This window comes from Zosterops lateralis (assembly GCF_965231275.1).
Source record: "Zosterops lateralis genome assembly, chromosome: Z".
Lineage (NCBI taxonomy): Eukaryota > Metazoa > Chordata > Aves > Passeriformes > Zosteropidae > Zosterops > Zosterops lateralis.
Window position 1 is genome coordinate 4932248 of NC_139800.1, and position 71580 is coordinate 5003827.

Below are 71580 nucleotides of genomic sequence, written 5' to 3' on the forward strand. Positions count from 1 at the left end.
TGGATTCTCCCACACCTCACTGTGGGCTAGCAGGTGGTCAAATTTCAGCCACATTGTCTTGGTCTTGCCACTGCTACAGCACTTACAAATGGCCCAGTTTGCTCTTTTTCCCTGGCTCCTTCTCTGCTCACTTGCTCTTCCTTCCCTGGCTGTTTCTCTGCTCACTCACAGCAGCTCCTTGCACATTTCAGCCGTCTCTATCTCAGCCACCAAAGCCAGATTCTTCTCCTTCCAGTGCCTGTACCTGCAAGAAAACATCTTTTATTTCAGCTAGAGTGGCTCTCCACTGAAGGAGACCTGTCACATTTAGGCTTAACCTATCTTTAGGTTGCCTAACAAGAGTGTGCAGTAAGGCAAGTGTTGTTAAGTGACAACAACACGTGGGGCTGCTGAAACAGAGCCTGGTTCTAGTAATGCCAAGGCTGTGGGTTAAATTCATGTACGGGAGAGGTGCATCATGTTGGGAAAGATGGGACAGGAAGGACTTAGGAATATGACTGCATGGCAAGAAACACTGTAGATGTAAAACCTGAGTGAAATAGGAATGAAAGCCAGTTTCGAGATGTGTGCATGGCAGGCAGGAAGACAGTGATTAGCTGAAGACAGGAAAACAAAAGACAAGAAATGCTGCCTTTCCACCTTGGCAAAGCCATCCGGGAACAAGTGCATAAGAAAGAAGTCTATAGAGTTTAGAATGTAAAATGACATGGTAATGTAGTAGTTCTCATAGGCTGCATGCAAAGTCTGTAGGTTTTGTATCTCACGCCGGTTGGTCACTGTAAATTAGAATATTCAACACAAAAAGAGATGGAATGTATTGTAACAAGGTGATCGCTCTCTTCTCTGCTCTTCTCTGCACTTCTCCTCTCTTCTCCTGGCTCTCCTACCTTTTTCCCTTACCTCTCTCCTCTCCTGGGTCTCCTACTCTCTTCTCTGGCCTTCTCACCCTTCTTCCCTTACCTCTTTTGGCCCATCTCCTCTGCTCTCCCTCACCTCACTTGCTCCTGTTTTCTCCCCACGTTTTTCCCCTGCTCCTACCCCGTTTTTACCCCTTAGCTCTCTTCTATATCTCTCTCTCCCCATTCTCTCTTTAGGGCTTTGCTCCAGCCCAGGCTGGTGGCTGAAGGCAAAGCCCTTTTTACCCACGACCCTTGTAATAATAAAGCCACGTGTTTCTAGAGCATCTCAGGTCTGCAAAGTTCTTTGTCCCTGCCATCCACGGAAAAAAATTGCCACAGCATCGGATGATTCTTTTACGCGTTCTTTTCAATTCAGAATATTCTGTGATTCTGTGAGGCGCGGCCCCGGCACCCTGAGGGGGGGGGGGGGGGCACCTCCACACCGCGGGTGTTTCAGGGCCGCGCTTGACTCGGGCCTCGTTCACCCGGACTCCAGAGCCCCCCAGGAGCTCCCGCCGGCTGGGAGACCTCCCAGCCAGGCAGCGATGTCCCTTGACAGCGATCTCCGAGCCGGACAGCGCTATCCGGCCCCGGCATCCCCGGTCAGGCCGAGCCGAGCCCGAGCCGTGCCGGGCGGGGCTCCCGGGGCGGCGCCGCCTCTCCCGCGCTTCCCCCGGGGCGGCTCTGCTGGGCCTGCCCGGCCCCGGCCCCGGCCCTCACCGCCGCTGCTTAAATAGCGGCGCTTTCCGAGCTGCTCCGTCCTTCTCTCCGCCGCCAGGTAAGGGCGGGGGGCCGGGGCTCTTTCGCCGACCGCGGGGCCCTGCGGGTGTGAGGCCACGGCGGGAGGGAGAGAGAGAGAAAAGAGCGGGCGGGGGTCGGGGGCGGCCCGGGGTGAGGCGTGGGTGCTTCATCCTCTCCCAGGGCTCGTGTTTCGCCCCCGGGGCTCGTCCCCCCGGCTTTTTACCCCCTGGACTCGTCCCCTGGCTTTTCCCCCCCGGGCTCGTCCCCCCCAGCTACACCCGTGAGGGGCCGGCGGGGCCGCCGCGTCTCCCCTCAGCCACCGCCGCCATTCCCGTGTTTTCCCTCTGATCGCTCTGTGTGTGTGTGTGTGTGTGTGTGTGTGTGTGTGTGTGTGTGTGTGTGTGTGTGTGTTTGTGAGCATTACCCGGGGTGTAAATGTCCTGTCTTCTCCCTGGAGAACCCACTGCTTCCCCACTGCGGTCCCTACGCTGCTCTTGAAGGGGTTCCTGCAGTAATTTTGGCGTGCAGTGCTCTCCTGGTGCCGGGCACAGCCCTGGGGAAGGAGGTTCAGGTGCTGCTCCCTCATGGAGAGGGTTTCCCGCTCCTTCCTCCGGCATGGAAACTTTTAGGGCATGGTCCATCCTCCTGAAGGTCTTATTGTGACTTGGAAGATTTAAGTGGTTTAGAATAGACTGTGCTTTGATGTGCTGGTGCATCAGGAGGAGTGTGGAGTGCTGCTTTTCCTAGATGGAGCACAGCTTAATTGCTTGTCCATTAAATTGTCTGGCTTAGTGCCCCGGGACAGCATCAGGAAAGTGGGACAGGGTGGCTTTAGGTGACTTTTGGAGCCTCACATCTCCCTGATGGTCACCGTGGCCTGTCCTGTGGTCAGAGATCTCTAAGTCTTTTTGTCTTGTGCCTTTTGCTGTTTTGAGATACATCAGCCCTGGGGGACAGACTGTCCTGTAAATTTCCATAAACTGGTCTGTCATGTGTTACCTGCTTGAAAAACGTCAGCTCTGGTGTTAACTGTGTCTGTCTGCTTTCTCCCTCGTCTCCCTGCAGGTTCTCCAGAATATAAGGAGCTGCTTTGCCACAGCTCTTGTGTGCCACTAGTGTGTCATGTAAAAACCATCCCACCAACAACCATGGGACCCTTCAGGGCTCATTTGTGAATCCAGGTGCTGTCCTAGGTGGGTTACCAAGCTTTGCTTTGCAAGCTCCTTGCCGTTCAGACAGACTTTTGGGGTCCTCCTGTCCAGCTGTGGTGTCAGTAGCCTTCCTGGTGAAGGGTGTGAGGAACATTTGTGGATCTTTTGCTGTAGCTGCTTTTCTCTCACAGCCTGCAGGGACAGGAATTGGCAGCTTTGCAGAATGCAGCTCTGTCTGGCACAGCCAGAATCCCTGACAGTGCTGGTTTGTGGTGAGGAAAAATCCCTGGTGTGCATATCTCTGGAGAGTGGCAGGATTCATCCCACTTTCTGGAATTTCCTACTGCAGCTGCTTTCCAGTACTTCTGGCCCACCTGCAATGATCATAAATAACAGCACAGCGTTATTCTTCCTGTACTGCAAGCTGAAAAAATAATTTTGTCAACCCATATGGGCAGAGTTCTTGTGGCATCCACTCCCAGCTTAGGAATCGTTGTACACACTGTCTAAATCCTGTAATCTTTTACAATATCTGAGTCTTATGCTCTGTGAGATAAGAGTAGATACTAAACAGTGACTACACACATAAGAGACCACATTGCATGTGTTTGGCATCTCAGAACTTGTTACTGCATGTAGCTTTGCTTCTTAAAAGTGGAAAACTGAAGGTAGATCCTGCTGGGCATTTCCCACCAGCTCTTTAAATAAGTGGTTAAAAACACCTTGGGGAGGGAAGAGTGTTGGAATGAAGGTTGCACATCACAATTTAGTTTCACCAGCTGTACTCATGAGTGTCTCTGAATGCCAGGTTAAGAATCCAGTCCAGGGGGAAACTGGGATTTAATAAAGAACAGAAAATGGGTACAGGAGCAGGTATGAACAAAGAAGGGAATTCAGACATAGGGAGCCATTCGTGTTTTGATATGGAAGTTAAACTGAATGAAGTTGAGAGCATTTTTCCTTAAAAGTAGCTTGATCAGTAAGGGGTCATGGTTTAATTTGAAACCTGGGGAAAAAAAAATAAAATATCACAAAAAATAATTGTGCAATGGCAACTTCCCAGTAGTAGTTCAAAACTTGGAAACATAGGTGAAAAAAATAAAAAAAAAATAAAGTCCTTGAAAAGGATGGCTTATAAATTCTAGTGGGATTTCCATTGTGGACTATAACTGACAGAATATTATAGTTTTTGATATAACACAGACTAGACCTAAACCTTCTGCATGAAATTATTTGTGTGCTTTTGCAAGCAAAAAGAGGGGGAAAGGGACCTACTCTGGGAAGGATAAAACAGAAGGACAGGAGTGTTTTAATTCTTCCAATGCTTTTCTTGTAACTCTGTTCCTGAATTCATAATGTCTGCATGAAGCTGTCAAATTTCTCATGAGTAAGGGCAAGTAAATTTATAGTCCTACTGTTTGCAGTGGAAATCTTTGGAAATATGAGCTCTGAAGGCTCAAGAAGAATTGTAGTAGAAGTATTTTAAAATTCTTGGAGTTGTCCATAATATGAAAGTTGTAATACAAGTGTTACACAGAAAAATGACAGGAAATAGCAAAATTATTTCCTGTTCTATATACCCTGGCAAAAGGGTAAAGCACTATGTCATTTACATTGAGCTTATAACCAGACTTCCTTTATATTCCCTCTTCCCATCATACTTAACGACCTCTACACTACTGGATTATGTTGTAATGGTTTCTGACCTGTTATTTCCATGTCTGCTTTCAGACTTGAGTTTAATATGAAGAGAAAATTTCTCTATATCAATATACCTGTGGAGAGATGAGCTCTAATGGAAGTATTTCAAGCACACAGACAATAAAAGACTTGCCTCTTTGTTAAAATACCTTTTCCTGAAACACAGGAAATAAATTTAATCTTGCTTTGGGTTTTCTGTTTAAAATTTGTGGTAGTGTGAATGGAAATTAGTTCTCGCTTGGATTTTCCAGCATAAAATCTATGGCTTTCATCTTCAAAGCCACAACAGACTGTTCTGAATGTTCCTTCTTTTGTGGCCTGAAAGAATGAAGAAAATATATACATGCTTAATTTCTAATGTGTGTTTTAGCTCAATCTCATAAGAACAAGATTGGTGGAAGAGAAGCAGAAACTGCATTGGAGTAAGGAGGAGAAATCTCTAGACTTTTTTTTGTAATGGATATATTTTGAATTTACAGGGGGTTTTTTGTCTTCACATTATTTCATTTTCAAGTCTTGTATTTAAGTCCACGTTTTCTTTGCTAGATGGAACTGTAAAGAAAGGATTCAGAGTTCTCTCTAGAGTGTTGGTGTTGTAATGGTTAATGTGGCTCAGCAGAAAAGTATATCAGGACAGTTGTGAAACTGAGCTTTGCTGGGATTTATTTATGTGTGTGTGTGTTTCGGGGCATTTTACTCAGCTTTGTGTATTTGGTCAGTCAGGAAACCTGAGCCAGCTCAGATAATTTATGAGAATGGAGCATATGCAGTTATCAGAAAGAATTTTGTTAACTTAGCAAAGACCACTGAAATCAAAGAAGTGACCATCCTAGTCTGTTTTTTTGTGCCCAGACTGACTTCAGCTCACACAGTATTGAAAGTGTGCTGAGCTGAAGGTCTTCAGTTTGAAATCAATCAAGAAATGTTCCTTTTTTAAATTTTTTTTCATGACAGGCTGTCCTATTTTTACTGCTCTTTATAACTTTTTATTTTTCCCCAGGGTGATTCTGACTCTTCTGCCAAGGGACCCTCAGTTAGCAGTTTTTCAAACTGATTTTAGCAGAGGGTTCTCAGCAGTCTGAATTCAAAACACTGAAGAAACACTGAGCAGTCACAGCTTACAAGTCAACTACTGACAGTGATCACTACAGTGATGGAATGCATTAAGGGACAGTCCCTCAGTTTTGCTGTTAGGAGACTTGGTTGCTTCCTGCAGTGACCTTCTTGCTGTGTTTCCTTTCCTCTCAGGTCTTGTGCTTATTGTGCCTTTTACTTGCCTGATGTGCTCTGCTTTCTTCTTTGGGGGCCCTGGTTTGATGTTCAGCAGTAAAACGTGTAATAACTTCACCATTCATGTCTCTGCCTGGCCTCTTCTTTATTGGGTTCTACTCTTAAAAGTGGCTGAGTGGTGACTCAATAGATTGCAGATAAATATTTATATATTTGAGTCACCAGTGGGTTCTATGGTTGTGTTTTGTTTTCATCCCAGTTACTGGGCACCGCAGTTACTGGGGAATGACACAAGTTCAACAGTTTGCTTCCAGAAGTCACACAACACCTTGTTGTTCTTGTGGGAAAAGTGTACCACAGGCATATGTGAAGAGGATTCAATCTAATTTGATGTTTTATCTTCCAGTCATCTGAATTAGTAGCAGGACAGTAGAAGCTGGTAGAGAAAAGGCTGAAGGTTAACTAACAAACAGCAGTAACTTAGCTGATTCCCTGCTTCCATCCATAACCAACTCCACCAGTCCCTATTTATCAGTCCTTATATATCCAAGACACAGGTGCAATTGTCTGTCATGGGACACGGCTGATGAGGGGAAGAGGGCAGTGTCAAAACACTGCAGCACAAGCATGCTGAAGTACTTCCTACACCTGGCAGGGAACAGCTTTCATGTGGTCTGTCCATGAGACTTGTTATTTTCCATAGTTTGAACTTCCCCTGCATTTCAGGTTGGCTTTTGATGGCTGTGAGCCAAGATCTGTGGTTGCTAATCACCATCTGGTGGCTGGTGTCCATCTGGCCCTGCAGGCCAGAGTGTCAGAGTAGCAGAAACTTCCTTGTAGGTAACAGCAGAGTTTATTTTTCTTTTTGTACTAGAGCTCACTGACTGGAACTCTGTCCTAACTTTCAGTCAGGCTTCCCTTTCCCCAGTAAATCCACATCCGGTTGATTTGTTATCCATACTGCCATGTGGGCTGTTATTGGCCTCAAAACTGTTTTCTGTTTTCTTCTATTTTACTTCTGAACCTAGAGTGTTGTGGGCTCAGAATCCTGGGAGCCACCTTCCTTGGTTTCTTTTTAAAGAACTTTCAAACAAAGACAAATATTCACAAGTAGGGGAAGTTGAAAGAAAATGTAGGAGCACTATGCTTACCAACTCTTAACTGTGAGATCAGTGAGACTTGAACTGGTCTTTAGAATGTTGTTTTTAATTTTCTTTTTTTTCTTTTGTCATTTCAGAGCGGAACCAAAAATCAAATCATCTCAGTGCTTGGTTTTGTAGCAGCACAGGACAGGAAGCTCATTTAAAGAAAGGAACAGAAAGGTCTTTACTGCCTGTGGAAAGAGAAGCAAGATTTATATGCTTTGAGAAGGTATGTAATAAAAGATTTACTTGGTTAAAAGGTCTAATAGTCATTGCTCATTTACATTAAGGTGCTATCACAAGCTGTCACTTCCTGCAGTTCAGCACAGAAATATCCTGTAGCTTTCTCTTTTCCAGGGGAATGCTAACCTGTCCTCCAAATATTCCAAAATTCAACGTTTCAAAATTATGTCACCTTAATCATAAGACTATTTCTCTGAAGAGACAATTAATTTAGCTGTGCAACAGCAATTACGGTTGGTTTAAGTTGAACTGTAAAGCAAGTTCTGTCTTTTCATAAGCGTTTAACATCAGCAAATTTGAGTATGTCCTGTAATCCATAGTGGAAGTACTGCAAAACAGAAAATACAGGAGCATATACAATAAAAGCTGAGTAACAAATTTGAAAATAAGAAATAAAATGTAGCTGTTCTTGCTGGTTTTTTTTTTTTTTTTCTCCTTTTAGTTTGTTTATTTTCATGTTCACAGATCTGCTGTGGTTTGCTGCCATTTAATTCCAGCAGCTCATCTGCTGGAAGGAGATTCCAGGATGTATCCAGTGGCTGTTCCTGCCCCGGGAGGTGAAGGAAGTAACGGACAACATGGGAAACTCATTTTTTTCCTTTTTGTTTTTGGAGCTGTGCTGCTCTGTGCTGGATTCCTCCTTTCAGTCTTTATCCTGCAGTCATGTCCCTCTGGAAGTTTCAGTGACTGTAACGAGGTCCTTAAGGCTGCAGGGCCAGTGCTGGCTGTGACTGGGCTGGTTTGTGTTTTGCTGGCACGGTCGAGGGCCAGGATGTACATAAGGCAAAGACAGCTGCAAAACGAGCAGGTGTACAGCCTTGTCTTCTGTCGTGGGAACTGCCAGTTTGCCCAGTTTCTCATATTTGGATTCCTGTTTTTAACCAGTGGGATGTTAATTAGCATCCTGGGCATTTGGGTTCCTGGCTGCAGCCCTGGCTGGCAGACGATACAGCTCAACCACACTGGCACTCCTGAGGTGGACCTCCAGGGCTGTGGATTCCTGTCACTCCAGATCATGGGACCTTTGATTGTGCTCACTGGATTGTGTTTCTTCGTGATAGCTCATGTTAAGAAGAAGCAAAACTTAAATCTCAACCAAGAATCCTGTGAAAGTGAAGAACATCCTCAGAGCCCTGAATCTTTTCAGGTTACAGTAGGTGAGTAAAAAAATGCTGGAACTTTACACTGGGAATTAGTGGGGGTTTTTTTTCCCTAATTTTTCCTGTAATTTATGTCTGGATATTACTTATTTGAGCTCTAAGCATGTCAGGTCTGCCATGTCAAGACAGCCAAAATAGAATAATGTTACTTTGTCTTGTATGCTTCCTGTATGGTCAGTTCAGTTAACTTTCTCAAAAAGGCAGACTCTCTCTTAGGCATAAAAAGAAAGGTCTGACTGTGTAAAGCAACATAACCTGACAGAAATGAGTCTAATCCCAATTCTGTTCTCAAATGGTGTAACAGACATTGCAGATCACAGACTCCTGTGAGTATATTTAAGATTTATTTTAGCCTTGAGCTCTGATCTGTTAAACAGAAGATTCTGATTCATAACCAATGTACTGTATTTTTTAAATTGTGGCCACATCCTCAGTCAGTCAGAGATATAATTACAAGTGTTAAACTCTACAGTTGCAGGCTGGAAATTGGTAGATTTTTTGCTATACAATATATTGAAGCAGTGAACTGTGTATCAATAGTCATGGTTAGTGTGCCTTGAACTACAAGTAATTTAGTAGGGAAACTGTCAAGCACACAAAATCAGTTCTTAGAGCCCTTAATGACTTCCATTATAGCACTGCAGTACTTATGGAGAAACTTTGAATGACCTATTTTATGTTTGGGAGGGAAACTAAATACTTTCCCATCCTTAAAACTTTCCAACAGTAACTGTGTGCTTTGCACTTCTTGTAGACAGCCAACCTTGTGTCTCTTAGCTAGATAAATTCTCCCCCTTGTCAGCTGTATTGTCTAAATTAAATCCCTCATTTATAAATATGCTACATCATTATTTTGGGATTATTTAGGTTTTGGGTGTACTTCCATCCTACTCCAATAGCCCAGAATGTATCGATTCTCTATCATTTATCTTAAAAGCTAGGCAAGTAAAAATTATAGGATGTTAATAGTGTAACCAGAGGTGCTCAGTTCTCTAGAGGTAGTAATTGGTGTTCTTTCCCCTATAGGTGATGCTGTGATGTTGTTCCCACCCCCACCACCTCCTTATTTTGCTGACCCTATGTCACCAACTGTGACACATTGTCTTATGTCAAGTGTTTTGCCTACAAGTGAAAATCCTCCACCATACCACTCTATCTTCAGTGATGGGTAAGACTGTGTTCATCTCTGACTTTAGAAATCTGAGCTCTTTCTTTAGGTGCCCAAGATCCTATTCTTATATAATCACTGTGAATGAACTACTGGGCATGACAAAGTTTTCTAGGGCATAACTCAACTTCAGATACTTTACTTGAATTGGCATTAAAATACTGTAGTATACTAGGGAAACTACAAACTGCAGAGTGCCCTTTATGAGGGTTAAATTATTATTATGACTGGAAAGAACTTCTGAAGTTTTTAACTCAAATGGCCCTTAGTAGATTTCTTCCACAGGTTGTCCAAGAGAAGGTGCCACTGACAGCAGTGCAGTAGTGATGTGATATCCATATGGCCAGATTTTAGGAGTTACTACAGAAACAGAAGCAGCAACTATTTTATGACATCTGCCCAAACACCCTGGGAATGTTACTTTATCTGCCAGTGTGTTCAGTTCTCCTGTGTCCCTTATCTCTGCCTTGAGGAACTGACACCTCTTGTGCTGGTTTGCCTTGCTCCTGCTGTGGGGATGTGTCCAGATTAAAGGATTCCTTGATATCACAGAAGGCTCCAGCATGCTGATAAGGGAGGCTGCAAAGCCAGTTTCATTTCAAGATGTACCTTTCCCTTGCAGCCATTCCTTACATGGATGGATTATAACAGGATTTTACCTGATATTGACACCACCAAGCTCAGGAGCAGCAGCTGCCAGCTTACCAAAGACTTGCCTGTGCCACAAGAGCTTGCAGGGTTATTTATCCCCCTGTGGGTTACCCCTGTAGGCTGCTAACTTGAGAGTAAAAGAAGTCATTGCAAGAGCCACATACTAGAAGTCAGAGCTAGATCTAGCCAGAAGAGCTAGCTGTCGTATATCTAGAGTCCCTAACTTACTTTCAGCCCTTTAATGATGCAGAAATGGTCTGATCTTTAGAATGGTCCTACATCAGCCTGGGTTTGAGCTATGAGGCAGTAAGTTGGGTGGGGCTATCAGGTGATGATTTTAATTCACAAGACTGTGCATGCAACATTGTGTCACTGAAAGCTGGAAAATAAACTCTACAACAAATTTGTTAGGTTACAAAGCTAACATTAGTTCATTAGCAGTGCTGGAGGCATGAGGAGTTCTCCACAAAACACGTATGCTCAGTAACCTAACAAACTATATTCCTGAAACTAGTACATATTCATCACATTTCCTGAATATGTGTATATATGCTAATTATTTCCATGGACTTGTTCCATGGATCAGATCTTCTGATGAATCTTTTCTCCTTGAGAGTATCTCAAATTAGTCATCAGGTCATAATGTACTACTCTTACCATTCTTTGCTCTGACACACAACCCTTGTTCTCAAAACTAACATGTCAGCTACTATGTATTCTCTGATAGAAGGAAGCATTAACTGGAACAAGACTATTAGTCACAGATGTAGAGAATTAACACAAGTTAATTCTAACACAATAGTCTCTGGTATTTGTACTAAGCACTGCAAGAGACAAAACAAGCATTTACCATGATATAGGGAGAATACATTTATTACACTAAGGTTAAAATAATTTTCCAACATCTTCCCCCTACTGCTGTGTAGATCTCTTACTGTTTGGTGACAGTTGGAAAGACCATCGCTGCTGTTGGTGATGAGTGTCTGGAAAGTTGTCTGGTAGGAAAAGACCTGGGAATGGTGATCAGCAACACCTGAACATGAGCCAGCAGTGTGCCCAGGTGGCCAAGGCAGCCAGTTGCATTCAGGCTTTTATCAACAGTGTGGCCAGTGGGACCACTAAAGATTAGAAGGACAAGATGCTTGCAGGGGTCCTCTGCTTCTGAATCTGGAGTGTGCTGGCCACACTGGAACAGCCTTGCAGTCTCTTACATAGTTGAGCCAAGGGCTTCTAAGGTAACAGAAGCCAGCAGGGAAACACTGGAGAACTATCTCAAAGGTACTAAGGGATGTTCCTTTAGGAAGGCAGCATGGCCAGCATCTCAGCTAAGGTGCCCTTACACCAATGCACACAGCACAGGCAACAAACTGGAGCAATTGGAAGCCACTGTGTTGCTGGAAGGCTGTGACCTTGCTGCCATTCCTGAAACTTTGTGGGATGAATCCTGTTTCTGGAGTGTGACTTTTAGTGGCTACAGGCTGTTTCAGAAGAGACAGGGAAAGAAGAGGCAGAAGGATTGCTCTTTGCAGCAAGAGGTGGATTGAGTGTGAAGAGCTGTCCCTGAAGAATACCCATGAGCAGGTGGAAAGCCTGTGGGCAGGAGTCAGAGACTGAGGCAGCAAAGGGAACCAACCCTGTGTCTGCTACAACTGCCTGCCCAAGGGGAGCCCATGGACCAAACCTTTGTGCTCCAGCCACAGGAGGCTTTGTTTCCTGTGGGAGGAACTCAACCAGCCCAGCAGCTTTGGGAAAGTGGCTTGGAGGGCTGTGGGCAATCCATGAGACTCCTGGAATGTGTGGAAGATAAATTCCTGACCCAGGTGATAGACAGCCCTGCCAGAGGGAATGCCTTACAGAATCTGCTGGTCACCAGGGCAAGTAATTTGGAGCTGACTGAGACTCGAGGACTGGAGGGCAGCCTGGGCTGCAGGGATCATGCACTGGGGGAGTGTGCAGTCATCAGGGGTTGGGGAAGGAGTAAAAGTCTGGACTTTGAACTTGAGGAAAGCAGACTTAGAGTCCTTTGGGATCCCTGAGAGACTGCCCTCAAGGACAAGGGAGTAGAGGAGAGCTGGCAGATCTTTAAGAAGCTCCTGGCAATCCCCAGGAGCAAGAACTCAGACAAGGAGGGCAAGAGACCAGCATGGCTGAGCAGGAACTTGCTGGTCAAAATTAAGGGAAAGATGCAAATTCACAGGCAGTGGAAACCAGGACAGGTAACCTGGGAAGAGTTCAGAGATGAAGCACACTTGTGTAGGGAGGTGGTGAGGAGAGCCAGGGCAAAACTGGAACTGAAACTGGCAAGGGACACAAAGAATAACAGGAAGGGCTTCTACAGGTACAGTACATTAACCAGAAATGGAAGGTCAAAGAAAGGATTCCCCCTGGTAAACAATGTAGGAAATGTGTATCCCCTGCCATATTTGAGATCTTCAACCTTGACACTTATGAACTACAAAGCCATTGCTTCTCTTCCATGGAAGTGCTCAGGAAGCAATTTGCACTAGTCAAGATGCCCTGACAGTCACATCCAGAGGGTTTTGGTCAATGGCTCAGAGTCCCAATGAACTTCAGTGACAAGTGATGTCCCTCAGGGGCCCATAATGGGACCACTGTTAATAAAGATCTTCATTAATGACATATACAATTGGATTTGCACATGACACCAAGCTGCATGGTGTAGTTGTCAGACTTGAAGTGTGGGATGCTATCCAGAGGGATCTGGACATATGGAGAAGTGGGTCTGTGGTGATCTCATGTGTTTTAACAAGGCCAGGTGCAGGGTGATAAAGCTGGGTCAGGTGTCAACACAGGCTGGAGATGGAGAGATGGAGAGCAGCCCAGCCCAGAAGGGCTGGGGGTGCTGGGAGATGAGAGGCTGGACATGACCCAGCCATGGGCACTGACAGCCCAGAGAGCCAAACGTGTCCTGGGCTGCATCCAGAGCAGTGTGGGCAGCAGGGCCAGGGAGGGAATCCTGCCCCTCTGCTCTGCTCTGCTCAGACCCACCTGCAGGGCTGCACCAGCTCTGGGAGCCCAGCACAGGAAGAACATGGAGATGCTGGAGTGAGTCCAGAAGGGGCCACCAGGATGACAGAGGTCTGGGGTACCTCTCCTGTAAGGAAAGGCTAGGAGAACCGGGTTTGTTCAGCCTGTAAAAGAGAAGGCTTCAGGGTGAACTAATTGCAGCCTTCCAATACCTGAAGGGAGCCTACAAGAAAGATGGAGAGGGACTTTTTTACAAGAGCACCTAGTGAGAGGACAAGGGGGATTGGTTTCAAACTGAAAGATATTTTAGAGTAGATATTAGGAAGAATTTTGTTACTGTAGGAGTGTTGAGACACAGGAACAGGTTGCCCAGAGAAGTTGTGGATGTCCCATCCGTAGAAGTGTTCAATGCCAGATTGGATGGGGCTCTGAGCAACCTGGTCTAGTGAAGGATGTCCCTGTCCAAGGCATGGGAGGTTGGAAATAGATGAACTTTAACATCCCTTCCAACCCAGGCAATTCTGTGGTTCAGTTTTGGGTCCTTCGCAATGAGAAAGTGAGGTTCTGGAGTGTGACAAAAGAAGATCAGCACAGCTGGTGAAGCGCAAGTCATGTGAGGAGCTGCTGAGAGAGCTGGAGTTTTTCAGTCTTGAGAAAAGGAGTCTTGACCTTATTGTTCTCTTCAGTTGCTGGAAAGGAGATTGTGGCAAGATGGGGACTGGCCTCTTTGCTAGATAAATATGACTGGGCAAGAGGAAATGGCTGTCAGCTATGCCAGAAAAAGTTTATCTTAGTTATTAGGAAGGGGTTTTTTTGTGGGGAGGTTTGGAAAGCATTGGAACAGGCTGCTCAGGAAAGTGGTGGAGTCACCATCCCTGGAACTGTTTGAAAATCACGTGGGTATGATTTAACACCTGTGTGGATTTCTCTGTCTTGTGAACATATGTACACACAGAGGCAGTTTGTTGGGATAGTATCTAGTGGAGTGGACAGTACACCTCAGGCTTGGACACAACACAGAATGCCTGACCTCAGCCTGTGGTGTTTTCTAATGGGGATGCTCCAGCTATTGCCCTTCCATGCTTCCCCCAATGTCCTCGCAGAGACCAACTGAGCTGACACTACCTCTGGCTATTTCCCTCAGTTCTGCTCTCCCATGGCTCAGCACTTGCTGGCAGTCAGGGCACCTTGACTAGTGCAAATTGCTTCCCAAGAACTTCCATGGAAAAGAAGCACTGGGATTGTTGTTCCTAATGGTGTCATGGCTGAAGATCCCAAATATGGCAGGGGACACACATTTCCAAAGTTGGGGGCTATTGGACAAAGGTGATTTGCCTCTTTGATCCATTGCTCAGCGTTCTGTCAGCAAGCACTGTGCTGCAGCCTGTGCTGGGTGAGAGAGCTATTAATGAGCTGAGTCACAGTCTCATCCCAGAACTGCTTTGCATTTTTCCTGCAGTCTGTTACATAGAACCTCAGCATTTGTCTTGTAGTATTTCTCTCTCCTTTGAAAAGCCTCACAGACCAGTGACAACATTGAAGATGAGGTGACTGTGCTCTGTATTTGTGCTCCTCACTCAGTATTGATATGGATACAGATGTGTGTACAAAAGCAGGAGTCATCTCTGGGAGTGAATTGTGGGGAGCAAGAAGTTCTTCCCTTTCCTTGGGAAACAGCTGAACAATATGCTGAGGGGGCCAGCTCCAGGTTGAGATGAACAAAATACCGGAAGAATTTGGGTTCAACCAGTTTTGATCCAGTTATGATGGTTGGAGGAGGACAGGGAATCCTTGGCTGCTCACCTTGAATGTCACCGGGAAATTTGCAGTCTGGTCATGTCCAGTCACTTCTGTTTCTCCAGCTCTGAGCTGGAATAGAACTTCTTGTGTTTGTCATGAATTGCTGGAATGCCTAATAAAAGTTTGATTGCCTTTCATGTAAGATCTCAAAAGGCCAGGGATTGTGATTTTTTTGGTGCAGTTCTAAGTCTCGTCTAGCAACTGTCTTTCATAAAGGAAGGGGACTGTGTATGTGATACACTACAAAAGGAAGATACATTAGGAGCTAAGGATCAGAAGAAGATTTAGTAAGATTGTGAAACAGCACAGCCAGAAGCAGCAAATACCCATAAGCCAGACTGTGGCTGGTGATCTGAAAGGTTAGAAAGGAGCTTGTTTTGCTCTTCCCCTCTGAAATTACAGAATTTTTGTATGAGTCATAATTAGCCCACAGAATGAAATTCTAATGCTTATGCAAGTTCTTTGCTTCAGGGATTTTTAGGAAATGTGTGCATACATGTATGTTTATGTAAATCAAGTCAGATTTCACTCACTGTAGATAAATGAATTATGCTAATACATAGTTTTATGTTTTATAGAGCACAGCTTGCTGATGATGAAAGAACAGTTGCTGTTAGAGACTATGAATCCATATATACAATTTCTGGAAGCAGCTCACCTTCAGATATTTTACCAATGCTATACCTTTCTTCTGAATCACCACCAAAATATGAAGAAAAAGCATCAATAACAAATAATGAATATTCGCCATCTTCTTCCTCATCTTTTTCATCTATTTCCTTAGCCACATCTGACACCAGCTCATAAAGGACTGACAGTTCACTTAATTTTTAATTGAAATGTACACAGAGATTTACAATTTTTGAATTTATTTACATTTTATAATAAAAAGCAATAATGTTGGCTGTGTCTAATTCTTCATCAGGAAGAATAAACAAGGAACTTGGATTTCAAGAAATATTAGAGAAGGCTGGGCCTCTAAAGTAGTCTGAAGGGAGTTCACTGCAAGAGCATTAAACACCCACCTTGTTCTGTTACAGCTTCAGCTTCTATTCATAGCTGTTCTTTTTATAATGAAGCCACTAAGTAGAAAACAACTTTTTTGATTATTTTAATTAAATTTGTTTGGAGTTTCAAAGAAAGAAACAATTAGGAAGTGTTTTTATTTCTATTTTTGCATGACTTTTGTGGAAAATGCTTGTTTGCAAAGTTATGGCCTTCACAATTACTCGGGAAGCATTCACATGTAGGGATGTTAAGGTTGGTACCAAAGATGCCATGTGGAGCTTCAATGGTTACCTTTTTTCTGCCTGGTAACAAACACTCCGTATTTAGACTATCTCTGGTCCTTATGTAAGTATAATCCCTATGAAAATCAGTTTTAGCTGCAGTTAAGAGCCCAAAGGCAGCCCTGAGGACAGTTAATAGGCTAACAGTTTAACTGTGGTAATGACTGGTTTCAGGGGGATTATTCTGCTGTTTTATATCATCATTCATGGATTATACATGGAGTGCTCATTGTGTGGGAGTGAGGACTACAAAGCAATGGTATCTTTGAGGGGCAGACATTGCTTATCAGCAGCTGCAGGAGAGGCAGTTTTGTAGAAACCCATGTAACACAGGTTTTTAAATGGCACAGCACTTGACAGACCCCTCAGAAGTACAGCCCTCTCAGCTCTTCCATTCTGCTGCAACCCCAGGGTAGTGGCCTGTCTTCAGGATGGAGTTTCTAACTCTTATTTTGTGTTTGTTTGCACCTGTTCCCAAACTGAGGGATTTGCGTGTAGTAGGTAAAGATAATTAGGATGAACTGAGCTGCTGCTGATCTTTGACATTTTACAACTTGCTCTGAATGCTGTTAGAGAAAAAAACAGACTGAATTCTGTGCCCAGAAAAGTGGCAGGGCACTTGGTTCAGCCTGATGAATTTGCCAGCATTAAAACTTTTTGCAGGAGTGAGCTCTGAATTGTTCAGCTGAGTCTCTGAAACCTGTGTGCTTGGGGACCTCAGTTACACCTCCACTTCTCATCTGCCATGCTGAATTTCAGAGAACTTGGCTGTGGCAGAGTGACCAAGTATGAATTAAGAACTTCAGTTCCCTCCTGTGCTGGGGGAAAGGTAATTGCCTTGTGTCATCTTTTTATGAACCTGCCTCTCACCTACTGACTGCTTTAGAGAGATGTTCAGGAGCTCCAGCATTTGCCATTTGTTTCCAATTCTGTGTCATTCCCTCAGTTGTGCTGGGACAGCTCTTGGTGCAGCCACACAAAAACAAACCAGTGAGGGAGGTATATTTAGCCAGCTGTGGAGCTGAGGGGCTTATACACGCAGAGTAATGAGCAAATGCAGCACAGAGGGGGATTTAGGAGGTAGGAGCAGATTAAACTGGCATGACTCAGCCATGGGAAATGTCTGTATGAAGAAAGGGAATCCACAAAAGCCAATGGGCATTTTGTCCTCTTTTCTCTCAAACGTTTTTTAGCTAGTGAGTTTTTCAAGGATGTTTATCCTTATATGCAATCTATAGTACAAGCTGTAGTTTGCCGTCTTTGTGATTATTTTTTAAGCTTTTGCTTCTACTGTTTAAACAGTGGGGCCCAGTGCTGTGCATGACTCGTGCATACAAAGCTTTCCACATGTCTAAGGAGCCTGTTTCTCTCTCAATTTATCCATTATCTAGCAAGAACAGAAGGCTATTTTACTGGAAAGATCCCATGCAACAAAGCCCGTGTTAGCTTTATGCTGTTAAGAACACTAATTTTCTGAAAAGGCTAAATATCAAAACACATTTAAACAACTCTGGATACTTCATCATCTTAAAAAAAAAAAAGGCAGTTGCATCTCGTGGTGAACTAAAAAAGTATGAACCTTTTCTGTTGCCTTCAGTTTGCTGTGTAAGTTGTTCCCAAGATATACCCAAGGGAGACCAGACAAATCAAGCAGAATATGTTGACTCATGTGAATTCTCTGTAACAGAGATATAATCTTGTTTTCCTTCGAGGTTATTGTATTTTGATCATCTACTGCAGAGTCTTCAGTGTGGATCACTTTATTCCTAAAAAATCAGTCTTCACAGAAACCACGGTTTAGGAACCTGCTGACCTGACTTCAACCTCAGCATCTGAGTTTCCTGGGAAGGATAGGTGTTACCACAAAAACAGGGATTGAACACGGATTTATCTCTGTATAATTTTGAGAAGATGCTTAGGAAATAGATCAGTTTACAGCTGTATTAGCATCTTCTATTTTTGACTTAGAAAACCATTACTTGAAAACTCAGTGGATGTGCTGGGTGCACCTCCACAAACTGCTCAGCACTGAAGTAGTTAACAGAGCCAGTGCAGCAGTATTTGCTTACTGTGTTGTTGAAACCTGTTGCAGCAAGGTCAGAAAATGTGAGTAAGAGTCTAGCAGGTCTGCCCTCACCACTGAAGGCTACCACTGGGTGAATGGCATTAGAGGGAGGAATTTTTCATGTGGGGAGAAGGAGTGAAATGTCTGTATTAGAAAGGAAGCAACACCTTGTAAAGCTATAAAAGTAGCTTAAAATAATACAGAATAGCATTTTTATTGAGGAAGTGAGATACTTTACTGTCCCACTAATGGTGCTATAACCCACTTTCTGCCCTAAGGTTAGCTGAAGTGTTTGACATACAAATGCTAGGGAGCAAATCAAGTTGGTTACTGATTCACACTTATTTAAACAGGCAAAGTGGGAGGTAAGGGCTGCTTGCCCTCTCTAAGTGAAGTTAAGGTCTCCCTTGCTGCCTGTGCTGACATTGCTCTGCTTCTAACTGCAACACTGCAGTCCTTTGCATATGAGAGGAATTCACAAAAATATAATAATCTTTTTGTCTTTGTTAGGAATTCTTCTTGAGTGAGGAAACATACTTTTCCTGGAAAGTTTATACAATTTTCTCTAGGAAACATCTTTCTTCCTCCATCAACAACAGCTAGAAAAATGAACAGTTAACTCATCTGAAAAACTGAGATTGCACAGGTCTTTGCAATGTTGAGATGTTTTTGTGGTAACAACACTTACTGGATTGCACCCACCCCATCTTTGTCCTTTGTGGTTTGTGTTGCTGTATCCATTTATCCCTTTTCCATCCCATCTCTTCATAGTCATAACTTGCAGTGCCAATACTTCTGCATTTCTGCAGTGAACATGCAAAACTTCATCTGGAGGATCAGTGCTCCTCCCTCTATCATACATGAATCCATCTCAACAATTAGGCATAGAAAAATCTTCATTTTGGCATGCTTGCTCACAAAAAAAAAAAACATTCTCCAGAGCACATAATGCCACCTTGCTGGTAACTGCAGTTGTGGGCAGCTGGCTGAACCTGCCCCTCACAATTTATTTATGTTTTGAGGCTGCCAGTGCAATAGTTCAGGGTTGAAAGGCCCACTGGCAGTGGTTCTTCGTGTACTGCTCTTACACTTGTAATTTATGTTTTCCACTAAAGATGCCATGTGCAGTTACCTTTCTCTAGGGAAAGGTCCCACTAACTCTAATCACTGGCTCCTTAATCTCCCTACATTATGGAGTGATAATTTGTATATTTTAAAGTTAATCAATATGCAATACCAGGTGTTGTGCAGCTTCTTTTGCCACTTCTTTGACTAAGTCCCTGTTTATATAACTGGCAGGTGAGAAAACAAAACCTTCCTACAACAGGCTGATAACGTGAACAACTGTGTAAAAATAGGTAACATAAGGAGAGGAAAAAAGGGTTAAGTGGTGGCCTTCCAGTGTTCACTAGGATGACTTTTCAAACAGGTTAGAGAGGGTACAGAGCACCTGCTTCCAGCAGCAAGCACTGCAGGGGAAGCCTGCACTGGTAATAGAAAATTAGGTGGAGGAACAGAAAGCAAAATGGTGCTTGTGCTCAAGGGTATGGTCTGAAGCAGATGAGAACAAAACTGTGTTGAGGTATGAAAACAGCACTCATTCTGAAAAACTTCACTCCGACCAATTTTCTCCATGGTTTCACAAAACTCTTTTCCTTAGGAGTCATACCAGGTAAAAGGGATGTGTTTAGTAAATCAACATTTTTAAGTGAGTCCCCAGAACACACACTTACTGGCAAAGAAAAGCACTGGTCTTAAAAAAAATCAGTGTCATCCAGTAATCTCTTAAGACCTTGACAGCTGCCTGACTGCAGCATTACTACTCTCTGGGTCAATAATTGGAGAAATATGAGGAGGCGTAGAGGAAACTGTCTTACAGAGTGGGGACAATTTACAGGGAAAGGACTGATTTTATTGTAGAGCCTAGAACACCAAAGAGTGTATTCTAAGTGTGTGTTCAAAGAGTGTTTTCCATCCTGTTTTAAAAGTTCAAGTGGCATGTACTTTGGAAAGAAAAAAGCCTGTGTTCTCCAGCTCTACTCTGCACTTGGTCAGCAATCATGAAGTCATGTCCTAGACCAGAGGCAAAGAGAAACTGTGGGATGACACAACACCCAATTTGGAAAATTCTGATTCCAGACAGGATCTGAGGACCATTCTATGGGATTGAGGAAGTACTCCAGCATGATCCCATTGCAAATAGCAGTTGCAGAGTTCTTGAATGAATGAAAGGAGCAGGGTGACATTGCATCTGTATAAACCATTAACTAGACAGCTATTATAATATAGTGCTGCTTTTAAAAGGATGTTGGAAAGCCTGAAAGATTCAGCAGTGGCAAGGATGATTCATGGTATGGAAAAACCTGACTTGTAAAGAGCAGTAACAGTTCATTCCATTAAGTTTAATGAATGTAAGGTTAAAGGTGACTTAGACTTTGGCTATAATTACCAATGCAAGGACAGTTTATCTAGTATTTCAGCACTTTCTAGTTTAGTTGTCATCATACAAAACCACTGCATTGCAAGACTGATCTCTTTGCTCAAGAGGTGCAGAGAATCCTGACCAGACTTTGTGTTGTGGGATAGGCTTGAGTGTACTTGTCAGAAAATTTGTTGACACCCTGAGCAACAGGGGTGACTTAATAGTGCTGAGTTTGGAAGATTCACAGCTGGTTTTTTAAGGAATCCAGCACTAATATCCCTCAAGGTCTGAGTGCTAAAAAATGAGAAAGACATCTGCAATTGCATTCAGCGTCAGTTCTGAAGGTGCCAAATTTGGTGAATAAGCCCTTTCCAGGAGAGAGCTGTTGTCACACAGTGTGATGTGAATGCACAGTAGACTAAAGACACTTTTACTGACTTTGAAGAAGCAGTCTGAAAGGTAAATTTTCTAGTTCTAGAGCTATTTTTAATCTTATAAATCTCAGGATAAGCTTGCTTCCCCAGAGCTGCTGGTAGCAGGAAATAGCATTAAGTGTTCTACTGCCTGAGCAGTAATCAATGTCCTGTGTGTAGCACCCTGCCATGCTTGTCAAAACTGAGTAGTTGGAGATCTTTCCTCCTTAAGGAGTTATGCAAAGACATTCTACCAGAATCCTCCAACAGCAATTACGTTAGTCTGTAACTGTCAGGAAACAGGAAATTTCAAAAGTCAGTGATCTGTCTCTAATACATGAGACACGAGTTCAGCAGAACAACTCACTGGGATATGAAGAAGTATCCCAGGTACCTGTAAGCACAGGATAAGATTCCTCACTCTGTCAGGTTTAACATTACAGGAGATGCTTTCTCATTCCTGCAGTGATGTGCTGTTCAGGATATTTGGGCCTTATTATGGGTAAACCTTAAAACCCAGAATAAAAAATGTCCAGAATTAAGGGGAAAATATAGGGTAATTATGCTGCCTTCAACCAGCTGGAGAGCTTTGGCTGTCTGGAAATAACATTTCTCCTACATCAGCCATCAGCTCTTCCAGGCTTTTCAGCACTAACCATCCTGTTGACACTTACTGTCCTGCTCACCTTGTGGTTGCCCAGAGAAATACCAGAAAGCCTACTTGATTTTTTTTATTTTTTTTTAAACCATGAACTGCAAAACGAGCTGCAGCAGAGGTCCAGGAATGACTATAAATGTCACGCTTCAGAGCATGGAAAAGCTTTCCTTGCAATGGCTATGTGGAATTTTCCTGCGGAAAATGGAGCAGGAAGTGGAGAGCAAGGATCTCCTCACTGCTGTTGACTAAACATATGCTGTCCATATGTTGGATGCATCAGCTAGCTGGGGCCAAGGAAAAGCTGCAATAGCTCCAGCTTGCTTTTTCTGCTGTCCAGAATGAGCACAGTGTCATGGGTGCCAGGCTAAAGAGGAAGAAACACAAAGAGGCAGGCAGTCATGCAAAGGTGAATCCATTTCAGAAGTGATGGTGGCAAAACCAGAAGTCTTTAGTGGTGGATTCAGGCTTCACTTCCCAGACCTTTGTTCTTCCAAGCAAAGTTTATTCTTTCAAATCATGGACTCTGTTAACCATACACACACAAAGTTCTTCAATAACTAACCTGAACCTTCGACTTTAAATGCTCTGGCAAGTCCTTTACAAGCCCCCTTTCTCTTGAAGGAGAGGACGCATTACACTCAGTAATGGAGCAAAACAACCACAATGTAGAAGATTTCTCCGTGAATGTCTTTTCTGTCACTTCTTGCCAGCCAAACAGATCTGATGCCCTGGTGTCAGATGGGGATAAAGCTGGCACAACTCTGCTCTTTTCAGGTGTGTTTTTGGGGCTGGTGGGGATCACTTTCACTGTGATGGGATGGATAAAATACGATGGCATCACTCACCTGGAGTGGACTCAGCTGCTGGGTCCTATCCTGCTGTCCGTTGGGGTGACTTTTATCCTGATCGCCGTTTGTAAATTTAACATGCTCACCTGCAAGCCTTGTAAAGAAAGAGAGGAGAACACATCAGAGCCCGACCAGGCTGCGAGTGGACAGTCCTTTGTCTTCACGGGCATCAACCAGCCTATAACCTTCCACGGTGCCACGGTGGTGCAGTACATCCCTCCTCCGTACCCATCCCAGGAAGGCGCTGCCCTGGGAGCCACCTGCCTTCACCCGGGGCTCGGCTGCTGCAGCGCTGCTGCCCCCAGCGCCTCCCCTGTCCTCACCGCGGCTTCTGCTCACTTCTGCCCTGCCTATGCCCTGGAGAACCTGGCCTTCACTGGAGATGAGAACTACACCGCTTATCCTGCAGAGAATTCCAGGAGTCAGAGGTAGGCGCCTTCTGGAAGTGTGTTTGGACACAGCCTTCTGAGTGTTTTTTAAGTGCTGTGTGTGGTTTTATAAGAAGATACAGCTAGCCCAGGGTATTATCCTTCTCAGAGTCTTTTTGTCTTTGTTAGAAATTCCTTTACACACTTTTCCTGGAAAGTGTACACAATCTAAATTCACTTATAAATGCCTTTCGGTTTTCAGTCAACTGAATCTCTTGTTACTTTTTAAGATATAGGTGCTCCTGTTTGGGGAGGTTTTCTTATGTTAATTTTACCACCTTTAGATTATTATGTGTATGATGCCAAGATGATTTTTTGCCTTTTGTTTTACATACTTTTTATGTATGCTTAGTACTCCTAGCATGCATACTTGTAATTCTTTAAGTCTGATAACTTATTATAGTCCTAGTATGCTTTTAGGCCAAGAGACCAAACATCCTAAAGGCTTTATAGCAGGAGGCCAGAAAACCCTACAATGTCTTGGGAAACCAAGGTGCTCTCTAGAACATGTCCTGTAAACCAAAGATTTGGCCCATCCAGGGGGGAATTCCTCAAATGGGAAATTATCACACCATTCATCCAGGCCTTGCAGTGAGGCATCCTTGTGAGATATGCTGATTTGTAAGGTCCATAAATTGTATATGTGACCCATTGTGTGTGTGCATTGCTGCACATCACACCTTGGCCAAATAGTCCACTGTAAGGATCCTTATTAAACACCAAGGTAAATCTCCCGATCCCTTAGCCCTGTCTGGCTCTCAATTTTTTAAGACCAGGAAAAGGCATCATGTAGAGCCAGAGGCTTCCACTCAAACACAATCACAACACAGGAGTCAGCACACAAACAGCATTTCTGCAACAATGCAGGAATCAGTCTGGCACCAGATGCTCTCCCTCCTGAATATGCCTGGTCACAACGTGCTGCTCTCCCACTGTAACAACCTTCCAGGTCTTCCTCTTTTCCTGGTTCTGAGGCATAAACAATATTGCTCACTTTGCACAGCAGTATGGAGCTGCTTGAATTGCACACAAAATAATTTTATACAGTCCTTTCCTCTAAGGAAAAATATACTAATTATAGGAATTGCTGATAATTATATCCTTTCTATGACACAAGTCACTGTTACTTCATTTATCAAGGTCTTTCTAAAAAAACTGTTGACTGACCCATTGTCCTCAGACATATGGGTGACAGGCATAGGCAGGGTGAAGGAGCAGGTCACCTCCTGGCACTTCTAAACTTTATGAAAAAACACAGCAAACAGCTGAATCTCAGTAAAACTTCACCTCATTGCGTTTTCTCGAGAAGCCAGAGAGTACTTTCCCCAGATAAGGCTAGGAGGATGAAACACTGAAATTGCTTGCATGCTCTGTGTTTGGCAAATTCTTTTTGCATCTGCTCCCCTCCCTCTTTTCAGGTCAGAAGACAGTTCTGATGAACCAGAAGGACTTCTGGAAGACTATGTCCATAATAACTTGTCACCTCCACGTTATGAGGAAATATACCCTTGGTCTTCATAAAATCATCATGGACAAGAGACAGCAATCCAAAGAGATGCCAGCAAGAATCCCAAAATATCTTTTCTTTAAACACTTGTGTGATAAGACAGTGTGAGCAAGATCTTGGTATTTATACACAGTTCAGTATCACTGAAGATATTGAACTGATCCCTTTCTTTTTCTCTGTCAAAATTCATTAGCCCTTTGCAATGCAGCTTAATAGCAGAGCTATTAATTATTTAATAACAAAACTATTAATAGCAAAGCTATTAAACTCAAAGATCTAAATCCATATTAGGATTCTCCAACAAGAAGCTTCATTTTCAGACTTGCTGAAACCAGTGTGAACTGTGAATGCACCAGATGTTTGTGGAAGGTCATGATTGCTCCTGGACATTCAGCATCTTTAGAAAATACTTGATTTTTTTCTTAATGTGTTTTCATTCTTGATTGCTTGGGAAACTTCAAAAGTGCCCAAGTGTCTGATCCATGCAAGTGCATTTTATGTCTTAATTTTGTCTAATTCTTTAGAAGAGCTTACTCATTGATAAGTCCAGCCTACAGATTAGACTTTCTTAGCTTGCTTTACCTGGACAACCCAGTCCTGTTGCATAACCAGTCCTGTAGACACTTTTTTGGAGCATCCTGCTTGAACCACAGCATCTCAGAACAGAGAAAACAAATAGTGGCTTCTGCCCACTTTTACATCTGTCTCTAAGACATCCTGCATGCATCAAATTCAGTTCCTTTCCCTGCCTGATGGGAGGCAAAGCACAGTCTCCCACCAGGAATCCTAATAACTGTGAGGTTAATGTCCCTAAAGAAAATGGCATCTTTGTGAAGCCTCAGCAGAGATGTGTGATCCTACCACTGTCAAGGACTTGGACAATCACAGTTTCTGCAGCCCCACTCTGTGGGAGGGCTGTGGTGAAACACCTCTGAGGTCCCTTCTTATTTGATTGTGGGTCTCAGGCACACAATCCAGGGTGCAGGTTGCCCCCAGAGTATGTAGACAGCTGTGGGCTGTGGTAAACTTTCTTGCTCAAGTTCAGCTTGGTTCCATGTATTGAATCCACAACAATTTGAGATTAGCTCATTTGATTAGAGAATGGTGTTGCTGAACACCAAGACTGTGGGTTTGATCCCTGTTATGGGCCGTTCACTTAAGATTTGGACTTGATGATCCTTGTGGGTCCCTTCCAATTAACAGTGTTCTGTGATTCTGTGAAATATATTTACAGCTATATTTTACAAAAGATGAAGTGTATTAGCTCTGAAATTTTGCAATCCAGACTGAAAATCCAAAAAAGCTTTGCTCAGGAGCTTTTTAAACCCCAGAGCAATGACAATGCTATGTTTTGATGACAGTGCTTCATTTTTGTTTTGTTTTCCTACATCTGTTTCAGGTCCTTCTTTTGAATGTGCCTAGAGGTATGACAGAGCTGGACAAGCCAGTATTTCCTTATGATGATCCCATTAGGTTTGCTTATCTCCCTCAGGGGCCTCAAACCAAAAGCTGATCTCAGCTCTCACCTGCTGGAGTGGGCACCACACAAAATGCCCTGGGGGCCAATAGTCAGTGTCTGAAGTCACCAAGAGGTGCTGGTGACTTCAGACACTGACTGGTGTCCCTGTGGGTCAGTCCCCTGGCCTGGCACAGCGCAGCTAAAAGCAGGTGTCCATTGTGGGATGCCTCAGCTTTCTCTGACTTAGTGCAGCTGTCTGGGCTCTTGTCAGATTCCATCCATTGATCTCATTCTTTGTGGCTGGAGAAGGTTGGCATTCGAGCACAGGCAGTTGCACACCAACCTGATGTCCCTGACAGCTGGAAGTCTTGGAGTTTCTCCTCTCAGGAGACATGGCTCTGGGTGGAGATGTGCATTCAGGACATTGTCCAGCTGCATAGACCTGCATTCTTCCTTCTCTTCATTCTCTTCCTTCTCTTCGCAACTCCCTGTCCTGTACACTTAGAGATTGCCAAGAAATAAAGCATTTGTAGGGGGGCACAAAACAACCACTGTGCTCTGCAGTGATGGATAAGACACTGACACAAGTCATATTTGGGACACAACACTTAGACAGACCCAAAGCTGGATTAGCAACTGCAGCAGCAGCTACTGAACAGTGACTGCAAACTTTGTGTGAGGTTTTTCTCATTAGAGAAATATGGGACACACAGTTTTTCAGCAGTGATGGCCTGGTGTGAGCAGGTAGCTGGAGAAGGGGAGGCACTCTGTGTTCAGCATGATCTCTGTGGGATTGAGTGAGAGAACAGAGGATCTAAAAATAAATGCTAGTTTCTCCTGTGGAAGTGTCTTGCTCCTTTTCTGGAATTTACACAGAGGTGAACTCATCCTCCCTCCACAGCAGGAAACTGGATGGTCCCAAATCCCCAGTTAGTTCCACATGGACAGAGCCCTGCACTTAGCACATAGTTCTGCTGACTCCAGCAAGCACTGCAGTAGCACAGAGGTCAGGCTTGATGGATCCAATTGCAGGACTAGGGTCAAAATTTCTGCCCAGTCACCCTCCCCCACAACAAGAAAATTCCTTCAGTCAAACACCACAGATTTTTCCTGCTGCTCTTCCCTCCTCCCTCCCCCCACCTCTCTGGTATAAGTTTTGTATGGCAATAATATCTTTATTTTTATTACACTAAATAATTTTGACAGAGTAAATGAAGAAAACTCAAAAGGTTGCACTGTGGACTCCATATTGATTTTAAAGTTTGCTTCTAACAACACTACATGCATTGAAAAGTATTGGAAGGGTCCTGGGTTTCTCTTTAAAGAGAAGATTGAATATTAAGTTTAAATAGCTACATATTGAATTTATCTTGACCCATCAGATGAATTCTGGCTGAATTCTTGTGGGACCCATCTCACACTCTCCAGATATTTGAGAAACTCCAGTGTGGTGTCATTTCCTTGCTGTACTGAGTGCTGATCATCAATTTTAAGAACAGAGTTCCATAAAGGCTTTTTCTTCCTTCTCTTCCTTCCACCTTCTACTTTCATCCTTCTTTTCCTGTTTTAGCAGTCTTTCTGATGTCAGGGTTTGGGGAGGTTGCTGGGGATATGTATGTTTTCTTTGTTTGTTTGGATTTGGGGATTTTTGTTTGTTTGTTTTTACTGTGATACAACCATCACATTAAATCACTTCTTAGGATTAAGAATTCTTTCTGCCCTGTGATTAGTTAGAGAACAAACCTTTTTGACCAAGTCTTCAACCAAGGTGAACTGTCACAGCCCTTCAAGATTATACTGATGTAACTTCACAAAGCACCTGGAAGACTGCATTTGAGATTTTGCTCAATCCATTTTTAATTTGAGATGGTGCTCTGTAAGCGAAATTGCATTCTCCCACATTGCCTTCAATGCTAATGCAGACATGCAGAATATTGGGGATTTAATAGTTTATAAAGTGTCTTGCCTTCTAGTTGTAGTGATAGAACGTTGTATGTATTTTCAGCTATGTAACCCTGCACGGGTTCCTGGGATTTATCCTAATGTAACTCTATTTATAAGACTTTGATCATAAACTGGTTAACATACGAGATCAATAAAGACATGTTTATTGATATGAAACCGAGCATGGTCTATTCATTTCAGTAAAAACTCTGCACAGATCTTCTCTAAGATCAAGGAGCTGTTTCCAGACATTGAACTCCACATGGTGCAGTGTGCAAATTTCTCCTCAGATTAAACTCAAAACCTGCTTTTTAACGCGGTCACTGCCGTGCCTGCGATCAGTACGGGAGCACACCAGGCTCGGTTCGGTTCGCCCTGCTCCAGCAGCACTTTCTTTCCCCCCAGCAGCCGAATTTCACCAGCTGCTGCCGCTCCCGCGCCAGGGATGCTCCCAGCGCGGACCACGCACGGGCGGGGGCGCTGGAATCCTTCCAAGAGCTATTTTGAAATTGAACCGGGATTTAGGAAATCTGGGTCTCGGGGAAAAAAAAATAAAATAATAAAAAATAAACCTCTAAGTAGGGCTCGTTCCTCTCCGGAGAGCCCGAGTGACGCACACGGCGGGCTCTGGGCACGGCTGTCCCTTCCCGAGGGGAGGATGCTGCGGCTCCATCCCGCCCGCAGCCCCAGCCCCGCTCCCTCGGGGCTGTGTCCCAGCTGGACCGAGGCCGAGGGGCTCCCCCCGGGTGTTTGTCCGGTTGTCCCGCTGTGTCCGCAGCGCCAGAGGGCGCCGGGGCCGCCCGGAGATGGTGCTGTGCCGGAGGGGAGGAGGTGATGCTGTCCCTGTGCAGCCCGGGGATGGGGATGCTGTGCCGGCACAGCCCGGGGATGCTGTGCCCGAGCGGCGGCGGGGATGCTGTGCCGGAGGGAAGGAGGAGATGCTGTGCCAGCGCAGCCCAGGAATGGGGATGCTGTGCCGGGGCGGCGGTGGGGATGCTGTACCAGAGGGGAGGAGGAGATGCTGTGCCAGCGCAGCCCGGAGATGGGGATGCTGTGCCGGCACAGCCCGGGGATGCTGTGCTGGAGCAGAGGAGGAGATGCTGTGACGGCCCGGCATCTCTACAGTCCCCCCGATCCCCTTATCTGCTCCCCCGCCCGAATTAAACCTGTGCGAGTTTAAAATCTCTCCCCCCACTGACCCAACGAGTGTCAGAAGTGCAGAGCCACCAGTTCGTCAGCGGCCCCTCATTCCCCAAAATCCCGGGGAGCCGAAGCTTTTGTCCTTTGCTACGAGTACTAAAGATGCCTTTGGAAAGTGTCCTGTGCTCTCTCACAACAGAGAACTCGCTTATTCAAGAAAAAAACACTCGTGGTGAAAGACCCAGCTCGATGGCCGAGGACCAGGGAGCCTGTCCCCGCTGTCACAGCAGGAGTGGGGACATGTGGGGGGACTGAGGCTCAGGGGAAGATGCTGCTGCTGCCCAGTGCACTCACATGCACCCCCGTCTCCTCCTCCTCCTCCTCCTCACCGCTGTGACCTAATGGGACAGGCTTCTGTCTGCATGAAGGAGCAGGGGGGAGAGTCCAAGGGTCATTAGCGAAGAACTAGGGCATGCTGTTTGTACACAGCACCTACGATAATCTGCGCCTGCTGCAAGTATCATTATTGGCTCCACTTTAGCTGTCAGGGTGAATAGACATCAACAGGACGTGCTGAACGCTGTTGCTGCCCCATCCCCAGCCTGGATCAGTGTTGTCTGTCAGTGTTGAAGCACAGAGCAGAGCCAGGTGTGTCCCGTGGGCTGTGCCTGCATTAGCTGAGCAGCGCTGCCCAGCGGGAGAGGGGCTGAAAAGGGAAGCAGCAGGTGCAGAGAACCCAATGACCATCTACACTGCGTTTTCATCAGGCTTTCTCCCGTGGACTTGATGCTGAGTAGCAGTTGAAACGCACATTGTGCTCCTGTGGTGTGTTTTCTGGTCCAGCTTCATCCAACAGAAATAATTCATCTCACACTTGTGGTGTGGTGTGATGTGGCCCCACAAAGCAGGTGAGGCGTGTAGGGATTCTCTTCAATAGCACCAAATTTAGAGACACTTGTTGCCCTGCAGACATGGAATGGCTTGCAGCAGCTGCAGGAGTTGCATGTTGTAGAGAAGAGAGGCTTCTCTCAGTTCCTGAGGGCAGTGAGCTCCTGGGAGAGCCTTTCCCAACACTGACAGAGGTTCCTATGACAGATCTCACAGTGCAGTCTCAACACCTCCAAAGGTACATGTAGACTAATTTTGAGATGTAGCAGGCTTGTGCCTTCCTGAACAATAATTTCAAAGTGATGAAGAAGTTTTCCCGTGGGGAAGAGGAGAAATTGCTCCCTAGCTTTTGTGGCCTTGTACCTCATTCCTTATGTGATAACAGCAGAGGGTCAAGGGTAAATCAGTAATGGCATGATTGTTTGTATCTGTGTCGTATGTGGCATCTCTAATGAGCAATTGATTATATCTACACACGCTATTTAGCAAACACCAAGGGACATGTTCTGGCAGAGAACATGTTCTGCTGTACTTACAAAACCCTAGGATGAGATGATTGCTTTCCTGTTTGGGTTATATCATGCCAGATTTTATTTTGTTTGTTTATTTATTTTTTTTTTTTTTTTTTTTGGCAGATGAATCATCGCTCTGTCTGTAAGATGTTGTGCTTGCTTCTTAGGGAGCAGGGCATGCTATTTACCAGCCCTGGGTAGATGACCTGATAATTTCATGTTTTGCATAGCTGCAGCGTCCTCTTTACTTACAGTTCAGCGAGCCTGCTCAAGAGCTCAGCTCTGAGGTAAAGCCTCATGCTCTGCCAGCCAAAGACATACCTAAAGAAATAAAGTACAATAATGCACTCCAAGGTCACGACTTCCAAAACAAACTGACAAACAACCAACTAAACCCAAAACAAAGAGGGTTTAAAATACACATTTTAAACCTCTAACCATGAAATTGGAAGTAGATTCTGTGTTAATGGGCACTGCTTGGGGTACCCTTCTTGTTTTTCTGCTGCTCTGCCACTCAAACCAAGCCAGAAACAGTCAACACTGGCATTCAAGGCAACAGTGACTTGTCACATTGCCTTTTGTCCCCAGGCACCTGCCACACATCCCTGTGGTCAGCTGACAGAGCTTTGCCTCACACAGGGGCCTGCAGAAGCTGGCAGCTTGGGAAGGCTCTGATTTGCAGCTCTTTGCTGGTTTTGGTTTGTCACCATTTGTTTTTCATCATTCAACATACCACCTTCTGGGTTTGTGTAGAGCAGGACCACAGTTGCCAAAGCATTTGCATCATAAAAACTGTTTCATTATCTTTTTTTAAAAAACACGTGCGTTAGATAACCATTTGGCCTCACTCTGCTTAAACCCTCTTAAGGGAAAATGAACTAAGACTTCAGCAAAAAATTAATCTCTTCTGAACTCTAGAGGTGCTGTAGGGTTCTTTTTTTTTGCCACAAAACAGCAGTTCCCTGCAAAATCTTTCATAAAAATATACAGAAGGATGTAAATTATTGTAAATATACATAAATAATCCATCAATCTTGTGACTAGTGAACTGACAATTTCATAAAATATTAAGAGAAAGAAAATATTATTTTTCCTGTATTAGTTCACATAAGGAATTATTCTTATTCTTATTCTTATTCTTATTCTTATTCTATTCTATTCCACTTCCCCAGACTTTGCACTCAAATTGGAGGCACTTGAGTGTTTTGCAAGGTGCCAATACCACTATTGTAGAGCTTTCTGTGTTGTTTTTGCAGACTGACAGGTGTTTTGTCCTCCTGCCCTCCACACTGACTGGACAGGGGCTGACCCGGACACCTGCAGACAGCTCTGTGCCACCAAAGGAGCAAACACAGGCACACATGAACCCAGCACACACATGCAAAGGGTAGAATGACTTGTTTAAAATCAACTTCTGCAGGGCTGTGTCAGTGGGAACTGGACTAATGTGCCAGTTGATGAGAGAGTGCAGCACTGGGAGCATCAAAGTGGAAAAGATTTGCACGACTCCTGCTGTGGTAGGCAACTGCACAAGCCCTTTCATAAATTGTTCAAGCTCCATGTTAGAATTAGTTAGGATTTGGCCTTGCTTTTAATGGAAGGTAGGAAAAAGTCAAGAAGAGAAAGAAAGGCTCAACAACACGGCAGAAAAGAGAAATCCAAGTAATGGTTGGGGGGGGGGGGGGATAAAAAAAATAATATGTATAATTTTGTATATTATAATACCTGTTTTAATGCCTTTGCCTTCTCAGTCCATGCTCTGTGTGTTGCTCTTGACAGTTAATCAAAATCAAGCAACAAATGTGTTAATCTTTTATGTTTACTTAGCCATACAGACCAAGGTGGTGACCCAGAGGGTAGCACTACTGAAATGGTTTTTTAACATTACATGTTCAAGTATTTTATATTACCTTCCTGTTTTTTTCACAAAAAACAGCCTCTCCTCCATCTGTTTAGGAAAAAAATCCAAATGAGCTGCAAAACTATGTCTCTATTTCTAAACAAGTAGTGAAACCTTAATGTGAGTAAACCTGCCATCATAATCAAAGCCATGCTTGTGATCTAACTGGATAATAAATCTTGTAACTTGTAACATCATCAGCTCAGAATGAACATCAGCATAAGTATTGTTGGTGCAGGTGTAACTTAATGTATTCAGGCTCAGTTTATCTGGCACTTAGTTGCTTATGTTGGTGTTGGGAGCATTAGGTCCCCCAATTTTTCATAACGAGCAACACCATTAAACTGTCACAGAGCAGCATAAATCAGAGGTTTTCCTTAGACCCCATAAAACAACTAACAAAAATGTTATGGTTGCCAGGTTCACCACGTGCTTTTATACATCCAGCAAACTAAACTGACTATAACCCTTTCTCTCTGGCTGCAATTTTTGCTATTGCTTCAACAGTGTGTGAAAAATCTGCATGAAAATGTAAGATAAGTAGGCTGGCCTGAAGAGCTCACTGTCAAAGGCAGAGAGGTGATAGCAGGTTCCTGAACATATCACAAGATCTCTGCTTGTTTTAATTTCTGCTGCACTGGACACATATTTTAGTCAAGTTAAACACACAAGCAATGAGGTCAGAGGAAAGTGTGTGATTGCAGAGTCGTGTCACGAGCCCATTTAGAACATCTTGGGCTGTGTGATTGCATGTAATTGATAATCACATGTGGACATGCCTAAAATGCTCACATCCTGATTTAACCTATTGACACAGGCCTGTATTAAGTCACTGGAGGCTGAAAAGCAACAGCAAAAAATACTAGGAAGAAGTATCCATTTTATCAAAAATACTTTTCAGAAGGTGACGCTATTGTTCACTGTTCATTATCAGAGGATAAATTATTTTCATGGTTTATTTAATTGGCATCACAATACACTTTATAATAATAATATATATATAAATATTTCATAATTTGTATCTTGCAGTTGAATTTTCCATCTTTCACTTACTAAAGAACCACCTAATCCTAATTTGACACCCTTCAACAGCAGAATATTATGTTACTCAGCTCTCTTTTCTCTCACCATCATGAGAATAAACTTTGCCTGACCTGCCACAGAAAAATGAGAGAAACCCATCTGTTTCAAAAATGACAAATTACACACTGCTTTTCATGCTTCATGCACAAATATGTTTTTTCAACCCTCTGTAGAAACTTCTAAGATGTTCATTATAGGCAAAATTGAAATAAATTCAGCCATGATTCCATAGGTGCAACCGATTGAAATAATGTTACTTGTCCACAGTTACACCTGGTTGATGCAATATATCTGAAAAATAATTATCTTCATAACAGGTATTCATTGTCATTTGCTAGACAGCTAGAGACCTGAAGAATAGGATGAATGCTTCAAGCCAGTTTTAATCAAATAGCTGCCAGAAAATGCCCAAAACAGAAATCTTCACTGCTTTTATAAACACTTTTTAATTAACATATGAATAAACTGCATATTTGAATTTTCACCAACACAACTGTTTCCCCCAGGAAATCACAGTTAAAAGCTGAAGTGAATGTTCCTTTAGAAAGTGCTCTTTGTTTATAGAAATAGTCTTAGCAGTTAATGGCTGGCAAGGCTTCAAACTTGGAATTACATTACATTGGTAATTTTAACTTTGTCATCTTAAATAGATCCAGTTTGGATGTATGAATACAAGCAATGCAGGACAGCCCTCAAAGAAAACTGCCTTTAAGCAGGCTTTATTCTATCCCATGAAGCTTTGTAATTCCTTCTGTTATTATTAATAGCTGTTAAGTGCTGACAGCATGCTTGGCACTGAATGAAACGCAGGAGCAAACATGGTTCTTGTTAAGGGTGGCCCTCGGGAGGTCATTTACTGTGTGTAACAACAACAACAACTTTATTGGAGCAGGAACTCACTGACAAAGCTGCAGCCCTGGTATCAGGAGGTGTCGCTGTTTAGACAAAATAGTGTTGTGTACACACATGCAGATATGGCTCCTTTCGCATGTTAATTTTATTTTTTTTTTTCCACAGCTCACAAGGCTATCAGCTGAGGAGATAAGAGTTTTGGAGGTAGCCAAAGGAAAGCTAATAGCTCAGAATGCCATTTTTGCAGGGTTTCCTGTCTGCAGCCAGGGGGTGTGCAAACTATAGGGAGAGGCCAAGCAGTTAGGAGCATGACAGGTTCTGGATGCACTGGGATGGAAGGACTATCCTCTGCTGCTGGATTTTATGGCAGGTTCAGACATAGGATTAAAGGAAATGGTAGAAAAGGGCAGGGAAGAATTTCAGGCAGAGGGACCTTGAAGGTGCCTTGCATAGATGGCTTTCTTTTGAGCCAGGAACTGTTGAAAAATAGTATTGAGGGAGTGATGTGGAAGACAGCTGCAGACCCTGACTCCTAGACAGAGGGCTTCTGAATCCCTGCATCCTCCTAGAGGGAGCTGAAGCACCACAGCAGAAACCATTTTCTGCTCTTCTGCTGCAGGTAAGTCTGGCATGCCCAGCAAACACCATCTGTCTGCAGTCACAGGGACAATGCCCAGCTCCTGACCTTCAAGGTCCTGCCAGGTGCTATTGGCCAGTTTCAGCTAAGCCAAGATGAGAGCTCTGCTGCATCATCGCCTGAGGAGGGTAGAAAAGAGGGAGGAGAGGCAGTGCCACCAAACCTCACCGAACACTCCAAGATGTATGTGAGCCAGGAGCTTTGCACGTGACCTGGTGCCTGTGCCGTGCCCAGAGCAGAGGAAAAGGTAATTTATTCCTCCCTAAAACTGACTGACTCCCCAGAAAAGTCAATGCTGAGCCTTCCCACTCAATGTCAGCAGTGCTCACATGCACCAGTGTGTCTGACCTGACACAAAAATGCCACAAAGGCACATCTGTCTGTCCTCTGCTGTCCCCTCCTTTGGATCTGCACCAATACCTCATAGCAGTGTCCAGGCAGTCTTCTTGATGTTTGCAGCTTCAGGTTTCTGCCTTCTTCCCCAGGGCTCTGCTCTGCTACTCCAGCCACGGCCACAAACAACCTTACAGCAAGTAAGGCTGGCTGGGGGTTCCTGGCCTGTAAGCAGGAGGGATAAAGCTCCACATAAATAGATTCTGGACCATGCAGAAGGTGAGTTACTGCTAGGTGTGCAGATGGGGGCCAGTGATAATGGCAGGAGAAAGTAGGTCCAAACAGGTCAAATAGCTCTCTCAAAACTGTTTATCTTAATTTTAGATGCATCCGCTTTTTTAGTACCTCTGCTATAAGCAGTAAAACCAGAAAATGCTCAATAACATTCTGAAAATACATAGTTTAAAGGTCTGACAGCGGGGTACTCCAAAAAATATTGATTTAAAAGTCATTAGTCACTTTTGGCCGTTTGAGCTATACAATTTATTAATTTAATGGATATTCTTAACTTCCTAAGGAACAGCCTTGCTTTCCATACTCTCATATGCAGTGTTCTCAACTGTTAAAACTGTTAAAACTGTTAACTGTGTTGTTAAAATCTGCTTTTCTGTAAACCCACTGATCCTGTCGTATTAACACTTGAGTTTGCAAAGGCAGTTCCCTGCATAGGGTTTAGAGGTGTTACACCCATCTGACTTTGTTGTACTTTTAAAAGGAGCATTGGAAGGGGTGGCACAGAGGCAATGTCTGCAGGAACTGCAGTGACTGTGCAGAATGAGCTGGATTCTGTAACCTTCCTCTGCTGGGAATGTGCTCTCAAACACAAGCAGAGTTGTGACAGGGTGATTTGCAGACAGGCACCACGAGGTAGACATTTTCCAATGCAACAGAGGGATCTGAGATCACAAGTACCCTGTCTAGATTGGTGGGACTGCATTACAAGAGGGAGAAGTTCCAGCAAGGCTGGAGCCAGTTGCCTCAGGTACTGGAAATCACATGGAGGGAGCAGCATGAAGGGATGAACAAATTGTGAAAAGCTAAGTAAATATCCAAACATTTCACCTGTGATGCTACAGCTGGACTATGAAGAGTGTCACAGAAGTTTTTTGGCTGTGCTGCATCATGTTGCAGTGGCTATTAAACAGATCTCCCCCCAGCTTTTTGCACCAATATGGTGCAAATATAATCTTAGTCTACAAAAATATACAAGATAGAAAATGCTGGTCAATTCAAAAGTGTCTCGTTTTCCAGAAGACTGTGATTTCAACAGCAGAAATAATATATCTGTTACAAGATAGTGAATAATAAGCACTTAACAGAAGAGACTGTTCTCTACATTAAAATCAGTATTTACATACCCCTGGTTTCTCCTTTTATTTCGAATAAAAATCTAATTAAAAAAACTTGTGACTGCAGAAGATGTCTTTCACCCCCTCACTGTTTACTACTGTTTAATGTGTGTCACATACTACTGTTCTTTAAGCCCAAGGCCATTCCCTGTCTCCCTCCTCAACCTCACATCCACTTGACATGTCACCTCTCACTGCTCCTTGTTTCCTCCTGAACTTCAGCACAGAGCATGCTTGGTTAAACTGCTTTTTAAACATTAACTCCTCCGCTGTCACACAGAAAAGAGCAACTTTGTGTATCTACCATAATAGTAGTCCCTTTATTTTCCTGCTGTATTTGTAAATCAACCAGCATTTCACTTTTCCAATGCCATTGCAGATAAGATAGTCATAAAGGCATTTTCAAGAAGGCTTTGAGAAGAATTAAATATAGAGTTGCAAAGCACTCTAATTAAGGCACAAAATAGGCCTGGCAATCTTCATAGTGCTTAATATGTCATCTTCTTCCTATCTCTTAAACCCAATAATCTGCAAACCACCACTATATTGGAGCATTATATCTGCTATAACTTATGTCAACTTGGATCACATCCCCCCTCTCTCTTAAACAATGTTTGGCAGGCAACTGAGTGTGGAAACTAGACTGTTTTACATTAGCCAGAAGTACATTTAAATCATTCTTACTTAATGATTTACTGTGGATTACAAATTCTTATACGGCATATTAAGTTAATGATTAGGCAAAGTAATATATCACTAAAATGATTGGGTGCATATGTATTTAGCTTCTATGATTCTAAATTTCTCTTTGGTTTGGAAGGCTTCTTTGCATTTATTTTCCTCAGCTGAAGGGAGAGGGGGGAAAAGGAGAAAATAGTAGAAGCCTCTAACATTTCTGCCTGTCTTCTTTAACTATTGATTAAGTCAGGAGGATTTTTGTCCCTGCAGAAGGGTCAGGCCTTGAGGAAGCACTGGTGAGTTGATTAATGCTCTTCAGACAGATATTGGCAGGTGTCAGTATTGCACAGCATTTCCTTGCCCTACTGTGTCCCAGGGAGAGGAGGAAAAGCTGGACAGAGAACCATTAAGACTTTATATCAAATGAAAAAGTGAATGAACCACCTGTAAAGACAAGATGTTGTGGAAGAATATGTAAACTATCTCACAGGAAAAACAGAGCAGGAGAAAACAAAGCAAAAAAACCCCACTACCAACAAAACAAACAAACAAAACTGTATTCATTCTCCATGCACATGCATTTCTGTGGAGTTCTAAAAATTATAGGGATCCTATGACAGTGAAAAAAAAAAAAAGGGATTTGCTGACTCTGTCTAGCAAGAGGACTTTGAAACCCAAGTGAAAGAAAGGTAGAACATGCAAATAAAACATGGGCTGTTACACCATATGCTCACAGGTGACTGGATTCTTAAAAAAAACCAGTGACTTACAATAAATTATTTGTTTAATTTATTGCTGAGGGCCAGGATCCTGCCAGTGCTGAAAGATAACAAGCAACTTTGCATTTACAGTGTACATGAAATAAGGAAGAAAGGAAGACAATTCTCTCTGTTGCAGAGATAATAAAAATAAAGGAAACCATTCACCAGTGCAAAGTCACTTGTGTGTAACTGTGTCCAAATCAGGACTTGTGTCCCTCACACTCTTGTCTGTTGCATGCAAACAGCTGCCCTGTGGTTTCACCAGTGCTGTGGGCAGCTGCAGTGATTAATTCATATGAGTCTTGTTCTTGGCATAGCAAAAGCAGGCCAAAAATGCATTGCATACTCATTTTGGCATCCCTCATATCTTTCCTGTGCAGTTTCAGATTGCTGACAAATAACAGACAGGATTACTGCAATATTTACTTAATTTATTAATGCCTTTAGGTCTTAAAAGCATATGAGGAATAAAAAATGACTAAGTGCCAGATATGAAGGAGTGATCTGATATTCATCATCGACCTCCTCTTGGATTTCCCCAGCCACTCCTCAGGTTTCCAACACATTCTGTAACAGATCAGACTCCATACACTCCTCAGGGAACTCTACCATAGGGCACACTACAAGGGCAATTTCAGCCACCATGATTCTTCACTGAAAGTCTTTAAAGAAAGGCAACTTCTCTCTCTTTGCACCCAAAGATGTTGGATCTTCCTCCCCAATGCCAAGTCTCAAGAGGTGACATGAGGAGAGAAGCTGGGACAAAATTTCAAGTCATTAGACAAGGTTAAGGCTATGTGTTGGCCCCAGCACAAAACTGAGAACCACTGCCAGTCATAAATCCTAGACACAAATTTTTTGGGGTGGAGAAGTAGATTGAAATGTTAGATGCTCAGGACAAGTGTCCAGAAACAGGATTCAAGATAAATCTAATCCTGAAGTAAACAATGCAGGGATATATAGCAATGTGCAGCCTACTTGGGGGAAATAAAAATCACAGACTCTCACCCCATGAAATCATGAGATTGCAATAAAGAATGAAAGCTGACAGAAATGAGTCTGTCTGGACTGAAATCCAAAATTCAGCCTGAATTGTCCAGGTTTCCTCTACAGTGCATGTAAGAGGAAATAATAAGAGGAATAAGAAGAGGGCCTAAGCAATTACAAGATGGGAGCACTGAAGGGGTGCACAAAGAATGATAGGGACAAGGGAGCACCTAAAATCCTATCCAGCCTTTTGCTGTTTAAGCACCTGATGGATATATCTGTAGAAAACTGTCTTCACTTCTGTAGGCAACATGGCCCAATACCTCATTTGGATCATATTTTTACATGCACAGAGTATATATATTTACCTCAGGTGAAGAAAATGTAATCATTAGCTATATAGTAAGACAAAAAAAATAATCTAAAGAAATGGATTACAGCATTTTCTCTGGAAGTGGGAAGGATGGCTCCATTTCCTTAGCACAGTGACTGGTGGCTCAAACCTGCATCTGCCTTATCCATAAAAGCTCCAACATTCCATACTCTGGCTATGTGGAGTGAAGAGTGTAAGGACTGCGTAAGGACTGCTCAACCCTCATGAATAGCTTGGAATCCATGGAAGTTCTGGGATTTTCAATCCTGCTCTGAGATTTTAAAACTAAAATCATTAAATTATGAGTATCAGCAGAACAGGGACCAGGTACCAGAAGATAATAAGATGCCTGAAAACAAAGGATCCAGAGCTGTGCTCCCCTGGCACTGGCAGTGCAGGTCACATTAGGAAGGGCAATGGCTTAGATATTCTCATGACAAGTGGGAAGCACAGATTTCATTTAAAAAATTTCAGTCTCTGAGACTGAGAGGGACATTGAAGTCAGGTGTCTCACTTCTGTCACACAGTTACATATATAATGGGCTCCATCACTGAATCCTGTATTTCAAGCTGGCATCTGTCCATACTTCATCCAAAACAGATTAAGTACAAAGTCAGATCTTCCTGGTGCTAGATGAGCTTAGAACTCCCCTGTTCACACAGGTCACATAGGAAAGTGCTGGCTAGGGACAAAGCTGACAAGAATTTAGATTAAAATTGCAGTGTGAAACTGAAGACTCAGGATTGCATTTATCAGCCCTTGGGGAGGGAAAGAGGAAAGAGAAAGACTGGGTAGCAATCTTTAGCAAAATTATACAGTGGCCCCCTTAAAGCTGGCAAGTCCTCCTACACATCCAATGAAGACTGGTATTGACCTGGACACTCGGGTTTCTGGATTTTCTACAGATCTACATGAGAGAGATAGTCTTAGGGCTCAGAGTAATATAGTTTCCAGTAGGTATGTAAATTTCTAGAGATGTTGCACAGCAGCCTAGTCAGACTTTTGTGAGACCCAGTGGACATTCAGTTCTTTCTCAGCCCTCTCTAAATACTGTTGTATACTACCCCAAGAGATTTTATTAATTGCCCAATGTTACACAACAGGACAGTGATGGTAAGACAATTCTAACCATTAGTATGTGTTGCTTCTTCTTTCAAAAAGGTGAACTCTGGGAGTTTTGCATGTGCTATTTCTGAGCTAGAAGAAAAGCAATCTATGCTAAAGAGTCTCCTTATAAAGACCCAAGTTACAATCATCGTGGAATTTATTTTTTTTTCTTCCAGCTAAGACAGCAGGATTGAGCCTTAAAGTATCTTTGTTAAACTAGTTAATAGATTATTGTCCAAAATAAACATATTTCAGTAAGTGCAAGACTGTTTTTTCCTCCCCCTTTCTGCCTTTTGTTCAACTTCAGCTCAGCTATTTATGATTCATTTCATGAGCCACTAGGTTTTCTCTGAAGGCACTAAAAAGGGCCAGAGCTATCAAACAGTTTTAGTGACTAGTGCCAACAAGGAACTGTTTTCCTCCATGCTATAAAGCAGGCACTGTCAATAGACTACAACCGGCAATAAACTATTAAAAAAGGAATTTATGATGGCTACTTATTATCCTCCTGAAATAATGTTGTTACAAGGCTGCCCTTTCCAGTCCTCCACAAGGATCACATGGCAAGTACCTAACAAAGGGAAAGGCCCAGGGATCTGCAGGGACTGTCTGCAAAGAGCCCAGGAATTGCCCCATGTTTTGTGGGCAAACACACCACTCCAGTGTTTCAAAGCAGCAGAGAAATTGTCCCATGCTGGACTTGGGCTTGTTACACACATGAGCGTTTGATTTAAGGTGGGGCCCTAATTAACTTATATCTAGAACATGTTGAATTGTTTTAAGAGCTAAATATCAAATTATGAAGGAATGCCTATTATTGTTTAGCGAGGGATTGGTAAACCACAAGGATAAAATAAGAAATGGCAAAACCTCAAATGCAATCAGATCTGCCTCTTATTTTAGATTTCTAAAAAAAACCCTAATTCTAGCTCTTTTTCCTTCTCCTCCAACCCTATAACAGGCTTTCTTCTTTGCTGAAATGCCTGCCACTGTTAAATTGACATTTGACTATGACACTGATCTGTAATTGCTATAAATTGTGGTATACCACTTGCATATCCCATCTTACTCCAATTAATGAAACGTTGCCTTCAATAAATATTTTAGAAAGAAGGAAATTATACAGTTCAAACTTCATTTGAGTGTCATTTGGATTGACTCCTCCAGGTCTGGACCTTCATACACTGAATCCTCAATATGTCAGGCTGGAGACACACAGACTGCAGTCAAGGCTGAAGGAACAGCCCTGAAAGGATGTCTCTAACAAGTGGCTCTCAGGAATGACAGAGAGGGTCCTAAAGGTGTGTAGAAAAAAGAAAGGTGTGGTTTGAGGAGTTTAAGAGAAAAGAAACATTTTCATCTAGGGAAGGGAGAGTTAAGCTGACAAATAGAATGACAACTGAGGTGTGGTGAAATGGGATGCAAGGGCACTGTTACTGAGGTTTGGATTAAGAAACAAAACAAACAGACAAAACCAACAACACAACAAAAACGCCTGAACCAACTACAAGAATACATTTGCAGCATTAAGATTTCTCAATCTCCTGGTCCCTGGCAGTAGAGACATTGGGAAGGGGGGATTTCTCCTTTACCCATGTGGCTGCAAAAGAGTAGTTGCCTTATATTCTCTTTCTGGACAGTGCATCTAGAGGAGAGAAGATGTTATTTAATAGTGGGTTTCATTCTGAGAACACAACACATTATCAGCAAGGGGCCATTTTAAAATCCACTTTTGTACATTCTGTGGACTCCAAACAAAGAATTTACACAGCAGAAAATCATGAAATAGCATGTATAGAGACCTCAGATGAAAAAATAACCATTTTATTATGATAAATTTTTACAAATAGTATCTGTATGGTAAAAACATAGGTGATCAAGGGTTAAACTGCTGCTGAGAGTAAAATACTGGTTTTGCAATGTTTTCCTTTATTATTTCCCAACGAAAGGGACAGTACTGCCCGTGATTGTCTCTCACTGGCTTCTTGACTTCACTCAGTTATAATCACATATCTACAATGAGAGGAGCAACAGTTAAAATACTGGTCCATGAGAAGCCATAAATCCTGCAAAACCACTGAAGTTGCTCACTTCAATCTCTGAATGCCTGTTTGCATAGAAGAGGAAGAGGAAGAAGGAGAAGGAGAAGGAGAAGGAGAAGGAGAAGGAGAAGGAGAAGGAGAAGGAGAAGGAGAAGGAGAAGGAGAAGAAGGAGAAGAAGAAGAAGAAGAAGAAGAAGAAGAAGAAGAAGAAGAAGAAGAAGAAGAAGAAGAAGAAGAAGAAGAAGAAGAAGAAGAAGAAGAAGAAGAAGAAGAAGAAGAAGAAGAAGAAGAAGAAGAAGAAGAAGAAGAAGAAGAAGAAGAAGAAGAAGAAGAAGAAGAAGAAGAAGAAGAAGAAGAAGAAGAAGAATAAGAATTCACATTCTGTCTCCACAATCCCTTCCTGCCCCTTGCAACATTAACATGGTCTACAAGCACCCACTCAGAGAGCCAGGGAGTGGAGGGGGAGCTCAGCCTGTATCTGGACACATAGAATATTCTCCCCTTCCTTGTAAATCCCCTGCAGCGATATATGGTCATTAATCATTATTTGACTCTTTTTTATCAGCATATGAATGGTCCAAAATGAAACCATCACCTTTCAGTGAGCCCTGAGAGGACTGCAGGAAAAAAAACCGTGATCTTTTAAATGTATGGTATGGCAGCATTTATAAGCAAAAGGCTTTGGAGGCAAGTAAAAAAGAAAAGTGTTTAAATGTGCATGAACAGAGAGAACCATTTAATTAAAAGCATGAAAGAAGACTGAAGACTACATTCATTCCTGCTTTTTGGTAACATGCCTATCCTATAATTGCTTGTAAATAGCCACTGCAAAAGCAACTCAGATTAGTGGGTTTTCTGGATGAGGGATGGAAACTCTGGCGAGTTCAGCTGTTGAAATCTTACATGAACTAGTGCTGTGCGGGGACGGTGTTCGGGGGGGAACGGGGTGAAAAGGGAGGCGGTGAGTAAGGGAAATTAAAAAAAAAAAGCAAACAAACAAACAAACAAAAAAACACCCCTAAACCTACAGAAACTCTGACATGCAAGGGGATATTTTTCTAATTATCACCTTGGCAAGTCACAGAGTTACAGCTCCCTACTTCCAAAGCCAAGTTCTCCCTCACCAGCACGGGTTTTGCAGCCTCACAAATCTTCTCCACTTCCGTCCTTTCCTCTCTCGCTCCCTCCCTACTTTCCTCCTTCTCTCCCTCCCTCCCTCCCTTTCTCCCTCCCTTCCTTTCTCCCTCCCTTCCTCTCCGACCTTTCCACGGGTTTGTACAAATCGCCCACAAAAATGTCCCCGGGTGATGCTTTGCAGCGCTCGGAGGGGGCTGTACCAGAGGTACATTGGCTTCCCCGTGGCACAGACGGCAAAAAGTCGCTTTTTCTGGGCCACCCCACGGGCTTGAAACACCTTTTTTCCCCTGTTGATAGAGGCAGCCCTCTGCCAGGCTCCTCGGCCAGACGCCGCAGGTTTTTAGGACAGGAGAGAGGAGAGGGGTCGGAGGAGGACAAAAAGCAGGGCTGTGCCCATGGGGACCCCTGAGGATGCCCTCCCAAGCCCGCTGACGCCAGAGCGGACACAGCTGAAGCCCCGCAGAGCAGAGGGACCCTCCGGCATCCGCAGAGTCCCGGAGGAGGGGGAAAGCCCCGGGATGGGGGTCCTTTCCCACCGGGACCCTCCGGTGCCCTCCAGGGGCTGCCGGAGCCGCCGGGAACGGCGAGGATGAGACAGCAAAGAGAGCTCCGTGCGCCCCTCGGGAGGGTGGGGGGCTGCGGAGGGGCGGCGTTCCCATTTCTCAGCCTTTTCTGTTAAAAATGACGCCTGAACGCTTTGGGTTACAGCGCGCTCGTCCTTCGCGGAGTCCTGCGCCGGGCTGGTTTTGTGAGGGGCTGAACACGGGGATTTATTTATACTGAATAGTTCTTACTGCCCAGTCTGATGTGTTAAACCACGCCAGGTTTCATGGCTACATCCTCAGCTGGGTTCAGGCACTGATATTGGGATTGGTGGAGCTGTCACTGATTTCATTCCCTTCCCTGAACTGCGTCCATGCAGTTTGCGCTTGGGGACAACGGCGGATGCTCGGGAAAATATTTCTTACTGAAAATTCATCTCCCGCGCTCTCCCCTCGACCTCCTGCGGCCGCGTGTGAGCTCCGGGGAGCGGAGAGCTGCCCGCCCTTCCCGGGCTCTGCTGCTGCGGCTCCCACCGCCCCCGAGAGCCGCATCCTCGCTCTGAGCTCCCTCCTCTCCCCCAAAGGCACCGCCGGGGCGACGTGCGGCACCGGGCAGACCGGAGAGCAGCAGCGGGGCCGCCAAACCTCCTCCCTCTGTCACATCCGACGGCGAAAATTTGGTTTTTGAGTTCTCCGTTACCTGCTGGCTGGGATCTTTGGTGTAGGGGAAGCTTTCGGTGCGATGCTGCTCTCGCTCACTGTAAATCCCACATGTTGCAGTCAAATTCTTACCAGCTGGGAGGGCCAGAGCAGTAAAATCCAGCAGTTCTGTTTCATCATAAATCAAGTTTATGAACTGTAGTACAAGGTATATAACTCTGGAAGCTGAACTTTTTTTTTTTTTTTGGTGGTAAATGGCTGTTGAAATACTCGACTGTGACGATGACGAATTCCCTTTTCCACCTAAAACATGACATGAGTTAATTTTTACAGTTATCGGAGTGTCTTGCTTAATTTGAAAGAAAATCACCTGGCACGAATTGCATTAGACAAACAGAAAGGGGAAAGAAAGAGAGAAAGAGAGAAAGAGAGAAAAAAAGAGAGAGAGAGAGAAAGAGAGAAAGAGAGAAAGAAAGAAAGAGAGAAAGAGAGAAAGAGAGAAAGAGAGAAAGAAAGAGAGAGAGAAAGAAAGAAAGAAAGAAAGAAAGAAAGAAAGAAAGAAAGAAAGAAAGAAAGAAAGAAAGAAAGAAAGAAAGAAAGAAAGAAAGAAAAGAAAAGAAATTAAAAAGTAAACCTCGCAGTGTAGCATTTAGAATAAAAACCCCAGGTACTGGTACAGCCCACAGTTTTGATCCACATATTTGCAATCAGATGTGTGCAGGAGCCCGACCGTGATGCACTGTCACGCAGTGATAGTCAAAGAATAAGTGACCTCGTTTTAAAAGGAAATGTAAAATTACCCGTTCAAAATTCGTTTTCTAAAGGCCACTTTCCTCCCTCTCTATACTAGCAATAAGCACAACGAGATGGGAAGCACGCCGGCACAAGAAAAACGCCATTCTAGTCTTATTTCCTCCTCGCTTTCAATTTCTTACTGATTTATTCTAGAGTTTCTCAGGAACGGAGCAGCTGAAGGAGCAAACCCGAGGTGTCCTCCTCTCATTTGTGCTCGGGCGCTGGTTTGCAGCAGATTGAGAGGACTCCCCTAAAATCCAGACTGCCATCTACACCGAAATTCAGAGTTTCCTTTCTGGGGTTTGATCTCGCTCTAGATAGGAAGGTTACCCAGGAATATCTGGAGAAGGGCAGCTCAGTGCATTATCTGCTCTCAGCGTTTTCATACGCATGGTTATGATTTCCAGTCGTTTTTCAGAAACGAACTATGGCATTTAACAGGGCGATCCTTGTTATGGTAATGGTAACTGACGATCGTTACCGTTAAAATCACAACCACGACTCTTGCACCCACAACCAATAAAAGGTATCGATCCCTCAGCAGAGAACACAGCGGTGCGGCAGCACAACAGAGGATTTGGGGAGACTCCTCTGACTCCCCGGAGCCAAAAAAGAGTCTCTATCAGGGCTCTTCAGCTTGTCCAAACCTGTCTAATCGAAGGAAGTGAAAGTGAGGAAGAGAAGGGTTGGGATTTCGCGGTGTAGCTTTGGAGAGGGGAGGCGGGTTAGGGATGGAGTAGCAATGAGGTCGCAGCGGTCCTTTGGGTAGGAAGTAACGCCGGTAAGCTGTTGATTTTTATCGTTAGAAATCACCCAAAAGATTCTTCTGAGAAACAGCTGTCAAGATTTTACCCTTGGGGGAAAGAAGAAAGGAAACCACAGGCTACACCCCCACACACTGCCGCGTATAAAAGGCAACCTGTTATGTCAGGGGGCTGCAGGGCTCTTGAAGAAGAGACGCCTCGTACACTTAAAACTATTTAGAGATACTTTAAAATTAAGTGGGGTGGTTTTTTGGTGGTTTTTTGGTTGGGGTTTTTGTTTTTTTTTTTTTTGGTTGGTGGTTTTTGTTTGGTTGGTGGTTTGTTGTTGTTTTTTTTTTTTTTTTTTTTTTTTTTTTTTTTTTTTTTTTTTTTAATAATTGTTTCATTTTCCCACCCACAGATATCTGCAGCTGATGTCAAGAAAGTACAGAGACTTTCCTGCTGCATCTCTCGCCGTGAAACCGGGCTTGCATTTTGTGCTGTAAAGTTCTTCTTTTAATGTTTCTGCTCTCGAATTCCCACTCATTATTTTCGCGCAGCTGAAGAAAGACAGCAAAAATAAAAAATAACTCCTAGAATGCTCTCGCTAGCACTGCCCGTGTGTGATAAATCGTATTTCCCTCCGGAGTTTTCTCCCCTGTCTCCCCTGTCTCCTGCGTGGGGCTGCGGCGTGGGCGAAGGCAGGGCAGAGGCAGAGGCAGAGGGAGCCTGCCCAGTGTGGGGCTGCGCCTGACTCGGTTTGGGGGAAACCGGAGCACGGATGTGGGCGATTTACATGCTTACTTGTTTTGGAGCTCTGGAAACGATTTAATTACATATTTATTATATAAAATCTCTATATTATATATATGTGTGTGTGTATATATGTGTGTGTGTATATATATGTATATATATATTTTTATATATGTGTGTATATATATGTATGTATATTATATATGTGTGTGTATATATATATACATTTAGATGTGCAATTTTATATATCCTTAACACTTTAGGATTTTTATTTTTTTAAATCAAGCATAGACTGGCTCTCTATGAAGACAGATTTAGATCAGCTCCTAAGAACGCATAAAATCCAGGATAAAAGAAAAACTGCTGTCGTTTGTAAGTTTGTCTTAACACTGCAAAATAAGATCGGGAGTTAAAACTCGATTATTCACGTTATTTCTTGGTGTATTCTGAAGTCACCCAGGTTCTGTGCATTTGGGATTTTGCAAGGAAATAGCAACATTTACTCCTTTCTTTCTTTCTTTCTTTCTTTCTTTCTTTCTTTCTTTCTTTCTTTCTTTCTTTCTTTCTTTCTTTCTTTCTTTCTTTCTCCTCTTTCTCTCTTTCTCTCTTTCTCTCTTTCTCTCTTTCTCTCTTTCTCTCTTTCTCTCTTTCTCTCTTTCTCTCTTTCTCTCTTTCTCTCTTTCTCTCTTTCTCTCTTTCTCTCTTTCTCTCTTTCTTCTCTTCTCTTTCTTTCTCTTCTCTCTTTCTCTCTTTCTTTCTCTCTTTCTTTCTCTCTTTCCTTTCTTCTTTCTCTCTTTCTCTCTTTTTCTCTCTCTTTCTTTCACGGAGGTGACCTCTACCAGCGGATTCTGCTCTGCTGAAATTAGATATGTTACCGTTTTCCACCCTCGCCTTTTTCCCCCGCCACCCTCCAGCCCAGTCTCGTAGGATACCCCGTGTTTCATCCAGCCCTGCAGTAGTACTGCAGCACCTCATGTCCGACAGTTTTCCAAAAATGTATCTTGATTTATGTTTGCGAGCGGCGCTGCCGCAGCGGGGGCGTCGCTGCTAAAAACCTCGTTTACCAAACGCTCCGGCGTGTTCCCCATCCTGCTTCTGGAGGAATATATCTCCAGATAGAGTGAAAATATATTTTCATTTCCACTCCACGGGCGAAAGACCGTAACTTTTCTTTACTTCCCCAATGGAAAAAGCAGAGCCTTTGCCTGTGCTTTTATTGTTCAGCGCCTTGATCTATGGTATAGACCATTAACACACAAATATAATCTCCTGTTTGGAAGTTTATCTGGAGCTATTAGGCCAGCGGAGTTCTGGCTGAGCCAGAAGAAGTCAGACAGGACCAGGCGAGAGACAGAAGGCGGCCGGGAATTGCTTTATTAGATAAATGTATTAATCTGGATCCCAGCTGTATCTGCAGCGTTTTCCAAGACCCCTCTCAGAAACCATTCCTGTCGGATGTGGCTTTCCCTAATTAATCACTCATGCCGCTGTATACATTACAGCTCGAGAGCGCAATTTTAGTCAGTTGTTTTGAAGCGCCTTACTGCTCCCCATCTGATCCGCGCTGGCCGATTACAGGCGCACGAGGAAGGTAAAAAAAAAAAAAACACTTGTAAGGTGGGAGCGCTGACGCTCCGGGGCTCCCCGCGGTACCCGAGCATCCTTTGCTCGGAGCAAAGCGGGGCCCGCCCGGGTGTTTATTTGGGCCGGGACCGCCGGGCTGCTGGGACCGGGGGCCGCTCGGGGACGATGCTGAGGCCACCCGGGGCCGATTCTGGGGCGTCCCTGGTGCAGGACCCCGCCCGGCGGGGCAGGACTGAGGCGGAGCCCGCCCGGGCTCTCCCGCCCCGCCGCGCTGCGGGTGCCCGGGGACGTCTCGCTTCATCTGTCACCAGCTCTGTTCGCCTGCCCAGCTGTCAAAACAGGGGGTGTCTTTTTCATTCCAGCTCACAAAGTACCAAAGGGGAAAGGGGCTTTAATGCCTGTGTTTGGACACAAGCAATTATCCCTAATTATTGTTTTTCTTTTGAGCCTGCCCGTCCTGCTGGAGAGCCAGCAGATGAGCATGCCCTAATCCTCCCCAGTCGGTTGATCTCAGTGGGTTTTGCGGGACAAACCGGGCGAGAAGGCTTCGTGGCTTTCATCTCGATGTGAGTTTTGAACTGATTGAAACTCATTGCGATGGAAGAATTAACCTCGGAGCCCAGGCTTTCAATGGCCCCTGATAAGAGATTATACGTGTTGATGGCAAGCTTTTCTTGGCAAAATGTTTTCAAAGGACTCGGAGCTGTTAAATCAAAGCCCTATTGAATTGCTGGTAGGCCCCTTAGAGCTCTCCCTCCTTCTTCCTTCCCCCGGTGCTGTGTGTTGGTAATTACTGGCAGGGGTGGGAGAAGGAAAACAGAAAATCCCCTGGGAGGTAACACACACACACACATGAGTGTCAAGGTGGGAACAACATCAGGCAGAGAGAACTGCGAGGAAGACAGAGGAAAAAATTCCTAATTCCGTGGAGGATAATTCCATAAACAGCCCAGTGCAAGAGTCATCCTTTTCTGCTCAACCAGTTATGCTGTCGTATGTCTTCCCCTTCATTTTGTAAGGTTACAACAGCATTCCAAGGAATTGTGCTTCTGTGTTGCTTCCTCAATAATTCATCCTCTTGCATGTATGGAAAAGGAATAGGAAATGGGAAAACCACAGTAAAGCTGGAAGTTATAAGGGTCTTTCTGCCACATGGATGTGTGGGTGTAAGAAAACCTAGGTAGTGTTTAAGAAAAGCATAAATCATGATGAGTTCTTTTTAAAGAGGAGAGACTTATTCTTCAAGTTTGCTTCTTCTTCACCTGTCCAAAGTGTGTGTCCCGGACTCTGGAATTGCACATATTAGTAAAGAATTACCATATTTGTGAAATCTGGGTTGTATTTGGTTGAATATTCTCCCTTCCACTGTGTCCAGAGTGGGAACTTCGAAAAAAGCCTGTATGCAAAACTGAAAGTTGTCTGGTTCCACCACTGTTGTGACTTAAGGAATCTTTGTTTGATGCACCCTAGATTTTGTAAATTAATATATGTTTGTTCAGAGGCAGTTCTGGGATAATGGATGTGATTCTTATTTTAACAGTGGAAGACTAAGGTCAAACAGAAGAAAATCTTCAAGGAAACAGAGGAGGAGATATGCATTTTCCTTTGGAAAGTCAGCCCACTTCAAGATAAATGCTAACAAGGCACCCACTGCAGAAAAGTATTGGGCTGGAGAAAAAAGTCTGCTGGCAGGCAAGGAGAGATATTTGGATGGGCCAAATCCTGTTTAATTGCTATGCAGGGCCATGGGACAGTGTTAGTAAATTGATGTGCTGATTAGTTGATGAGAAAAAGAAAAGACTGATATCCAAGACCAGAAACGAGAGAAAGAGAGGAAGGAAGAGAGAGAGAGAAAGAGAGAAAGAGAGAAAGAGAGAAAGAGAGAGAGAGAGAGAGAGAAAGAAAGAAAGAAAGAAAGAAAGAAAGAAAGAAAGAAAGAAAGAAAGAAAGAAAGAAAGAAAGAAAGAAAGAAAGAAAGAAAGAAAGAAAGAAAAAGAAAGAAGAGGAAGAAAGAAAGAGAGACAGAATGAGAGAGAAAAAGAAAAAGAAAAAGAAAGGAAGAGAAAGAATGAGAGGGAGGAAGGGAGGAAGGGAGGAAGGGAGGAGGGAAGGAGGGAAGGAAGGAGGGAAGGAAGGAGGGAAGGAAGGAGGGAAGGAGGGAAGGAGGGAAGGAGGGAAGGAGGGAAGGAGGGAAGGAGGGAAGGAGGGAAGGAAGGAAGGAAGGAAGGAAGGAAGGAAGGAAGGAAGGAAGGAAGGAAGGAAGGAAGGAAGGAAGGAAGGAAGGAAGGAAGGAAGGAAGGAAGGAAGGAAGGAAGGAAGGAAGGAAGGAAGGAAGTTTAAGATCTTTTCTTGTGAGGGAACATTTTTGTGTTTAGAATGCTTTACTGAATACTGGTATGCCTTGTCTTCCCAGCTCCTGGTACAAGCTCTAGCCACAGTAATTTACTGAAATGACCTTGAGATCAGCCCTTTATAATGCCTCTCAGTGTTTGCCAGAACACAAACATGCAATCATTTTTTCCCTTCATTTAGAAGCTTAAGCCATAATAGTTAAATATTTTAACTAAACTGTAATTGCCTGTGCATCAGCAGTACAAATGCCAGAACAGTAACCTTTGCTTTTAATGTGGCATTAAATTGCCACAAAAATCCAAGTTGTTTGCTTTCCCTTCAGCTTGTATTTTATCATGGAAATTTTTTGCCAGCAGATATTTCAGTGAGAGTCTTGATAGTAATTGCAAAATAGGCTTTTAAGTTGAAAATTTGTAGGGTTTATTTGCCTGTTTGTTTGCTTTTGCAAACAGCATCTTAACAAGAACTGGAATTACAGAATGGAAATTTTGGCTTATTCACTTTTTACTGTCGACTGGTCCTGTGATTATTGTGTAGGTTCTGGGAAGAATAATAAAAGCTTTACTTGTTTTGGTTGTTGGAATGTTCTGCCAAGGGGTCCTAGAGAGTTCATAGGCTGTGCAGGATCTTAGAGAAGCTATACATTGCAAAAAGTTTCTTCTTCTTCATGAAGTGCCTAAATCATCACTAAACCATTGCAAAGCTTGTTGGGAAGAATGTAGTTGCAGAGTTTATACCCTTCAGAGAACCAAGTAATGCAATGTGGATTTTACAGCAACCATAGGATGAAAGAAACCTGTAACAGAAGACAAACCTGTAATAGAATAGATAGAGTAGCTGTGTAAATATTTGGCAATTCTGCAGAGACATCTGATACAAAGGCTGTTTCACTGCTACCTCAGAAGTGCCTGCAAGTCCCAAATAGTTAAAAAGTTTGTCACTTAAAATAGTGTGTGTCCAGCTTGTAAAGTTAAAGATTTGGGTTCTGCCCCAAAGACTTTAAAATTTTTACACTCAGTGCAAAAAAAGCACTTGGATCCAACAAGCAGAAGGTGATAATGTCGTATAGCAACAACACCCTTGTCAGCAGCTGCAGCACACCAGCTCACAGACCAACATCCCAGACTGATGTAGTCTGGCACCAAAGGAGAAAGACTGACAGCACCTAATTCAGTAACTCTGAGGTTCTTGGGATCAGGAAGGTGTTTTGGGTTGGTAGTTTCCTTGGACTTGGCGTATTGGAAGAGTTTTGGCTCTAGCAGCCTCTGACCAAATTCTTGATATAAAAATAAGTATCTTCACCACTTGTAGTTCTCCATCCCATTCATGCCAGGACTTCCAGTGTCTCAGCTGTCAGTCTCTGGACTTAGCAAAAGAATCCTTGTTCCCTAAAGCAAGGAGACCCTATGAGTATTTTCCATTGAGATATTTCATGGGCAGGACACTGCTGGTCACATGGACTGATTAACCAACCTAGAGAGAGTGTTGCTATAACTATTTGCTCTACTCATACAGATTTGCCATCTAATCACATACAAATAGCTACTCAGTACAATCCCCTCCACCACGTTTCTCTTTGCCATAACTCAATAATGGTCCATTCTTCAAAGGAATAGCTGGACCATTTAGAATTAAACTTCAGTTGTTGCTCAGCAGGAACAAAGAAGAGATCTTATGTGAAAATACTGTGTAGGCCAAATATCACTGTCCTTATTCTTTCTACATGCTACTTGCTTGTGAATATTTCTGTTGATGTCTGCAATTGTTTTCAACATTGAAGGACAAAAAGTAGTGACAATCATTACCACACACCCTGTGCCAAGTACTTAATATATGAAGAGAGACTTACATTATACTTAATATATAATTAAGTATAAGAGACTATATTATACTTAATATATAATTACAGAGAGAGAGAGAGACATTTGTAGCTGGAATCTAATTGCCAAGCATTTAATAATTTTTAGATCAAAATGAATCCCAATTATCAACTTCCACTTGTTTGGTAATAATAAGGGTTTTTTGTTTTTTTTTAAGTAAAAAAGATAAATGTCATCCTTATTTAGCAAAACTTTGCCTAGGTAAGATAATTATATTTCTGTATATCTTGATATAATGTAGCAGGATTTTGAAAAAAAAAAAAAAAAAAAAAAAAAAAAGACCCCAAGAAATCTGCAAACACTTAAAAGACCCAGTCTTTATGGCTCGTGAGAAAAGAAAAAATATTCTAGCTGCAGCAGGTGCCACAAACCACAGAGAAGAAACTACAAAGAACAATTATATGCAAATACATCAAGGGAAAGAAATGCTAGCCAGTAAAATGTCATTAAATAAAAACAATAGAAAGGTAAGATAAGACACACAACAGTGGGCTCAGACATTACCCAATTGTTAAGAGATGCTTTGCTGACATGATGTAATTCTGGCATGTTCATTCTGCCACACTGTCCACAAGATATATGTCTAAGATGCAAAGCAATATGTAAAAAATCTGGTATTCTTCACAGAGGAAAAAGATTGGATTAACTCATTTTTGCTATTGTGCTTTCTATAGCCATATCAGAAAGGAATCTTAGTACAGAATATTTTGCTCAATGTCCCTTACATATAGGTTAGTAAATCCATTATATCATTTAAATTCTTATGTTTACCAACTGTTTCACTTAATATTCCTCTGTTGTTCTGTTTGAAATAGTACATTTTAAAAAATAACTAAATATTCATATTTCATAAAATTAAAATCTCTTCCCCTTGCACATTCTAAAGAATATTACTGGTCATTTCCCAGTACAAGGCTATAGATCTTGGCCAAGGCCTGCCTTTTACCCCAAACACAATACCATAACTTCCCTGTGCAGATTCCCCACATGTCCCTGCATGTTCAGCTGCACAATTCAGATCCACTCACAGTCTTAATTTCAGCTGCAAACATACTGTCTCTACTGGCCCTACACAAATGGGCATAGATTTTATCAGGGATACAGGTTTAAAGGATTTATTTAAAGTTTTGAATAGTTTGTCACCTTGAGGACTTCAGCTTGCTTAGAGGTTCGTTCTGACCTGTTCAGTAACTCACAGGGAGAAAGAGAGGATTATTTTCTCTTTTTCTCTTTTAAAGCTTGGGTAGATGACAAGCACTTTCAGATTAAACACCAGGACTGTAGGAGACTTTTTTTGCCTGATTTCATTTGAGTTTTTCTGGTTGTTGTTTTGGATAGGTTTTGGTTTTTTTGCTTGTTTGCTTATTTTGGTCTGAATTTTGTTGGGTTTTTTTTTTTTTTTGAATGGGTGACACATCTGTTGTAGTGTTTGTCTGAATTCTGACTTTTTTTTTTCATTTCTTTTGTTTTGATAGCACACCTTTCTCTCCTCCCACAGCACATCCTCAAAGCACACCTGTGCAAATTTCCCTGGACACATGTGAGAGCAGAATGGGAAGGATGCAAGGGGCATCCAGGTATTTATGACTTGAGAGAGGAGTGGCAGCAAGGACTGAGTGTTTGGCTGACTGACAGCAAGTGCTGCTGAAATTCACAGTCTAATGTAGCTATCTGGGTTAGGCAAAGAAATGCATGCAAATATCTTTGTGCAACTTTGAAATCAGAACAATGTCTGCATGGAGGCTTCCATACCCACAGAAATGAGAATTTAGAAACACAGGAGGAAATCACTGAATCAAATTCTCTCTGATTATAATGTCTTTTGAAAAAAACACCAAGATACCCTGGAAATTGAGGCCATATAACAGAGTGACCAATCTATGTGTCACGAATCATACAGGCTAAGCCACAAGAGCAGCTCCTCTGCCTGAGGATTTGTAGCTGACTGTGGCCAAATTCTCCACGAGATATGAGACAATAAACACTGGAGATGCTAAAAACACCAGACTTATCTTGAGAGATAGCTTCTAATGCTGCCCAGTCATGTCTCCTAGTGGAGCAGTAGGACTTCAGCTGGTCTTTGTCATATCTCAGGTGCTCTCTGTTTCCCTGTTTTCAGAACTATGTGATACATATCTCTCATTTCTCAGTCCCTGAAGATCCTGGCATACAGTTTGTGTTGTATGAGATGAGCTCATGCCTGGCCTAAGGTTGAGAGCTTGGGAGGTTTTGACATAAACACGGCAGTCTGAAGTCCTTGTAGAAAAGCAAAAGATGGATAAATTATAAATTACCTGATAAATTACCCTGATGGTTCCCTCTGAATCTGAAATGGTGGCATATAATCAAAATCTAACAGCAAGCAGAAAAAAGGAAAAGGATATTCTCTGTGCTACTTTAAGAGTGCCAGTTCAGACTTTCCTCCAGCCTCTACTTGTGTCCAGTCTTAAAGTCAAGTGGAAAAGACAACCTCCCTAATTAGAATAAATACACAGCAGCATGTGCTAGAAGGAAAAATCCCTTGCATTCTTTGCAAAATCCTAGCTGAAGCTATAGCACAACATGCTTTTCTTTTGTTGAATTTGGACAAACCTTTTCAATAAATTGTACACCTGAGATACTTTCAGCTGAAACACTGAATATGTGACTCAAGAATAAAGGCATAATTAAACAGAAATACTTCTGTATTTAAATTCTAACTCTGATGCATATCTGTCTTTTATGTGTGTCATTTGGGCTTGTGTGACAGGTTTTTGGTAGTGTGGGGGTTATGGTTACAGGGGTGGCTTCTGTGAGACACTATCAGAGGTTTCTCCTGCCTAATTGCCCCGACCAAGCCCATGCCAGCTGGCTCCAAGTTGGACCTGCCACTGTCAAGGCTGAGACCATCACTGATGGTGGTAGAACCTCTGGGATAAAGTATTTTAAAAGTGGGGGAAGTTACTGTGCAGGATCAAATTTCAGCTAGAGAAGAAAGGAGTGGCATTATGTGAAGGAAAACCGTGGTCAGTGAAGAGGGACAGGAAGGAGGTGCTCCATGTGCCAGAGCTGAGGTTCTGTCAGCTGCAGCCCCTGGTGCAGATCGTGGTGAGGCAGCTGTGCCCTTGCAGCCCATGGAGGACCACAGTGGAGCAGAGATTCACTTGTAGCCCCTGCAGGACCCCACACTAGAGGAGGTGGATGCCCTCTAAGGGGGCTGTGACCCCAAGAGAAGCCTGTGCTGGGGGGACAGCAGGACCTGTGCCCACTGGAGAGAGACCAGACCACACAGCAATATTGCTGGCAGAACTTAAGACCCCATGGGGTATCCCTGCTAGAGGAGCCAGATCCTGAAGAGTTGAATTCCACAGAAGGGACCCATATTGGAGCAGGGGAAGAGTGTGAGGACCCTTCTACAAAGGAAGGGAAGGCAGAGACAATGTATGTTGAACTGGCCACAACCCGCAACCCTCATTCCTCTGCACTGCTGGTGAGGAGGAGGGAGATAATTTGGGACTGAAGTTGAGCCCAGGAAGTCGAGAGGAGGGGAGGGGGAGGCATTTTAAGGTTTGGTTTTATTTCTCATTATCCTATTCTGGTTTAATTGGTAATAAATTGATTTCCCCTAGTCAAGTCTGTTTTGCCCATGACAGTAATTGCTCACCAATTGTCATATCTCAGCTGCTCCCTCTTTCCAGAACTATGTGATACATGTCTTTATTTCTCAGTCCCTGAAGATGTCCTTATCTCAATTCATGAGCCTTTTGCTGTACTCTGTCTCCTCTGTTATACCCTGTCCAGCTGAGGAGGGGAGTGACAGTGAAGCTTTGGTGGGGACTGGTGTCCAGCCAGGGTCACCACCCTGGAGTTGTGTTTCATTTACCTTGAGGTGAGAGAACACTTTTTCTGTTTCCAAAAAGAAATGCTGAAAAGCATGGATAGCAAAGTTCTAAGACTTGAAAATCAATGTGAATTAATTTAGGGGAGCCCTTGCTGCCACTCCTCTCTCAAGTCATGAATACCTGGATGCCCCTTGCATCCTTCCCATTCTGCTCTCCCATGTGTCCAGGGAAATTTGCACAGGTGCTTTGAGGATGTGTTGTGGGAGAAGAGAAAGGTGTGCTATCAAAACCAAAGAACAGAAAAAAAAAGTCAGAATTTAGACAAACACTACAACATTAAAAAAAAAAAAAAAAAAAAAAAAAAAAAAAAAAAGTAAAATTTCTCTTAATAGACAATAAGAAGTGATTCACACAACTGTCTTACTTTTATTAAAATCTTTCTGTCTTTGACTTTACTTTCCAACAAATGGACAGTAAAGTTTTGTAGAAGCATGGCAAAGGAAAACTGATATATAGCTAACTGCATTATTAATTTTAAAAAGTAATTTATATGATAAATTTTGCTCTTTTATCTCAATCCTATCAGATTTACTGTAGCAGATCTTAAATGCAGTTGGAGCCTGTATTCTGAAATAATTGTTGAACCTGAAGTAGTTTATGATCAGCTGCAGTGATGATGTGCTGGATATTATAACCAAGAAAGCAGAGTATTACAGGCACGCTCAGTTTACAGATGTTGCTGTGTTAGTTTTTGGTGTCCTGGAAAAAAGTATTCAAAGAAATTGAAACCAGCTGTTTCTCCTGTTAGAGCACCGGATGCTTATCTTCTTGCTCTATATATCAAAATATCAGTGTCAAAATTTCCTATTACTGCATGAACTGGAGAGACTTTGATCTAGAGATAAGATGTTTCAGTCAATATTATATAACAGCTGCCTTTAGTATATTAAAAACCAAAATATTTTAAAATTATTATTATTCGGTTACAATATCATAAGCACAAATTTAAGTGAAATAAAGTAAGAGATAGTAGTCAAAATAATTTTGAATCAAGAAAATATTTTGAAATTATATGGAAAATGGATTTTCAGAAACAATTTTAGTTTAAATATGTTTACATTTTGGCTTCTCAGGGAATTCAAATCTGTGTTTTTGTCCTAATTCCATGGAAAAACTAATTCAAAGTTTTACTACAATCTGTAAAGTGAAAGAGAATTCAGAGTGCTGACAGGCATAAAAATATTGCTTGGACTGTGGGAAAACTTTAAGACAAGTATTAAAAGTAAGATGTAGGATAGCGAAAATGTAAGGAACTTTCAAAATGCATCAATGAAATGACAAGGAATCCTGTGAGCAATAGTAACATAACTGAACAAAGAGAAGAGGGGAGAGACCACAGAGAGTGGGGATGGAGAAGGTGACAACTAAAAGTCTGTCTGTTGTGGCAGAAGATGGTGTACAGCAGTTATTTGAGAATTAAAGGAAGATTTCATACACCTGTATGTCTGGCAGATCATGAGAGGTAGTTTACAGCAATCAGTGAACTTTTTGATTCTTTTCTGGGAATAATCACAAAAGTAGTGTTGCTCACAAATGTGCTTGTTTGACAAACCCTATAAACACATTTGTTAAGGACTCATCTCCCAGATGTCCTCAATTTTGCATGCAGTCAGCAAAAGCAATTGATGACCTCCCTTGGGTCAAAAAAAGGCCCATTAGAAGCATTGCTCTTATATCCATCTGCTGAAACTGTTATCTGAGGCAGCTAATTATATGTTTCACTCTTTAATTTACGGAATCAAATACACCTCTCAGTCTCTGTATCATTGATTGCATTAACTGGAAATATTTGCAGGAATCATGGACAATGAACTTTGCTTCACCCTGAAGACAGGGATAATGGTCTTTCCACTTTTTTTTTTTTTTTTCTTTTTCTTTTTAAAAATATTTAGAACAGGGAGCATGAACAGGCATAATTCAAAAAAAGACAAGTTCTTTTTGCATATATTGCATTACCCATCATGGACAGAAAATACGACTTGGCCTAAATTCAAGAAAATCTAGGGCTTCTCAGGACTTTGTTCTAACCATCTAACATTCCCATGTCCTTCTTATTCATCGAATCAGATATCTGGCATACTTCTTGCATGATGTACAATTAAGAATGTTGGTCATGAGATGATTATTGAAGTACCTTCTCATGGATCATCAAATGGGCCCATTTAATATTTTCTCTTCTTGTTTAGCAGACCACAGCAACAGGGGGGAAAGTGCTCCAGAAATGTAAAAGTGAATTCCCTGGAGTGGGCCACTGCTGGTGAACAGCAGTGGGGAAGCTGTATCACTGTCAATAAGCTGTTGGATGCAGCTTAAACCAATAACAGGCACTTTTACTGTTATTTTACATATTAACGTCCATTACCAATATAGGCTTATCAGGAAGAAACTGGTTGACTGGCATACCTGACTCCACACTAGAAATATTTTTGCCTTAGTTACTAGAACATTATTTGAATATTTTCCAAAATGCAATGTTGAAAAAACAACAAATTCTACACATAGCTTAATCCAGTAGAAATTAGTGCTAACATTGTTGGGTTTTCTCATTGGAAGCTGTCCTACAGAGTCCAGATATTCAGAGAATTGCGTTATTTGTGAGAAATGTATTTGTTAGCTCTTTTAATATCATTTATTGCTATCCTTAGCCAAATGAATATAAGCCATGGGATGTAGCACAAAATTTCTGATCTTTTGTTCTTTGGGCTTCTTTTCAGTATGAGCAATTTCAGCTTCATTGAAAATGCTCATTTGGAGATCTTATGAAATCAGAACATTTCCAAAGTCATTGTTATTAGAAAGGGTCTTACATCAGAGAAGCATGGTTAGCTACATGTCCTCCTTTTCTCTGCAAGATATTCTTAGATCAGATTCATAAAGTTGTTTGCTTTCTTTTTATTGTCACTTCCTTATTTTGACTGATAGTTTTGTTTTATATTATCTGATGGACATATATGCAAACTAACAGAACAGAATACATAGAGAGTGAAGACAATTTTCTTTATTATGGAAACCTTATATACCTTTATACAAAATCTGCTACTTGAACTCAAATTAAAAGTTTAAATTAAAATTAAGTGTTATATGTGGTGTTCCTGAAATTCAAGAGAAAACTTTAAACAATCCCTGGGAATGTCATAGAATCACAGGATGGTTTGACAGAAGGTTGATGACCTCAAAGATCATCTAGTTCCAACCCCCCTGCCATGTGCAGAGACATCTTTCACAACTTACACAAGTTTTTTCAGAGCCCCATCCAACCTGACCTTGAGCCCTTCCTCAGATGAGACATCCACACCTTGTCTGAGCAATCTATTCACAACCTCACCATCCTCACAGTAAAGAATTTTTTCCTAATATCTAATCTAAACCTACTTTCTTTGAGTTTGAATCCATTGCCTCCTGTCCTGTCGCCACATGCCCTTGTAAAAAGCATCTGTGTTTCTTGTAGAGCCCCTTCAAGCAGTGGATTGATGGCTGAAGTTGGGTCTCTCCAAAGCCTGAACAATCCCAATTCTTCTAGCCTTTCCACACAGGACTGGTGCTGTCACCTGAGCACTACTACCTCGTGTCAGTATTAACCATTCAGACCTTTATGGTGTTGGAATGTTGCTTACTTTGAGCTGGGTGACCAAAACCTTCCTTATGATGGCACCACTTCATTGAGGAAAGACCCCTAGGCTAGGAATAAAGGAGAAATATATTTAATTAAAGGCTTGTGTAGTCTCTCTTTGCATTTTCAGACATCACTTCTGACGTTCTGCAATCTGAAATTCTTAGCCACATATAAGACATGCTCACAGTAAGACAGTAGAAATTTGTTGAATAATGTGGGAACAACATCATTAAGCATCTAAGTAGCTCCAAAGTTAAGAGAAGAACATTGTGACTCCTGTTCTGTGCAGTACATCAGAGGCGTAGTTAATCGTACAAATGTATTTTCTTTGCTTATCTGCTGGTAGATGTGTGTGTTATCAGCTGTGAAATTGGTTACAGCACTGGAAACAATCCCTTTCAGCACAGGCTTTGAAATCTTGTTCTTTCCATGGGAATTTTGAAACTGCTGGGAGGGTATTTATTATACTTTGCTGACACACTGGTAAAAATACATATAAAAACTGCTTCAGAGTTTCAGGTCAAATTTTTTGCTCTTCATTTTGCTGATATTAATGCAAAGGAAAGCTACTGCATTTCTGCCTGTGTAACCAAAAACAGAGCTTTGCCTTAAGGAACATGAGTGCAAATGGCAAGGTATTAAAAACACAGATGCAGAGAGAGAGGTCCATGTGTGGAAATGGTTTATATTAAGAAGCAGTTGCTGAAACAAATGAGAGTTTTGCCCACACAAGGCCCACTTCTTGATTCTGTATTTTTCCTTGTGACTTCTTGTTTTAGAAACATCTATAACTAAGACATTTCATTCTGCCTAGTCATGACTTCTTCAGATCACTTCTCATCTCCTTGGCACTCCAGGTATTTTTCTGGACTGACACTGAACCAAACTTCCAATTCTAGTTGTCTATATATTCAACCAGTGTTGACAGTGGAGCTGTGATTTTTAATATCTTCGGAGGATTACTTCCAGTTAATCACAAATATTAATTGTAACAACTGACTGCATAGGACATATAAAACTTTCCATTTCCTTGTGCATAAATGGCTTCCTAAATTCTCTGCACAAACTTTCAGTGTGTCATCTCAATACCTGAAGGAATTTCTGGGGGGAAAATATTTGGTGAAAAACAAATTCAGGCTGGCCCATGCTGAACAGAGATGATAAAAAATATTAACCAAAGTGATTTCTGTTCTCTATTGCCTCCTGAGCAACTTTGGCACCAAGCTTCAGCATTTCTAGTAATAAGATAATAATAGGTGAGTAATACTGCAATAATAGATCGGTACACTAGCAATAGGTGAATAATATTCTTATTTTTTAGTTCTCTTTCTTGGATGTAGATCTTGGACACCATGGTCAGAGCTTCCATTTCCTTTATCAAAATATTCCTCAGGATCAAGAATGACTGTGGAAAAAGGTGTCAGTCATGGAGTCAATACTGAATTGTAAGAAGCAACCATTATAATACTAAATTTAGTAATTTTTGGATGTTTTAATTTTCTGAAATTATTTTCACATTACTTAAACCTTAGGAGAATAACACAATTACTTTGAAGATTAATTCTGCTCTTTTGTCAGTCATAGGACTATGTTCTGTTTCCTTTGGCTCAGCCACATTTATGCTTCTGCTTTGGTAGAGGCCACCTCATGACTTGTGTGTCTGGAGGTTATAACTGCTAATGCATTTTGCACTGAAAGATGCAACTGTGCCTATGGAGTAGATATATCTTCTGTTACTCTTTACCACCAGGCTGAGTTTGGGTGGTGTCTAGGGAGTGTGTATGCAAGTGGACTCATGAAATCAGCAGAGCCCTGGGCATGTGCTGGGAACCTCCCTCCTGGTTTGCTGCTAATGCTCTCTAAAAAAGGAAGCAACACTGCATTAGTCCCAAAATCCTCAACAGAGCAGGGAATATTATTTTATGCATAGTAATCCAACATAAATGTAGGGCATTTTTCTTGGTGAATATGAAGATGAGGCAAGTCCTGAAAGCAAAGGCACTGCTTCTTGTTTGGCTTTGTGTCTTGTTGTCTATGCCTGAATTTGTCTGAGCTTGGAAAAACCACGAAACATTCCTAAATCCTGCTGTGTCCTCATAATGTTCCGGCAGACACCATAAGCACAGTGTAAGTGCAGGCTCCTCCTCCTGTGGTTCACCTGACAAGTGACATTTTCCTGTCCCAGGTCATGGCAATGTCTCAGTGGCAGATGGGGCACATGGAGGTAATTTGGCTGAGCAGATTCTTCCAAGACTCATCCACACTGCAGGAGAGCATATCCTAGAGAATGTTTAAATACTTGGTGTGCACATGGGGTTTTCCCAGAGAAAACTAGTTGAATGGCCTCAAACTGCTCAAAAAGCCCAGCAGGTAACAGCAGAGGACAGATGCTTCAAAGCCACTTGGTATTTCAAGGCAGGTATTATCACCTCAAGATTAATATTTGCTTAAAAATAGGACTCTTTTGAGCAAATTATAAATTCTGCAATAATTTATTGCCTACTCAGGGGGTGCAGTTATTTGTCTTGCCACTTTGCACTGTTTTTCTCTTTGACCTCTATACTTTTAAGTAATCTGAGTATGCAACCAAAAACCTCTCAGTCATAACCAAAGGAAAAAACAGTAGTCTTCTGAGTTCCATATATATATGCATTTGTTTAAGCTCTGTGTGTGCATAATTTTTCATCATCATAAGTGGCAATGTCTACTAGCATATGCAGAATTGCTCATAATTCAGTAGATTTGTTAAAGCTGATGTTATTTCATGCAAATGTATTTTGAGCGTGTCTCTTAGTGTGGCGCCAGAAGTGAAATAAATTTCACTGTTCAGCTTCTTTGCTGTGGCTGACTGAATGACTTCAGGCATGGCTGTGAGCAATGCTTCATGCTCTGATGCAATATGTATACATGGCTTATTCCTGAAAAAAACAACTTTTTCTAGGGAAGCACAGAAAACAGTGCAAAACAGATAAAGGAAGGACAGTTATCAGGGTGCCCCACTGGACATAAAACATATAGCAAAGGATGCTTTTTGATGTCTGTCTTTTGTAGCTTAATTAATGAATGATTTTTTAAAAATCTTAAATAGTTTAGAAAATTAATGGCAATACAAATGAAACAAAACCAAGGAATTATGTTTCTATTAAAGTTTGGAAGATGCACAGATGGACTTCCCATATACTGTGAAGTGCTAAGAATCAATAAGCCACCAAGTTGACATTGTCATGGCATTGGCACTGGACTCAGCTGCATCAGTGCTATTGATCAGCAAATAGAGAGATAAGCCCAGGACAGAACCAGGTGAAATAGGAGATGATTCACATGAGATCAAGTAAAGACATAAACACAGAACTGAAACAAACCAGAGCAGCTGTTCTGCATGAGAGGATAAGCAATACAGAAGTTATGGGAGAGGATTTGATGGTCTCTTCTTTCAAGACCTTGTGTCCAGAAAAGAAATCATGATGCAAAACCATACATGTAATGTTAGAACTATTCCCATATAAGAGAGTGACAATAGTTTTTTCTGAGTTTGTGTTCACTAACACTTGCTAGGAGATTCCCTGCCTAATGAAAATTAAATATTACATGCAATTTCAGCCATGATCAAGGGAAGTACCATAGTGCAGCAAACTTTTAATTAAAAAAATTTGCAAGAGAAGCTGGTAGGATGCTCTGGAGAAACATTATTTGATGATATTTGAGGGTAGGTGTTTTGGGATGATATCTAGCAAAAAGTGGGTCTCAGAGAGGATATCTTCACAGCACAACTGGGAAGAACAGAGACCCCCCCCCCTCCCCTACTTTTTGAAGGCAAGGAATGGAATGAATGGAATAAAGCACTGTGAACAATGTAACATAACAGTAATGTTATACCAGGCATATTTCCATCTTCTTGCACTCAATGTAAGAAGAGATACTTCATTTATATAGAGATGCTTTTGGAGACAATTCCTACCTCCTTGAAGAACAACAGCTGGAAAAGAGATCTGAATTTAAACTAATAAAATTGCTACCAATAAGTAGCAATTCTCTTCAAGGGGAAACTTTGAAAAAATTCAAACTTGAGAACCATGCAGAGATGGGGAATTTCAAATTAAATTATACAACTAACAGAATGGATGAGCAATATGGTATCTATTAAAAACCAGACAAACCATACGTGTGTATTGGTCAAATCTAAAATAGAATTGCATGATGTGGAAGAGAGAGCATTGCCCTGTAATTACACTGATAATTGAATGTGTTCAGCTTGAAAGAGAAAAAGAGATGTGTACTAGTTTTGTAATTAAATGTGCATATTCCTGCATTTGTGTAGCTCATTCTCATGTTAACTACTTATTGTCACTAAAATTGTGCATCTATGTTCATAAATTTTAGGTTAAGCAAAGTTGCAAACATTTTTCCTGAACACATCTGCTGAACATGCTGAACAGCTTATGTTATCCAGCTCCAAACCAATTAAAAAAAAAAAAAAAAAAAAAAAAAAAAAAAAAAAAAAAAAAAAAAAAAAGCAGTGTGTATTGTGCCTTTCTACTGTGTGTACAATTTTTAAAGGAAGAAATGTGTACAAAAAAAGGAAGTAAACTTGCCATAGCATCTGTTTGTATGTTAGTAGCTGAGGGAGTGTGCTCTGCTCTGTGGGATTCTAATGGGCTTCAGAAACATGGATGTGTTCCATGATTTTTTGCATTGCATGGATGAAGAGGAATCACCAAAGGCAAGATAAGGCAAGGCTTTTTTTCCATGGTTCCTGAAGTTTGTTTTGATGCCTTTGAGGGCTACCTAAAAACAGAGACCAGACAAAATTAAGTGAATAAAAATCAGTTATATTTATTGATATGCATTTCTGTAAGCTCAGGTAAATATACCTTGGGAAGATGAAGTCGTCCAAGGGCTACACCCAAAAATGGATGATAGGTCTCAGGTTCTCATACTTTTATAAGTTTAGTCCATTTGCATTTTGAGGGTTAACCTTTCAATTACAGCTTCAGGTAATGAAGTTATTTACCCCAGGTTTGCTCCCCCCCACTCATTTTTGTGTACATTTCTCAGGGCCTGAGACAGTAACGTGTCCTGTACTCCCAGGCCTAGGGAGGAATTTTGTCTGATTAAAATGGGGAAGCAGTAGCTAACACTCTTTATGGAGTTTGGAATTATACACTAAAGAATTGCAGGATTACAGATACATGAAAAATACAAAAGCTAAAATCCTGAGGCATGAGTTTCCTCAGCAGTGTGAATCAGAGACCTCCAATGAAAGTCTAGATCCAGTATCTGTAAGGAGTGAGGCACGGCAGGGAGCTGAGCCAAGGACACACATATACTCAGGAGATCCTCACAGAGAGGTCACCAGCATCAAGTGTGGAGCAAAGCTGTGCCTAAGCTGCTGTTCCTTGCAGGAGCACAGCACTTTCATTACTTGGGATTTAATCTTTGGCTGCCAAAATGGGCCAGGGTCCTTCTCCTTAAAACACAACCACCATAGCTACTGCTTGCTGTCTTTTGCTAGCCTTCAGATCTGTTAATCAAAATACAGAATGAGATGCTCACATACTGCCTGTGGAGGGAGAGGCTCATCTCCTAGACTTTGGAGCAGAGAAGTGTCATAACCTCTGCTGCAGAAGAATACAGCTCGCACAGCCACTGTGCAGCCCTTCTACAGCCAGAACCATGAGATTCTGTCACACTGACAACTGGACATGGACAAGTTTTTTTATGTATAAGTTGGTATGTAATTACTCAAAGCTCAGTAAAACTTTGCAGCTGCTGGAATGGGTTTTTTCTGGATTATTTTCTTGATTTAGAGTACTTCCTAAGAGTGTTTTTACTTGTCAAAGTAACCTTTCTAACTCCTTCCCATTAGTACTTCCACCTCCATGTGCACTGTCTTTGGAGGTCAGCCAGAGCAACCCAAAACCCACCATGTTTTCTGAACTAGGCACTAAACCCATAATCTCACTGATGAGACTCACAGTCTTCCTCACCCAGAAATACCTCCACATTTGGATGATATTATTCCACAGGGGCTTTCCTGCCAAAATGTTCTCCCTAGCGTGCTTCCCTAGGAAATTTTACTATGAAGAGGAACCCCTTTGCCCCATCTGCTGGGAGGTGACAATGACATTCTAATTTCACATTTAAAAGCACGATGCAGGCTAGAGTCATGTAACTTTATTACTTGTTTAATATAAAATAAAATATTTCATTCTACTCACTTGTGGCTTCTCCATCTGGAGGGCATTGAGTCAGTCTCAGAGAGGGCTCTGACAAGCACACTGGGTGGATCAGATCCCTGCCTGTGCCAGTGGGATGTGCACACCATCACTCACTGATTCTAGTGGCGTTTTTAGTACAGCACCAAGGAGAACCATGCCCTTCCTATGCCTTTCCATTCCAATATGAATTAGGGTACCCCAGTGTTTAGAATTTGTAAACTGATTAAAACCAAAACCAAATCACATGCTGCTAAGTTATCCCCCCTCTTTGCAGGCTAACAGTGCTTCAGAGTTCTGTATTTAAGCCCTAGGAAAAGTGGCATGCATTGTGATGTGAATTTCAGCCAAAGTAAATAAGGCAGCAAGGAGGAAGGGGCAATTTTAGATGACTAATGGAGAGAGCTCTGCAAGGAGAGCATGTGCCACTTAGCAAGGCCTGGGGCTCTCACAGCCCCAGGGGAGGTTCTGCTGCTGCTTTAGTGCTGAGCATCAGGGCACTCCCCCTGATGCATGGCTGGCTGCATCGTGATGCAGGGTGCATCACGGGAACCTGAGTGACCCCTCCGTCAGCTGACTTTGAATGCCTCCCAGACAGACATCTGCATCCAAACTGGACAAAAAAGCATCTCCAAAAGCTTTTGGAGAAGATGTTGTTTTGCTGGTTTTAGGTTAGTGGGATGAATTCCATCCAGAAAACATCCTTGATCTTATTTTTCACCACTACTGTAAAGGAAATACAGGTTATTTACTTGATGTACAAAATATTTTTATACAACAGATGGAGCTTACCCTCAACAGGTATGTTTTCATGTTAGGGCAGCATGTGCACTAAGGGGAGGAGAACTGGAGTTTACCAGAATTACCTGCATGGCTGCACTTCCCCTAACAGCCAAATTGTTAGCACTGACTTTTTTTCTAGACCACAGAATATTCTAAGTTTGAATGCACTTAAAAAGATCAGTCCCACTCTCAAGTGAATGGTCCATGCAGGGATTGAACCCACAACTTTGGTGCTATCAACATCATGCTCTAATCAACTGAGTACTCCCAGGAACAATTCCAAAGTAGCAAGCCATTCCCAAAACCATTCCCTCACCTTGATTTCGAGTGAGGACTGAACTAAGCTCTCCCACACCCCAGGAGAGTAGATCCACTGCCAATCTGTTGGATAATTGCACTGCCTCACTCCCATTGAAGCTGTTCTGTATGAATAATTAACTAGTCATTGCAGCAATGGTTTGAACCTGACTTGCCCACTTCCCAGCTGAACATGCTAACTAGCAGGCTGCAGAATCACTCCCTTACATTTCTGATCCCCTTGTGTGGCTCACTGAACGCTTAATTATTTATATTAAGGGATTTATGAAGCTTAAAGAGAAGAAAGGCTCATTTGGGGATAGCCTGGGGAATGGGAGACCTGAATCCAACTCCTTGCTCTCAATCAACCCAACAGAGGATTTGGGAGTTAGTCTCTGTCTTCAGGTAAGAATTTTGCTCTTGAGACCATTGAGTTAAGCCTGGCTGTGCATGCAACAGGGCACAGGGAAAAATACCTTCCTCCATGAAATACTGTAGCAATGAAGCCTCATTGTCTTTTTCTAGAAAAGGGGTAGTAATTGAGAATCCCTGCTGCATGTAGCTGGGAGTCATGCAATTGCATACCCTAGACACTGTTGTACCCTGCATTTCCCACCAGCAAAGTGTTTTTCTTACCTAATAATAAACCTTTCCTGTGGTGTGTATAGGAAGCGAGAAGGGGTTCCCCAAAGGGACCACAAGCCTCAGTTGTTGCACCTTTGTCATCTCTATCCTTGTTCTTCTTATTCTATAAACTGACCACAGGAAAATGTGATCCATCTATCTAGACAATGACAACTGAGTCTTTAAGTGCTACCATTACATTTAATATCTCCTGTGAGCTTGAATCCTTCACCTGAATTTGTGTTCTTTGGCTGCATCTGTACTGCCCAGGCTTTTGCATCTCTTTCAGACATTGCAGTAAGGACTGCAAATAAGGGCAGGATGCCAGTGTAATTTGGGTACTTCTGCCACTTGGTGCTTTTCTTCATAGGAGATCACAGGCAAACATAGTGCCCCTGTGCAGACTGACAGTGGATGCGTGTGACCCACTGTGAAATCAGGGATTACAGCCATGCAGGGAGCAGAGACACCAGTCTGACACTGTTTACAAATGCAACAACATTGCATTTATTACAAAACCGATGTCCTACAGAATCTTTCCTGTGCTTTATGGGTAATCAAGGGGAAAAAACCATTTCTGGTAATATTGTCACTTTTTATAAAGAAAGCTGAAGTTCAGAAAGATGAGAAATTCTACCTGAAACCACATTATTAACTAAATTAGGACTAATCAGTGTTGTAACTCCATCCCATTAGAACTGTCTAAGCCAGTAAAGATATGAGGGGAGACTGATAAGTGCTTCCACTTGTTAAGTCTGTGGTTCTCAAGGTACAGCACAACATAATGCCCTTACCTCTCTGACCCAGAAATGTTGCTCCATCATGTGATTGTGCAGCAGAGTGAAAGGGGCAGTGGCCTGCCTGGGCATGCAGATTCACCTGATGCAGAAAATCCAGCTTTCTGTGTTAATGGCTCTTGCAAGAGATGAGATCCATTGCAATAGGCTTGAATTCACAGCAATTTGCTTAAGTGAACAGATTTATTCACCAAGATTAGAGAAAGCCAGTGAGGCGTGTTGTATTTGTTTCTGGTGCTTTTCCTTTAAAAAAAAAAAAAAAAAAAAAAAAAAAGGAGGAAAACCAACCCTGAAGTACAGGTTCTATAGAAGGTGCTGAAATAAAGCAGAAGAATTGGAAATATGGCCTGAAAATTTGTATGTCAAATATTTCTTACAGCATTGTTTTGACTTGGCATTACTTTTCAAAGGAGTATTTCTTTTTCAGAGATGTGGTCCGACACTTACCTTGAGATTTTAAGGCTGCAGCTTCTGTCTTCCTCTGGGAGAAAGTGTTCAGATTGGTCCAGGAAAAGGTTTGAAAATGAACACGGGATTTTCTGTTAAACTGAGTCATTTGTGAAGAGCAAATACCTGTTGTCTGCTTCAGGCTGAAGGATGAGCCTGCTGGTTATGTGCTGCAAAATTTTAAATACCACCCAGCTGGTTGGGAGAGTGCCACTTTTTTTTTTTTTTTTTTTTTTTTTTTTTTTTTTTTTTTTTGAGACAGAGCATCTCCTCTATGGTTATTTTTGTTGATTGGCATTTTTTCTTCTTTGCCTGTCTGCCTGCACCTCTGAGAGCTGCTCCCTCTTGTGGTCTAGTGAAATTTATGGCACAGGACATTAATTATACTATGCTTGACCCTTTACATAAAAGGGGGAGCAAGCCAGAGGTTTATGAACTGTAAAGGGATCCTGTTCATAAATTTATTTATGTCTGACTGTCTTAAGTTTGGTAAGGTACCCACATTCACCTTCGTTACACACAACTGTTAAAACTAAAATGACTAGATATTTGCCTGTCCTAAAAAAAAAAAAAAAAAAAAAAAAAAAAAAAAAAAAAAGGATAAGATCATTCTCTTCAGGAATGACTTTCTTCTCAAGGAAAGAAAGGGCAGTAGTCCATTTTTGAATAGTGTTATAACAGTACATGGCATTTACATATCTGCTTTCCTCTGTAGGATAAAACCTCACAGTACTACGACAGAAACCTCACTTTGTACTACTTAAAAAGGAAGTGATTTCATAATGCAAGAGGCATAAAAATATGAAGGAGCTGATCAGCACCCCAATAGTTTCTTTCTGTTGCTAATTCTACATGCCAGTTTGGTGTGTATATTCAAGGCACTCAAAAATTGCAGTGACAACCTGATGGTGAATTCATCTTCTTGTTATTATCAGCACTGATATTCTTATGTGGTATTGGTCTTGATGGACTATCATAGAATGTCTTCCTGAACTCTTAATTTTTATCATATGTCTTTGTCCAACAACAGATAACCTAAAATCGAAGTGTGGCCTGCAGGAAGTATGGCTATGCTCTCAAATAGTGTCAAGTGTGTTCTTCTGGGTGCTAGTAGGAAAATGTTTTCACATTCTTACTCAGTGACATGTTTTGTCCCTGCTGATATCTTTCATCAACACATTTCATAGATATTTCAACATGCATCACAGATACAGGATATTTTGTGGAATCCCCTCTGTCTATGTCCTTTATTCCTGGAAGTTCCCATCTGCTGGGATGAGGATACAGCCAAAAGAAGGGACCATTTCTCTCTTCCCTTCCATCTATCTGCTCCTTAAAGGACTGATTGTCCTCCCCAAAAAATCAAAGCTTGAGTGGTGAGATGTATTCAGGCCTTTTGCCTCACATGCTTAGAGGATCTTTTATTAAGTCCCTTCTGTTTTGTGAATCTCATGTCCACATTTGCTTCATCCCTCAAGCAGCCTGTGTGCCCACAGGGGTCTATGGCTTGTTTCAGGTGACAGGTAGCCACTGTCTTCTTGCTAACTGCAACCTTCATTTCAAACCACACTGACAGCAGACTTGAGGGCCACACCCATGTCTTTCAGCTCTTTTCCCTTTTATTCTGTGGCCCTTCCCTGTCCTTTTTCTCTCTTCATGTTTTGCCTTCATCCTGCTGCCTATTGCTCTTATTAGAAATAATAACATTATTATTATTAGTAGTAATAGTAATAATAATGTTATTATTGCCAATAACTGCAATATTGTCATTATTATGGCCCTGTTGGCTTGTTGCTCTCCCTTTACATATATCCCCTGGGACCTATTGCTCCCTTTCCATATTCATTATAATTTTTATTCCCCCAGC

At 42.4% G+C, this 71580-nt stretch overlaps 2 protein-coding genes across 3 annotated transcripts; both read left to right on the forward strand.

Moving 5' to 3' along the window:
• Positions 1 to 1581: 1581 nt before the first annotated feature.
• On the forward strand, positions 1582 to 17070 carry TMEM171 (transmembrane protein 171). 2 transcript variants are annotated; one of them, XM_083883545.1, is made up of 6 exons: positions 1582 to 1677; positions 2706 to 2833; positions 6960 to 7093; positions 7573 to 8264; positions 9294 to 9435; positions 15453 to 17070. In XM_083883545.1, exons 4-6 carry the CDS (start codon positions 7634 to 7636, stop codon positions 15679 to 15681), a joined length of 1002 nt encoding a protein of 333 aa, XP_083739671.1. In that variant the 5' UTR covers positions 1582 to 1677; positions 2706 to 2833; positions 6960 to 7093; positions 7573 to 7633; the 3' UTR covers positions 15682 to 17070. The 2 variants fall into 2 exon arrangements, with proteins under 2 accessions (XP_083739671.1, XP_083739672.1); XM_083883546.1 differs by lacking the exon at positions 2706 to 2833 and having other exon boundaries at positions 1596 to 1677.
• A 5206-nt stretch (positions 17071 to 22276) lies between these two features.
• On the forward strand, positions 22277 to 28084 carry TMEM174 (transmembrane protein 174). The gene is made up of 2 exons (XM_083883637.1): positions 22277 to 22997; positions 24416 to 28084. Exons 1-2 carry the CDS (start codon positions 22366 to 22368, stop codon positions 24516 to 24518), a joined length of 735 nt encoding a protein of 244 aa, XP_083739763.1. The 5' UTR covers positions 22277 to 22365; the 3' UTR covers positions 24519 to 28084.
• Positions 28085 to 71580: the final 43496 nt, after the last annotated feature.

What these genes read in the sequence shown, in the direction of transcription:
- TMEM174 (XM_083883637.1), top strand. Translation starts at nt 22,366, where the DNA reads ATGGAGCAAAACAACCACAATGTAGAAGATTTCTCCGTGAATGTCTTT. An exon ending in GAGAATTCCAGGAGTCAGAG is followed by an intron (nt 22,998 to 24,415) that starts GTAGGCGCCTTC and finishes CCCTCTTTTCAG; the next exon opens with GTCAGAAGACAGTTCTGATG.
- TMEM171 (XM_083883545.1), top strand. Translation starts at nt 7,634, where the DNA reads ATGTATCCAGTGGCTGTTCCTGCCCCGGGAGGTGAAGGAAGTAACGGA. An exon ending in ATCTTTTCAGGTTACAGTAG is followed by an intron (nt 8,265 to 9,293) that starts GTGAGTAAAAAA and finishes TTTCCCCTATAG; the next exon opens with GTGATGCTGTGATGTTGTTC. An exon ending in CACTCTATCTTCAGTGATGG is followed by an intron (nt 9,436 to 15,452) that starts GTAAGACTGTGT and finishes TATGTTTTATAG; the next exon opens with AGCACAGCTTGCTGATGATG.